Genomic DNA, 72,089 nt, shown 5'->3' on the forward strand with positions numbered 1-72,089 from the left:
TCACTCATATGTGGAATTTACGAAACAAAACAGATGAACATATGGGAAGGAAAAAGGGGGGGAGGGAGCAAACCATAAGAGACTTTTAACTATGAGAACAAACTGAGGGTTGATGGAGGGAGGTGGGTGGGGTGTGGGCTAAATGGGTAATGGGTGTTGAGAAGGGCACTTGTGAGGAGTGCTGGACATTATATGTAAGTGATGAATCACTAAAATATATGCCTGAAATCAAGTTTACCATATATTTTAACTAGAACTTAAATTAAAACTTGAAAAGAAAAAAAATGACATCTAAGCTGAAACCCGAGGGAAGACTATTCCAGCACAAGAAAATAAGATGGGCAAAATCCCAAAGGTGAAAAAGTATCTAGATCTTCTAAATAATTGTAAGTATAAGTGGGGCATAGGATGTAGAATGGAGAGGAAGGTCCATGAATCAATGGAGACATCAAGGGTCTTCAGGCCCTAGGAAGATGTGTAGAGTTTATCCTGAAAGTAATGAGAAACCCCTGAAGGATTTTTCAGGTAGAGTGACAAAATCAGATATGGTTTGTAGAAAGCCCATTCTCTCTGGAGTGAAACCAGAGGGCAGGTGGGTATGCCTGTAGGCAAGAATGACTGCCCATATTTAAGTGATAAATGTGTATCGTGAATGAAGGTAGTGGCAGCTGGGACTGAGGACAGTGGGTAAATAAAGAGAAATGGGTAAATTTTAGTTACATCGATAAAGTAAAATCACCAGGATTTGGTAGTATTTGGATGCATGCGAGGAGGAAGAAAAATGGGTCTATAATGGCACCCAGATTTCTCACCAGACCAGCTGGTGGCGATAATGATTTCAGCGTTAGGTATGCTTTTCACCAATTCCAAATCCTTTTTTTCCAATAGCCATGCTTTTCAAAATATTGGGGAAATATGCTAATGATTTACTTGACCTGTGAAATCTTTGGATGGATTAATGTCACAATGTCCACATGAATACCACAAGAGTTTTGTGAAGAAACAACTCCAACCTAGCTTCAAAGTATATGTATTGGTATACAGTTATGGTATTGTTGCTCAAATTATATGTTTAAATGAATGACTTTAAGACGCAGCTGTAACACATGATTGATCCTGCTACTGCTACATGCAAACACTTCATAACATACTATGATTTGTGTGTGTGTGTGTGTGTGTGTGTGTGTGTGTATGCATGTTATACTTTGGTTGCTCTTCAAATACAGCAAGCTGAAGAAAAAAGATAAATCCCTCATTCACTCAAATAAGAGCTGGTCACATGTCCACACCTAGATGTCAATTTGGCTAGGGAAGTAGTCTTAGCTAGCAAGTCACTTTCGAGAACGACTTCATATTAAGGATTAAAGGGACGTACGAATTTTGTCAGTATGATACCTATTTTGCCACAGCCCATGCTCAAGTCTCTTCCCGCAAGGTGCTGGTAATTGCCTCTTCAGAACTTCTTAAATAGCTAGAACATTAGTTCCAGACTTGATATGACTCCTCCATACCAGTGAACACCAAGTAATTTTTCGTAAATTCAACAAACTTATTGATCACTTATTATGTGTCAGCAAGCATGTATTAGGCTAAGTGTATAAAGGTGAATAGTGTTTGCATCATGATGTCCAAGAACTTACAGTCTGGCAGAGGGGATGGTAAACTTACTATGAATGGCCAGGTTGCAATGGTTTTAGGTTTTGTGGGGTCACATATGGCCTTTGTCGCATCTGCCTCTTTGTTTTAAGGTTTGTGGGGTTTGTGGGGGGTTTTTACCACCCTTAAAAACGTAAAATACATTCTTAGCTTGAGGTCCATGCCAAAAAAAAATGTGTGAGGAGGATCTGGCTCTGGTTTTCTGGTTTGCTGACTCCTGGTCTAGTTAACACAGTCGGAGAAAGGCAAGACTGGACAAAGTGCACAGAAATCGGCGACAATGATTGACTAAAAGCTCCTCACTGCTTAAGAACAAGCAAAGGCAAGCTTTTGTTTATACTTGATGAGTTTTGTAAACAGTTCATTATGTAGGCCAAAGCTTTATATCATGAATTTTAAAAAGTATGTTACTTAAAATAATAAAAAAGTATATGTATTGGATTCATGCTTATATAATAAAACTTTTTAAAAAAAAACCTCTCCCCCCCATTGCAGACAAATCTTTGGTATCCCATGGCAGAAAGCACAGGCGTTTGCAAATATTCAGTTGAACTATATGAAACTGCCATTTTTGTGCATCGTAAGCAGTTAAATATTGGATATTTCATGATCCCATCTTACACTAGAAGATCAACGTTGGAATACTGCATCATTTTCAAAGTCCACAAACCAGGGCTTACCAATTTCATTCAATTAATCCATCTTTCTGCTTACCGACAAATGGAGTGGGAAAACCTGACCAGCATCTCAGCATTTGTCCTCCTGGGGCTTTCCAAGCAGCCAGAGCAGCAGGAAGTCCTCTTTGGGCTGTTTCTGTTCATGTACCTGGTCACAGTGGGCGGCAACCTCCTCATCATTCTGGCCATCATTGCTGATGCCCACCTCCACACGCCCATGTACTTCTTCGTGGCCAACCTCTCTCTTGCCGATGCCTGCTTTGTGTCCACCACAGTCCCCAAGATGCTGGCAAACATATGGATCCAGAATCAGGCCATCTCATATGCAGGGTGTCTATCGCAACTGTATTTTTTCATGCTGTTTGTGATGCTGGAGGCGTTCCTCTTGGCCGTCATGGCCTACGACCGCTATGTGGCCATATGCTACCCGCTCCATTACGTCATGGTCATGAGCCCTGGGCTCTGTGTCTTCCTAGTTTCTGCATCCTGGATTATGAATGCCCTCCACTCCCTCCTACACACACTCTTGATGAACAATCTGTCCTTCTGTGCCGAACGCAAGATCCCACACTTCTTCTGTGACATCAACCCACTTCTGAGTCTGTCCTGCACGGATCCCTTCATTAATGAGCTGGTGATTTTCACTGTCGGGGGCCTTGCAGGACTGGTTTGTGTGCTTTGCCTGATAATCTCTTATACACATATTTTCTTGACCATCCTGAAGATCCCCTCAATTCAGGGGAAGCAGAAAGCCTTTTCCACCTGCAGCTCTCATCTCTCTGTGGTTTCTCTATTCTTTGGGACTTCCTTTTGTGTTTACTTCAGTCCCCCCTCGATCCGCTCACCACAGAAGGGCACAGTTGCATCAGTGATGTACACAGTAGTAACCCCAGTGCTGAATCCCTTTATCTATAGCTTGAGGAACAGAGACATCAAGTCTTCCTTGAGAAAGCTAATTTGGGTTAGCAAAATCCCTTCCCCTTAGCAGTGGTGACTTCACATCCAATATGGGGATCTCCACTTAATTGCATTCACCATATAAGCACTAAAGAATGAGAGAAAATGGAGACCTCACTTTCAGGACCTGTGATCTGAACTTGAAATCTTCATGCCTAACCTACAGGACTTTCTCCAAACATACCCATCATCAGGCCAATATCATTCATTAACTTAATTTCTTACAATCATAATGCCCTAAAATCACAGCGATTCAGATTTATAATAAAGCATGTACTTGAATACTTTTGAAACAACTCGTGACCAAAATAAGGAAATATTGGTTGCGCTATTGTATGTGTCCAAGAATAAGCTTCAGGGAAAGATAACTTTCCCCCACCATCACTGTGACCTTGGTGACTTGGATTCCTACCAACAGTGTTTTTGACACTGGGAATCCCCATATCTGTGAAGTCCCCATGCTGAGATAATAGAACCCGGGACTGGAAAGGAAGGGTTTGACAGGGTGGAGTCCTTGGGTAGACCTACTGTAACATTTTACCAGGCATCCGACACCCCCATCCCTCTTAACATCTTAAATTATGAAAATTGTTACTTTCGTGAAGGTTTAATTTTTATCTTTGGGGAAAGTTTTTCCAAGTCAATTTCATCTTTGCAATACCAACGCTTACCATTTGGCACAACGCCTGGCACCATTAATATGTGCTAAACCCCAATGCCATGGTTGCACTCATAAAGTTAGGGACCAGGAAAGAATGATCTTATGGACAGTTCATAGTCTCTTAGCTGAATGATTGAAACCCCCTCCTAGATGTTCCTCAGTCCCTAATCTCTCCCCATTCCATCTATTCTGCACACCACAATCATATTAACCTTCATTGAATATGACTACCACCCTATTAGAAATCTCCAGGGGCCTTATACTGCCTGCAGAATAAAGTTCAAACTTATTTATTGTAGCATTCAGGACCACCTTCACCAGTTCATAACAAATATGGTTTGCAGCCCACACTGTTCTATATTGCTCCCAAGATCAACTCAGGCCAATATTTTCATAACTTACTGATTATTGTTGAAGTTTACCAAAAAGGACTTGGAGAGCTAAGTCACCAAAAGTTTTGACAAATACATGTATAATAAGGTACACCCTAACCAATTAGACGCCATAAGAAAATAAAAAGCTACCATGGGGTACTATTTTTTATTCTTGCCTATTTCCCTTTAGGTATCTGGCTGCATGCTTAATGACATAGGTTGTGTTTACTGTAGATAATATCTCCTCCAGTAGAAGTCAATTTCTGATGGCCAGCTCCCTTGATCCCCATTTGTCTTACAGTAAGCTTACATACTATCTTCTGACAATAAAAGTTAGTACAGCAAAGTGGTAAACATTGGCTCTACAGTTAGATAGATAGACTGCAGCAAGTTCAAATCTTAGCTTTGCTGCTTGTAAGCTGTGTGACCCTGGGAAATTACTTAACCTTTCAAAGCAGATATAAACTACCTTATTGTGTTGTCAGGAAGTTTAAATATGGTAATGTATGTTAAAGCATTGTTTGTGATATTTAAGTGAGATATTCGTATAAGTATATAAAGGGTGAATGCCTAGCACATAGTTTTGTTTGTTTGTTTGTTTGTTGTTGTTGTTGCTGTTGTTTTAGTAGGCTCCACGCCCAACATGGGGCTTGAATGTGATGACTCTGAGATTAAGAGTCACACGCTCTAGTGACTGAGCCAACCAGGTGCCCCTAGGATGTAGTATGTTGTCAATGAATGTTAACCGCCGTGGCAGTAGTCCTTATTAAAATTAAAGCTGAGCAGCAGTAGTTAATGCAAATTGACTCACTTAAGGCGTCACCCATGGCCTGCTCTGTGAAACTAGATGGGATCCTGTGTTTCAACCACCCTTTTTAAGAACATTTTGGGTTTAATGTAGAATCACCTACTTGCTGGGATTCATGTGCAGGGATGATTTCAGTCTACCTTTGAAACCATGCTTACCGGCTACTTAAACTTAGAGTAAAAATTCACCACCTAACTTAAAATACATAAGTTTGTACTATCCCATATGCTCTCCTAATTCATCGACAGACGTGCGTCTTCCATTGCTTAAATATTCACCAATATTTTTAGTTCCAGCTTTTAACTTAAATTATGTTAGTCTTCCATATTTATATTTTGTCTGCGAATGTCTTTGTAACAACACAGTTTACACATTTGTCATAATTATACCTTCTGAGGTACGTCAATACACCCTCACACCATAGTTTTGTCAAATGCTGCCCTACTATGCTGTTTGAGGATTAATTCAAAATTTTGAATATTAAAAAATATCATTTCCACAAGCATTACTTTCTCATATGATTTACTCTCTTAGCCTACATTCTTAAAAATAAATCCATCCACGTGTACATATGGATAGTTTTAAAGTTCTGTCCTATACTGCCCATTTGCCATGAAACTGTAACTGTTTACCCATCGTCCCACCAATAATGTTTCACTATTGTTATTCATTTTACTAGCTTGGTAAATATGTAATAACATAGTATAATTGTGGGTATGGATTATTATTCTTCTGTAAGTATTGAAATCTGAGAATTATTTAATTAAAGGCAATAAACGCTTGGGGATAAATCTAGCAAAGATGTGAAAGACTTCTACTCTGAAGACTACCCCACCTTATTATTTGTTTGAAGTAAATCGGTGTCTCTTAGCCCTCTGTATGTCTTCTTTGGAAAATGTCATGTCTTCTGCCCACTTTTTAACTGGATTATTTGTTTTTGGATATTAAGTTTTAAACTTCTTTATATATTTTGATACTAACCCTTTATCAGGTATGTCATTTACAAACATCTTCTCCCATTCATAGATTGTTTCCTTCACTGAGTGGAAGCTTTTTATTTATGTATTGAATATTTTTGATATTCAAATATTCAATATTGAATATTGAATATTGAACTTATTTTTTTAAGTTTATTGATTTACTTTGAGAGAGACAGAGACAGCATGAGCAGGGGAGGGGCAGAGTGAGGGGGAGAGAGAGAATCCCAAGCAGGCTCCACACTGTCAGCACAGAGCCTGATGCGGGGCTCAAACTCACAAAATCGTGAGATCATGACCCGAGCCGAAACTGAGAGTCAGACACTTAACGGACTGAGCCACCCAGGCACCCCAGAAGCTTTTTATTTTGATGAAGTCCCAATAGTTTATTTTGTTTTTGTTTCCCTTGCCTCAGGAGACATGTCTAGAAAAAAGTTACTATGGTCAATGTCAAAGAGGTTACTGCCTGCATTTTCTTCTAGAATTTGATGGTTTCCTGTCTCCCATTTAGGTCTAATGAACATAGGGCAGAAATAAAAGAGAGGCAAACCAAAAAACAGACTCTTAACTATAGAGAACAAACTGATGGTGGCTGGAGGGGAGGTGGGCAGGGGGATGGGTTAAATAGGTGATGGTATTAAGGAAGGCACTTGTGATAACCACTGGGTGTTGTGTGTAAGTGATGAATCACTAAATTCTACACTTGAAACAAATATTACACTGTATGTCAACTAACTGGAATTTAAATAAAATTTGGAGAAAGAAAAAAATAATAGTTAAAAGAATAATAAATAAAAATAAAGTGAGCCAAAAAAAAAAAAAATGGAGAAACACAGCATGTTTAAGATTCAGTTGGAGGGGCACCTGGGTGGCTCAGTCGGCTGAGCGTCCGACTTCGGCTCAGGTCATGATCTCGCAGTCTGCGAGTTTGAGTCCCGTGTAGGGCTCTGTGCTGAGAGCTCAGAGCCTGGAGCCTCCTTCAAATTCTGTCTCCCTCTCTCTCTGCCCCTCCCCCACTCGTGCTCTGTCTCTCTCTCCGTGTCAAAAATAAATTAAAACATTTAAAAAAAAAACTTTTTTTTTAAAGATTTAGTTGGATATCCACACTTGTGGGAAAAAATATATCTTGACTTCTACCTCACCAGATATCATAACCCATTCTAGATTAATAACAGATCTAAGTGATAAAGTCAAAACAACAAATCACTTCGCATAAAGTATAGATGCCCAGGAAGTATGTGTAGCTGCACTGTTCACAGTAGCCAGAAATAGAGACTACTAGAACTCATCAAGGTAAAATGGATTTCTTTCAGTGGCATAGTCACACAACAGAGCATTATACAGCAATGAGCAATCTACAACCACGTGCAGCAATATGGATGAACGTCACAAACAATGCTGAGTAAAAGAAACAGACACAAAAGAGTACAACTACGTGCTTTCACTTACATAAAGTACAAATACGGGCAAAACTACATTATGCTATTAGGAGTGGTTACTCTTTGCAGAAACAGTGACTGCAAGAGAGCATGAGGCGTGCGAAGTGCTGACAATGTGGTTTTTTTATGCAAGTTCTGGTTATTCATATTTTGTCAGTTTGTCAAAATTCCTACAGAAATTTTCAAATAATGGTAAAGACTCATTTCCCAAGACCCTTTCTAACAGGTACAAACATTGGAGCAATTATCCAGGTTCATCTCAACAAGCTGTCATGGGATTGCCTCCCCGAGGCCTCTCCAAAACAGATAGGTAGGCCTGGTGTGCTCCCAGTACACCCCCTTCCTTCATGAACCTGAGACACAGGCTTCAATTCCCAGATGCCGAATCGTCATCAGGGCGTCCACGGCCTTCCATACCGTCTCCTCTTTTACAGGGACTGAAGGTCCAGGCACCAATATCCTCCTTCCCACTTTAGCCAACGGGACAAATTGCCAAGTCCTACTCAGAAAACAATGTTTTAGGGTCCTTTATGTCTCGATCGAATTGATACCCTATGTGAGAGGAAACGAGGCAGCAGAACCAGAAAATTCTGAGAGCAGCACAGGACAGTGGGTAAGGTCTGCATGTCACAGGTTCATGTTCTCTCTTTTTCCCTCCTTTCTTATCTTCCCTCTTCTCTATTTTCTCTCTCACAAACAGACTCACAAACTTTGACAGAATCTTCATAGAATCAAACCTCTTAGTGTTTAAAGGTAACTAATAACCCCTCCAATCTTTTCAGTGCTCTCCAGTTTTCAAAGTGCTGTCACAAGCTCTGTTGCATGTCATTCCCGAGCCGGCGAGGAAGGCTTCACGGGTGGGACGGAGAGGCTCGGGGAGGTTGCATGCCCTCCTCAAGGTCCTGCAGCTGGGGAGCAACAGAAGAGGTACCAAAGGCCAGGTTTCCAACATCAAGGAGGGACTACTTTTCCATACCACCCCTACACCCTCCCCCTCCCTGCAGAGCTATCCTGGAAAGGGGTTTCTGTCTCTGAGGCCAGCTGACCATACAAGTGTTCAGAACCCACAGACTCAGAGCAGCATTTGTGTACAATCAGAATCACCAGGTGATTGCTAAAAAGGACTTGGTTCTCAAAATAGAACCAGTCTTTCCAGGAAGGGGACCAGAAAAGCAGCTGTTTGGGGGTTTTTTTGGGGTTTTTTTGTTTTTTTTTTTAACGTTTATTTATTTTTGAGACAGAGAGAGACAGAGCATGAACAGGGGAGGGGCAGAGAGAGAGGGAGACACAGAATCTGAAACAGGCTCCAGGCTCCGAGCTGTCAGCCCAGAGCCCGACGCGGGGCTCGAACCCACGGACCGTGAGATCATGACCTGAGCCGAAGTCGGACGCTTAACCGACCAAGCCACCCAGGCGCCCCAAGCAGCTGTTTGTTTTAAAGTATCACAGGAGATTCTGATGCAGACTAAAGTGTCCGGGGGAACTTTCCTTCAGCGCTAGAAAGCAAAGATAGTATTCCCTCTGGGTGTCCTCTGACTTTCCCCAGTGCTCTTCCCTGCTTCCTTCCTTCCCCTCTGTGTGGCAGATATCCCAGAGGGCCCTGAACCAGGCAAATAGGCTGTGGAGGAACGTTGTTTCTGATGAGGTCTAAGGAGATGGAAGGCCTTTGTCTCCATGGCAGAAACAGAGGGGGTAGCTGGTGTGCTCAGGGCTGGGGTCACTCAGGGAGTTACCACTGTGCTCTTTTTCATTTTAGGCCATTTGGGGGTTCTTGGAGTGATCTCTGGAATGAGCCCATCAGTTCCCCATTATCGGTCAACCGTTTTTCTAAGAGGAAAGCAGTCTTTCTTTTGCTAGCCTCAAGTTTCCAGGCTTTCTACCTTCTCCCACTTCTAGGCTAACAAAGCAAACATGTGCCTTGAACTCCTGGTCAAAGCCTCGTCCCTGCCACCAAATCACTCCATGACCTTGGGCAGATCTTTTCAGCGAAAACTCTCCCTTAAGTACTAGGAGAACTATCTCATTCATGGTATTGAACCATAGGTGAATTATATGGTAATAAACCACAGATATGGAAAGTTGTATAACGGAAAGTCTCTAGAGCCTCTGCTAAGAGTACTTCCATTTTCACGCAAATGCCGAAGAGCCACCATATGATTACTCTATGGTTTGGAATCTTACAGTTAAAAGAGATCTTAACCTTCACCTACTTCCACAAAAGCTGAATCAGCTCTGCAACAACCACTCCGCCTGCATGATAATGTCTGAATGCCTTCTGTGATAGGGAATCCACTCCCCCCTCCCCCCCCCCAACCCCCACACCCCACCCCTCTTCACTGGCAGAGCACTAGCTTCCCTGGGAGATAGCCTGGCTCTTCTCTTTGTCTCTGGTTTACTCCCTAGCTGCTGACTTGGACAAATAACACCCCGTGTATGGGAAGCCCAAGACGATACATTCTGGCACTCATTTCTCCCCCATGTAGACAGCACCGAGGGGCTGGCCACTAACAAGTCTGCGTGTGACTCACTCTCTGCAGACATAGGCGGGCTGAGACTGCTCTGTTTGAGGTGGGGGGAGAGCCAGGCCCAGGATGGGGAAGAGACTAGGGCCCCTGATGCCTCTTTGTCCTGAGAGCAGGGTTTCCTACTGGAGGAGGTAGGAGATAGAAGTTTGAGAAAATTGTTCAGAATAGAGCTCCCTTTACAATCACTTCCAGTTAGGCTGAAGAAGTGCTTCCACATGTACAGCATTTCATCTCTTTCTCCAAACCTCCATTCGGGTGGGCATTATTCGCCTTCTTCCAAGTGTGGCAAACTGCTTGGGACGTGGGCTTTGGAGACAGAAGAAGGGGGCTCGCATTTCCACTTGATCAGTTCCCGGTTGTAACTTGGTAAACTCATTAACCTAAGTCTTGGCCACCTTATCAAGAAATTGGAATATTAGAGTCAATTTGTGATTTTGTGTGAACTAAATACAAAATTTTACAACACATTTTCTAGCCAGTGCTCAGTAGGAGGTAGTGGTTTTCTCATACGTGTTAAGCTAGCACTTAGACCCAAACTTCTGACTCAAAATATCCTCCCGCTGTACCACCCACACTGGATATGTGGGGATCGGATTTTGTGAAGATAACAAATCTGTTCATTTGCTAAATGCTGGGCCTTCTCCCTTACCCTTAAACTGGAGCTCCGAGCTATTTTAATCCCCTGGGTTACTCCCTGTCCGCACATCTGCATGTGTTTGTTTAGCTGCTACTTTGAATTCATCGTATTCCAGATTGAAATTCCAGAACAGGCCCACTTACCCTGGCACGCTGGTTGATTTTTCAAACAACTGCATTTTATCTGTAGTGTTACAGAAAATCTCTTGGTGCCGATCACTGTACTTCATTCATTCATTTCAAATGCATGGAATGCCTAATACACCGTACAGTTCAGTCCCACCTTCATACGTTGAGCCTATGCTGTGTCTGGTGCCATGCAAGGCCCTGGGATACAATGATGAAAATGTCCCTGTTCTTGAGGCACTCACAGTCTTGTGGGAAACAGACATTTAAGCAAAATGTAGGATAGGGCAACTATAAAAGCACAAAGACCGGAAAGTAATAATGTTTCCTACATGTCTCATGTCTTGTCGTGCCTCTATTCCTCCTTTAACTGATTTCTTTTCCTTTAAATGAATAGTGTCTGATGTAGAATTTTAATTTCTGTAATGATTTTGAAGCCATATTCTTTGAGATTTGGATTTTTTTTTTAGTGGCTGCTCTAGGGTCTCCTATATACACCTTAACATATGAGAAGCAGCTTCAGATCTGTACTAGCTTAATTCCAGTGACCTATAGAAACAATTCTTGTGGAGATCTATTCCCTTTCCCCTCTTTTTTGTACTATTATTGTTATAGGTATAACATCTATTAATGTTAGATGTTATATCTATATATAGAGAGAGAGATATGTAACCCAGTATATATATAAGCATATATATACACATATTTATATAAGCATATAACCCAACAATATATTGTCATAATTATGACTTTACCTTTCTATAGTCATTTCCTTAGTCAATACAGCTTTGATCCCACTGACATCCCTTGTCCTGTTATTGACAATATGTTGTATATCTATGCACTATAAGCTTGACAATGTACCATTGCCTATTATTTCATATACTCGGTTCATAAATCAGTTAAGGCAAGAAAGGAGAAAATAAGCACTTAAGCCGTATTGTATATTTACCTAACTGCCTTTACCGCTATTCTTTGTTTCTTGTGTGTGTGCAGATTACCAACTGGGGTCATTTACTTTCAGTTCAAAAATCTCCTTCAGTATTTTTTGTAAGTAAGGCAGGACTGGTAAGAACAAATTCTCTCAGTTTTGTTGACCTGAGAAATATTTTATACTGTCTTCATTTTGAAAAGGAGCTTCACTGGACATGTTTTAACTTTAAATATATTATCCCAGTGCCTTCTGGCCCCCATTGTTTCTGCTAGGTCAACTGTTAATGTCATCAGGGTTTCTGTATAAATAGATATTGTTTCTTTCAGCTTTCAGGATTTCTCCTTGTCTTCACCTTTCAGATTTTTTATGGTGGTGAGTCTGTTTGTGGGTCTCTCTCTGTTTATCCTACTCGGAATTTGTTGAGCTTCTAGATGTGTAAGTATTTTTCAATAAATTTGGGAAGTTTTCACTAATTATGTCTTCAAACATTTTTCTGCTCCTCTCTTTTGCTCTCTTTCCTCGTTCCAGTACTCCCGCCACATATATGTTGGTGTGCTTAATGGTGTCCCACATTTCCCTGAGGCTCTCTTCATTTTTCTTCATTTTCTCTCTTTTTTTGGCTTGCATCAATCTATCTATAGGATTACTAATCCTTCTGCTATTCGAACTCACTGTTGAGCCCCTCCAGGGACTTTTTTGTTTTAATTATGACACTTTTCAACTCCACAATTTCCCCGTGATTATGTTTTAAAATTCCTTCCTCCTATTGATAGTCTTGATTTGATAGGCATTGTCATAATACCTTCTTTTACTCCTTTATTGTTTTTAATTTTTTAATCAGTATTTATTTTTGAGAGAGAGAGAGAGAGAGAGCACGAGCAGGGGAGGGGCAGAGAAAGAGGGAGACACAGAATCCGAAGCAGGCTCCACGGTCTGAGCTGTCAGCACAGAGCCCAACGTGGGGCTGGAACTCAGGAACAGTGTGATCATGACTTGAGACGAAGTTGGACACTTAACCGACTGAGGCACCCAGGCGCCCCTTCTTTTACTTCTTTAAACAGGTTTTCCTTTAGTTCTATGAACATGTTTTTTTGAAGTTTCCTTTTTAATTTTTTTAAGTTTTATTTTAATTCCATTTAGTAAACATACAGTGTATTATTAGTTTCAGGTATACAATATAGTGATTCAACCTTTCCATACCACCCCTGGTGCTCACCACAAGTGCATTCCTTAATCCCCATCACCTATTTCAACCATCGCCCCATCTACCTCCCCTTTGCTTATCAGCAGTTCTCTATAATTAAGGGTCTGTCTTCTAATTTGTCTCTTTCTTTCTCTCTTCTTTTCCTTTTGCTCATTTGTCTGGTTTCTTAAATTCCACATATGAGTGAAATCATATAGTATTTGTCTTTCTCTGACTGACTTATTTCACTTAGCATAATATTCTCTAGCTCCATCCACGTTGTTGCAAATGGCAAGATTTCATTCTTTTTTATGGAGGAATAATATTCCATTGCATATATACATATATATATATATATGTGTGTGTATATATATATGTATATATATATGTATATATATATATATATATATATATATATATATCACATCTTCTTTATCTATTCATCAGTCAATGACACTATTCATCTTTCATTCTAGCCTTAATACACTCTTTTATTTTTAGAGTCCTGGATATTTCACAGAGCAAGTGTCTCCTCACTCTTTTTTTTCTACATTTTCTTAGCTTATTTTCATGCTTATTTGTAGATGACATTTAGATTATCTTTTATTTCTTAAAAACTGTGTTAGAATTTTATGTTTCAATACATTGAATTTAGATTAATTCAAGGGAATATGCACCAGTGCCACAAATCTATCTTTCTGTTTGGTACCATGGTATATCTATTCTTAAATGTACACAACATGCCTCACTGGAGATGGTGAAGGTCCAGTCTGATTCCTGTTAACATCTCAATGCATAGATCTGTTTGGTGATAGTGTGGATGCAATTATTTCACCTCAGCTTCTATCCTACTTCTGATGATTGTCTACATGTAATGACAATAGGCAGTGTTTCTTGACTGCTCACTGCAGACAAGCGCTCTGTGTTAAGCACATTGTGACTTAATTTTCACATGAAGAAATGGGCTATTAAAGAGCACGAATGATTTACCAGACAACTGACTGGTGGTAGCACTCGGGCTGGAATTCAAGAGTTCTGACAATGCAATCTTACTAACTACATGATATGACTACATGAGTGCCATTAGTTTCGGGTCCACGTATTGTGTGATTGTCCAGTCCAATGTAAACCCTTTTTATTCCTAATGGCCTAGCCATTGATTGTCTTAGATTTCCCAGATAAATTCTCATTTCAGCAAATAATTATTTTTCTTTCTCTTTTCCAATACTTTTACTTACTCTTTTTTGTTCTCTTGTGTAATACCCATTTTTATAATGTATATAAAATATCATTGAAACACCTATGCAATATGCACTACATATCATCTTTAAGCACCGCAAGAGTATTTAAGACAATAAGATTTCATATATGACACAGACATAATTCCTAGAACATTGAGTATGCCAAATTAGCAGTTGCTGGAATGATTAAGGTTCATAAACATTTTCCATGTTCTGTTTCTGTGTCTGTTATTTCTTTCTTGTTTAAAAAAATTATAAAATTGAGTCTATTTTAATGATATTTTTATAAAACTAAGATATTTTTAATGCTAAGAAAATCATTTGTTTTGCTCATCTGAATGTACTTATTCAATAGAGGACACTTAGCAGACATTTGGTGGTATTGATATTGTAGACAGTTGGGGAAATGGATGGAGGCAACCAGACTAGAATCTCTGACTTCCTACTCCTGGGGATTTCAGAGAGTCCTGAGCAGCAGCAAGTCCTGTTCTGGATGTTCCTATCCATGTACCTGGTCACAGTTGTGGGAAATGTGCTCATCATCCTGGCCATCAGCTTTGACCCCCGCTTGCACACTCCCATGTACTTCTTCCTGTCCAACCTCTCCTTCACCGACCTTTTCTTTGTCACCAACACAATCCCCAAGATGTTGGTGAACCTTCAGTCCCAGAACAAAGCCATCTCCTATGCGGGGTGTATGACACAGCTCTACTTCTTGGTCTCCTTGGTGACACTGGACAATCTCATCCTGGCTACGATGGCCTATGACCGCTATGTGGCCATCTGCCGCCCCCTCCACTATGTCACAGCCATGAGCCCTGGGCTCTGTATTTTGCTCCTCACCTTGTGTTGGTCACTTTCTCTCCTCTATGGCCTCACCCTCACCCTCTTCATGACCAAGGTGACCTTCTGTGGTTCCCGGAAGATCCACTACATCTTCTGTGAGATGTATGTTCTGCTGAGGTTGGCCTGTTCCAACACCCAGATCATTCACATAGTGCTGATTACCACAGGCATCTTTATCTTCCTCACCCCCTTTGGGTTCATGATGATATCCTACATTCGTATCGTCAGAACCATCCTCCAAATACCTTCAGCCTCCAGTAAATACAAAGCCTTCTCCACCTGTGCTTCACATTTGGCTGTGGTCTCTCTTTTCTATGGGACGCTTTGTATGGTATATCTGCAGCCTCTCCAATCCTACTCCATGAAGGACTCAGTAGCCACAGTAATGTATGCTGTGGTGACGCCCATGATGAACCCTTTCATCTACAGCCTGAGGAACAAGGACATGCATGGGGCTCTGGGAAGACTGCTTCTAGGTAAAGCCTTCCAGAAGGTGACATGAGGTAATTTTGGAGACTGAAGTGGAGACTGGGAATTTTCTACCACATGCAAGGCATTATCTTATAGGAGACACAGGAGTGATTAGGACATAGCTCCAGCTCAGAATGAATTTATGTATCCGTGGTGAAGGAAAGGCATGTATGTGTAATGCAAGATCCCTGACCAAAAAACCTTCAAAATAAATAAGGTAACACTAACACTAATACCAGAATTTTGCAAATAAGAACCTTCAATTTATGTGGCCATGGTATCATATTGCCACCATGCTGTGGAATCCATGTAAATGGATAAACTCACCAACTAAAAGATATACAATGTCTGAATGGATAAAATAAATATTCCCAACTATATGCTACCTATAAGACATAACACTAGAAGTTGAAAGATTGTCATAAAAATCCAAATCTATAGTTAATAGTTTAATAATTATGCTTAACAGAATGTCCTCCTAAGAATTGGACAATGCTTTGCTTAATAAATTGGATGCACAAAATGTTGGGCATCTATACTAACAGAGATCAGACATGGGGTCAAACAGCTGGGAGGTATTGTGGTCCTGGGCCTACATTCCCACCCAAAAGCAACCTCCTGTGCTTGGTAGCACTTTGTCCTTTCAGACACGGCATAAACTCTCCAGTTCGTCAGCATGTATCATTGCCTTCTTGGCATTGCTTTTCTCAGAAGAAGGTAATATTTTCTGGATTCACTGCAGATACCAAAAATGGAAAAATAATTGTATTTTGGGGGGAAAAAACACGAGTGTTTCATTCTGGAATATACTGTATCCCAACACGTTTAATTAGCAAGCAAAGAGCACCTGTGTCAAACCTATTTTACATTAAATGAATCTTACAAAGATCAGTGTAGAAAAAAAGTTATGATATGAAAAGTTTAAGAAGCAAAAAGAAGCCTGAAGTTTTTCATTCATTTTTCAATATGATTATAAAATGAACAATGATATTGTGCAATGCTGTTGTATTCAATGAAACAATTGGGCTTCACACTTTTTAGAGATTTTGAGTAGTAAATGACGGTCTTTGGGATTTAGCAAAAATTATGTGCTTCAAACAGAAAGCAGCGTTCGTGCTTTGCCACATGAGAATATAAACATTAATAATACCACTGAATTCACTATATTTATTTGTGATGTTGATAAAAAGTTTGATCCTTCCAAAGAAACTTTGGAAAAGATTCCCTATTTGACACAATATCAAGAAATTAGTTATATATTTATTAGAGAAACAAAACTTCAAAATTTTAATGTTAGCTGGTCAAAATTAGTAAGTCTACTACAAACTGCTCTCTGATAGTATTGGTGATATTATCAAACTTGTTTTTAAAAATTAAACCCAGGGTGCCTGGCTGGCTCAGTTGGTGGAGTATGTGACTCTTGGTCTCAGGGTTGTGAGTTTGAGCCTCACGTTGGGTGTAGAGATTACTTAAAATAAATAAATAAAATTTAAAAAAAAATAAATCTGAAGTGACAATATTTTCCATGACACCTAACTTGAGTCATTTATTATAATATTTTTCAATGCTACAATTTTGAAACTAAAAGGCTTAATAGAATAGTAATTATATCATAAACTGAATACGTTCCCATGAATTTAACTAGCTGGCCAGTGCTCCACTTTAAAAATTGAATAAACAGCGGCACCTGGGTGGCTCAGTCGGTTAAGCGGCCGACTTCGGCTCAGGTCATGATCTCACGGTCCGTGAGTTCGAGCCCCGCGTCGGGCTCTGTGCTGACAGCTCAGAGCCTGGAGCCTGTTTCAGATTCTGTGTCTCCCTCTCTCTGACCCTCCCCCGTTCATGCTCTGTCTCTCTCTGTCTCAAAAATAAACATTAAAAAAAAATCTTTAAAAATTGAATAAACAATATGGTAGCCTTTGGCACTATGTGGAGGTCAGATATGGGACCAAAAATGGTTTTGGAAATGTTTAAAGAAAATGAGTTACTCATGTTACACAATAATTTTTTAAAAACCTCTCCTATCACTTGTGAAGATTTGATTCAATACATGGGGTTATCTTGATATGCAAATCATGTCTGAATACATTGTGAATACTTCTCTGCAAATACAGTCACAAATAATTGCACAAATATATTATTCAATTGACTGATTCTTTTTGAAAAAACTGTACTTTGAAAACATAATTTGGCAAAGAATAATGCAAACTACTCATCATAGTTAAAATACATTTACATGAATGAAAATAATGACCACTCTATATATACAAAATTAAGGAGCTGAATGATGAGTTCTTGTAAAATGTTCATTTATTCCCAATTTTATGACAATAAAATAACATTATATGTTATATGAACATATTAGTTTACCTTTCCCAACTAATACACTAAATGAAGAGCAAAAATTCAAGTTGATGGAACACTGTGCAACATAATACTGAAAAATATTATGACAACATTGGAATATTAGAATTCTACTTATGCCTCCAGAAAAGTGACACTAACTATATAAATGTTTGTACAAAGATTTGATCCATATTCAAAGTGCATGTGGTTGTGAACAGATCTTGTATTATTAAACAGGAAAAAAAATCTAAATATCACTCCCAGTTAATGGACCCAATCCTAAATTCTCCACTAAACAATTCAAGATAAAACAAAGGACTTCACACTGACATCTTGCTCAGAAGAAAAGATGCCAGGTTTTGCTTCCAAATCAAAGGAGTTACAAAATACAATAATGTATTTAATAATTAAGTATTTCTATTTTCACTTATAATTTATTCAATATCAAAGTTTAAGTATCATCTCCAGTGGCATATATTTTTGAGTTATGATAGAGGCATATTCCATATATTAATAAAATAAAAAAATCTTTGATCATATTTCTGCAGTTGATTTTTCTTTTATTTATTTATTTATTTATTTATTTAGAGAGAGTGTGTGTGTGCACATGTGAGAGGGTAAGAGAGAGAGAGAGGGAGAGAGAGAGAATCCCGAGCAGGCTCTGCATTATCAGCATGGAGCCTGATGCAGGGTCCAAACTCACAAACCATGAGATCATGACCTGAGCCAAAATCAAGAGTCAGATGCTTAACCAACTGAGCCCCCCAGGCGTCCTTGCGGTAAGCGTCTGGCTTACTTAACACTCATGTACATTACCTGCTTGGCCACTGGAATATGGGCTTACAATTCTTGTTCTATACTTTATGATTATGTATTATCATAATTCAATCAGAAAAATGAAGACATGAAAGAAATATGTGAAAGCATGATCTACTGACAAATGACTAGAACTGGACAGAATGCACCACTACAATGGAGAGGGTACAGTTTGGTAGTTTCAAGATGCAGTATAGTGTAGTCATGAGGATCTTGGGCTACACGCCAAACTGCCTGGGTTCCAATCTTAACTTCTTATGTGATGTTGGGCAGTAAATTAACCTTTCTATCATTTTACCTATAGAATGAGGATGACCATAGGACCAGCATCATAGAGGTGGTAGACTAATAGATTGGAAAAGTGCCCGACACATTCAAAAGCACCCAACAAGCGTTTGCTACTTATTCTCTTTTGTAAAGAACAATTTTTCTGATCTGGCTCAAAAAATAAAATTAAAATCAAAGGATAGAATGAGGTGAGCATATGGATGGAGAGAAGGAAATAAGAAGTGCTTTTATTCATAGTGGAGAGTGAGGTGTATAGAGAAGTTGAGAACTCCAGGATTCTCCGTGTTCTGTGAGAAAGAAAGGTTGGATTTTATTCTTTCTTCACTTGAGTGCATCACTGAGGATTCTTGAGCAGGAAGAAAAGCAATGATAACAGTGATGTTGGAAGAAGACAATTTCGGAATTGAAATGAATAATAGATGTTTTGCACAAAGGTATATAAGTCTTATTTTCAAACTTCAATTCCACCTGGCAAAAGGGAAATATGGATTCACATCAAACTGGTTTCCTGCCCCCAACTCTACCTGAAACCAGCTAAGTAGTTACCATATTTTCATATTTGCCTTTAGCATAGGGTTTTTATCTGAACAGAAAATTTGATAGCTTTAAAATTAAGGGAGAAAAAACACTGATTTAGAGTCATATTCCATTATCAACATTACTATACCCACTGAATTAAATAATGTAAAAATCCAAATTGTTACCATTTTAGAGAGAAAGATGCTTTCTTTTTCCAAAAGACTCTTCCCAGGGCTCCCTTCATGTCTCTGTTCCTCAGACTTTGGATGAAGGGATTCAGCATGGGGGTGACCACAGTGTACATCATGGCCAAGACAGTCTCCTCAACAGCAGAATTAATAGCTGAAGGGCACAAGTAGAGACCGATAACTGTCCCATAGAAGAGAGACAGCGCGGAGAGGTGGGAGCCACAGGTGGAGAAGGCCTTGAGGACGCCCCTGGCAGAAGGGACCCTGAGGATGGAGGACACAATCCGTGCATAAGACATGACGATGAGTAGGAATGGGATGACGAGAAGAAGCCCTCCCATGATAAATATCACCAACTCATTGACTCGAGTGTCAGAGCAGGCCAGCTTCAGCAGAGCAGACATATCACAGAAAAAGTGGGGGATTGTGTTGTCGGCACAGAAGGACAGCTTGGCCATGAGCAGGGTGTGCAACATGGCATGGGCAGTAGTCAGCACCCAGGACCACCACCAAGGAGAGACCGAGGTTGGGGCTCATGATGGTGGTGTAGTGCAGAGGAAAACAGATGGCCACATAGCGACCATAGGCCATGACAACAATGAGGAAGCTCTCAAGAACTCCAAAAAACAAGTAACAATACATCTGGGCCAGGCAGCTGGCATAGGGGAGGGGCGGGACCTGGCTCTGCATGTTCTGCAGCAGTTTGGGCATTGTGACAGAGGAGAAGCAGAGGTCAGAGAAGGATTAATTGCTAAGAAACAAATACATGGGCACGTGGAGGTGGGAGTCCAGGCGAATGAGGACGATGATGAGAAGGTTCCCCAGGACGGTGGTAACATACACAGCCAGGAACAGAGCACAGAACAGATTCCACTGCTCTGGTTCGATGGGCAGGCCCAGAAGGAGGAACTCTGAGACGACAGTTTGGTTCCTCTCTGTCATTCTGTGACTCTATTATATTTATGAAGAAAATAACAGACGCTAAAATCCAAGTATAAGAAATAAATATATTTCCATTGCAAGTGGCCTATTGTCAAATGGTGGATGAGTGAGAATATAGGCACAGGTGGCAGCTGACTCTACTGAAAATACAAGCCTCCAATGGCCTCCAAGTCTCTAAATCGGATAACATATCACATTTAAAACTAATCGTCACTTCTTCCTTCTTAAAACTCTCCCATCTCTTGGCTGTGGTGACACCTCAGTTTCATGTTTCTCCTATCTCCCTTGGAATGCCTTCACAGAGTCCTTAGAGAACGTCTCCTGTTCAGTCATCGTTTGAATATTGGTGGTCCTCAGAATCCTCCTACACTTCCCCTAAATATGACAGTGAATCCCAAATGTATTTATCCAGCCCACATAGCTCGTCTGGGCTATAGACGTGGGTGTTCAGCTCTCTGATGGCCATCTTCCTGCATGGCTCATTGTTACTCTGAAACCAATCTTTGTGAAATTTAGTTTATTGTCTTCCTTGACCCAGAGGGGCTCCACTCCCAGTAGCTCTAGTTCGGTGACGGACAGTACCGCCTACAAGGTACTCGAGTCAAACCTGAGAGCCGTCCTTGACCCCTTCCTCTCTTCCTGCTCCTTATGCATTTACTGTATGTTACCAGTCTCCCTTTCTTCTCACTTCTCGTATACATATCCCACGTACATACACTTCTCGTATGTGGGCTACATATCCCACAGCCACCATTCAGGTCATTTTCCTCAACTGAACCATCACAACAAGTCTGGTCTCTCCACGTTTACCTTCACTCCCTTCCATCCCATTGACATTATCCAGAATCATTCTTTTTATAAGTCAAACCTGCTTGTGTCACTATTCTAATTGAAGAGTTTCCTCTTTCCATTAACATAAAGTCCAAACCGGCTTACATGACCCACAAGACCCTATTTCATCAGATCAATTAGCTCATGTCTAGCCCTCTCTCCACTCCAGCTGTACCAAGTATTTCTCATTTTCTCAAAGGCATCCTGCTGTCACCCACCATATGACATCACATTTTCCATTCCCTGACACATGCTGTCTCCACCTCATTCCATCCTGTAACCTAGTAATTCACCCTCCAGACCATTAAATAGCGATTATTTTCTCTTTGCTAGACTTTAAGGATGGGGGAGGTTCTATCTCGTTCACAGCCAAACACTAGCATCTAGAACAATGTGACAAAAGAGAGAGACAGACAGAGACAGAGACAGACAGAAACGAAAGAAGGAAGGGAGGAAGGAAGGAAGGGAAAGAAATTTATGACAACCCAAGGGATTTCTTATTTGTTTCAGCATTCACCAAAAATAGTGGAGGTTGAAACATGCACTGACACCGAAGCCTTCCAAATCATAGCTCCCTTATCTAAATCCATTGTATTGATTTTCAGATACGGCACTACAGACTGTCCAGAATTCCTCCCCCAGGTCACAATATTACCCCATCTCGAGATATCCTGCTATATGGCTTACACTCATCTACCCAAACAACCGTGCTATCATTTTTTTCCTTTAAATTTACCCCACACAGAAAAATCAGATATTTGCCCCACAAAATATCAGTATTGATGCAGGAAGAAATGAGATGGAAGTGGAAGTTGAGAGATCATGGAAGAGCAAAAAGAATGAGGATAATTTCCAATCTCTTGGCTCTAGTTTCTGGTCTCCTCCAGACACCCTTCTCACAGTGTGAGTCAGGATTGACAAGAAAAACCAAGAGCATTTCGGGATGAGAAAAACATCTCCTAACCCTGAAGAGAGAGAAGAGTGCACTCACTGCAGGCTGTTCACCAAGGTCATGGGGCTAAAACAGGCATATGCACGTGTTTCCACACTTGGACACAGGAAAGATCTGTTACTACATATTAGTGGGGGGAGGATCCATCTCTGACTCTTCAGGAATTCCTTTCTCTGAGAAACAAGTAGGGCCCATCTATTCTATAAAATACTTGATTAGGAGAACAACTCAGATATTACTTACAAATGCTGCCATTGAAGAGCCATATGAACTTTACCTACCCCTCACATTCTACGTGCTTCACCTTTAAAATGCCAATACCGCCTTCTCCCTGACTACCTCACAAAGCTACTGTAGAGAAAACTCTTTGCGAAACATAGAGGACTCTGTTGTGAAATACTTATAGATACTATTGAGAATCTTTTGAGAAACTTTTGAGAAAACTCTTTGCGAAACATAGAGGACTCTGTTGTGAAATACTTATAGATACTATTTCAAATAATGAGATGGAATCTGGTGATACTAATCAAGCTATTTCTAGAATGTTGGGCAGGTTTTCTTAATTTTTAGACTGCCTGAAGAACAATCCCATAGAGTCACATCATAAAACCTCAGTAATATGAATGCTAAGGTTGGAAGAAGCCTAAGACATATACCCTCCAGCCTAACTTATCACGTATGTCTCAAGGAGACTTCAGGGCTTTGGCCCAAGACCCCTCGCTCTTTTATTCATTATAAACTCATACAGATTCAGATTGTAGTCATTGCCTGAGTCTACGCTGTCCTTTCTCACTTCTCTCATTCTGACTTCCTGGGCCTGTGGGACAATGGGTCCCAGTGGAACCTACATGGTGGGGGAGGACAGTAATAACAAACAAAGTAAATTTCAAACCTCCCTGGGACAAATCCCCTAGGAAGTATGAAGCAGGGACTACTTAATTACTAGCCATCTTTGGGTAGGGGAACAGGCAACAAAGAAAAGAGTTCATGCCCTAGTCCCACCAGGACCTCTGCCTTAGCTACCAGAGCCCAGAAGACCTCTTCCTTCTTTGACTTCATTATTTTCACTCTTGAAGTATTTGTCTCCAGAAGTGCTTAAGAGTGATAACTTTTTTTTTGTTTTGGATTATTGCTTCAGAAATATTATCTTTAAAACAGGAAAAGAAAAGTTCTTTATTGATCAACTTATTCAATAATTCAGTCCCATAATTTCTGCCTGCTACATTTAGGAAAAGTGACTGTGAGCTATTTTCACACATCACTTGTCACTTAATGATGAAATCTAACCATCGTCTGTAAACACAGACAGTCACTCCCTCCTTATTTCCCCAGCCACACCTAGCCACATTTGACATCTGTCTTGGATCTTGGATCTCTGTGAGGCAACTGGATGACAAGGATAGATGGAAAGAAAATGGTGCTGTCAGCAAACTAATTAACATGTGTTATTTAAGATTGAAGAGTTAAAGAAAACATGGCGTACCCAGGAAACTCAAGGAAGTTCAGTGTGACTGTCACATATTATTGGGGGAGAGAATGCAAGGGCTGGGGTGAGAGCCAGGCAGAGTCCTGGTCAGGCAAATCTTATAGAATGTGGCAAGCAAGGCCACCTTCATTCTCAGCAAAACATCTCTAAATGGCTTTAAAATGAGAGGTTCAAATTTCATTTTTAGGACAGTAACTCGGATTGAAGGAGAGCACATTAGCATTAAAAATAAGGAAGGCATGGAAATCATTAGAAGGCTATTTCCGTATCCCAAGGTGAGAGATAATGGTTATAAATGGTTTCAAAGTGGATATATTAGAGAAATGTGTCACCTATAAATATCAACTAAATGTTTCAACCAAACCAACATTTCTTGACACCAGTGTCTTTGGAAATAAAATAAACAAACCTGCCCCACGTAGTGGGTTGCAACCCACTACTGTCCATGTAATGGGTTGCAGCAAGCAATGTTCCTGGTGCACAGTCATTTAAAACACACACACACACACACACACATACGGGGCATGTGTGGCTCAGTCGCTCAAGCATCTGACTCTTGGTTTCAGCTCAGATCATGATCTCATGGGTTTGTGAGTTCGAGCCCCGGTTCAGGATCCACACTGACAGTGTGGAGCCTGCTTGGGATTCTCTCTCTGCCCCTCCCCATGTGCATGCATGGGCGCTCTTTCTCTCTCTCAAAAATAAATAAATAAACTTCAAAAACAAGTAAATTTTTTAATATTTTTATTTTATTTTATTTTATTTTTGAGAGGGAAGGAGACAGGGCATGAGCAGGAGAGGGAAGAGAGAGAGGGAGACGCAGTATCTGACGCACGCTCCAGGCTCTGAGTTGTCAGCACAGAGCCTAACGCAGGGCTAGAACTCACGATCTGTGAGATCATCACCTGAGTCAAAGTTGGTTGCTTAACCAACTCAGCCATCCAGGCACCCCAAAAACAAATAAACCTTTAAATCATAAAAGCTATCATAGAGTTGCAGATGCAGCAAGAACTACATAAATTAAAGCTTCAGAGAGAGATAGACTGTTTTGAGATGAGATGAGTCAACTGGCTAATTTTATGTTAGAGGCTATTTGCTGAGTCTGGGCACAGACTGAGGCAGAGGATATCTGCTAGGGAAATAGGAAGCATCGAAGCTGGTAGCAGTTGTACAGTACTGGAGTAATAAGTTGGAAATTTGAGGATACATAAACACATGGGTGGTTTTCCTCAGGGGACATTTGATGAGTCTGGTGCAGTGAAACTGGGAGTGAGGCCAAGTTTTCAAAAAGGCAGCATAAAGTGTCCTACAGTCTTTCAGGACTCGAAACCAAAGTCTCATCACAGGAAGAGGCCTTCTCCGAACACATGTCTGGCCTTTCTCTCAAGATTGTTTGCCAAAGCTTGACGTTTTGTGGGGCAAGAAGCTAAAAAAGCTAGGCAAAAGAAAAAGTCTCTAAAGATAATCTTCCATTATCATTTAGAACTCAGAAACTCATCATGTTCTCAATCAAAAGCCTGAGACTACACACCCTAGCAGCAGTAAACTTAGTCTTTCTAAGTTTCCAACCCAGCCCTAAGTCAAAATCAATCTCTGGTTGTACTGAGTGATCAAACCACTCACCATACCTGCATAGCAAGAAAGGGAGAACTACCCCTGTTAGAAGATAACATCATCCAAAGCCACAGCAATCTTAATGGCAATAACGTCCAGCATACAATTAAAAAGACCAGAAATATGGAAGAGGCAAAATCCTGTGGCCAATAAGAGAGAGAAAAACAAAATTAAACAGAAGGAGGAAGATAAAGGGAAAAACAGCAGGAAAGACAAGCTGATTTTATTGGTGGCAGACAAGGAATTTAAAATACAACAATTAAGGAGCAGCTGGGTGGCTCAGTTGGTTAAGTGTCTGACTATTGATTTTGGCTCAGGCCATGATCTCATCATTCATGATGAATAAGTATTTTCCAAACCAGTACAAGGCATAAAGCTACAAGTTTAGGTTGCTCGGCTAACCCACTGTATAAATTCAAACACAACTAAATGTACACATATAAGAACTTCTTAAAGCCAAATATAAAGGAAAACCTTAAAGCAATTGGGGTTGAGAACAAGGGCACATTTCCTTCATAGGAGTAACAATTAGAATGGCACCTAACTTCCTAACAGAAATCATGACGAACAAGGGCCACACCGTCTTGGAATTGTTGCAATAATAGAGACTGTATACAGCAAAAACATTCTTCAAAAATGAGTGGCATTTTCTGACAAACAAAATTGCAGGAATCTGTCACTACAGCCTCCACAAAGAAAAATTTTAAATACTAAATGAGGTGCTTGCAGACAAGATGGAAATAATCACAGACAAAAACTTAGAAATGCTACGTTGTAATAAGTCAGTTGTAATAAGTCAAGGATGCATGTTGTAATCTCTAGGGTAAAAAGAAAAATAAAACAATATATAAGTAAGAGGTTTATATAAGGATAAATAGATTTAAAATATTAGACTTGTGAATTTCAAAAGAAGACAAGAAAGGGAAAAAAAATAATATAAAACAGATGGTCAACACAAACGTTTGGCCAACTAATCTTCGACAAAGCAGGAAAGAATATCCAGTGGAAAAAAAGCGGTCTCTTCAGCAAATGGTGCTGGAAAAACTGGACAGCGACATGCAGAAGAATGAAACTGGACCACTTTCTTACACCATTCACAAAATAAATTCGAAATGGATGAAAGACCTAAATGTGAGACAGGAAACCATCAAAATCCTACAGGAGAAAAAAAAACAGGCAGCACCCTCTTTGACCTTGGCCACAGCAACCTCTTATGAGACATGCCTCCAGCGGCAAGGGAAATAAAAGCAAAAATGAACTATTGGGACCTCATCAAGATAAAAAGCTTCTGCACAGCAAAGGAAACAATCCACAAAACTAAAAAGCAATGGACAGAATGGGAGAAGATATTTGCAAATAGCATATCGGATAAAGTGTCAGTGTTCAAAATCTATAAGAACTTATCAAACTCAACAGCCAAAAACCAAATAGTCCAGTGAAGAAATGGGCAAAAGACATGAATAGACACTTCTCCAAAGAAAACATCCAGATGGCTAACAGACACATGAAAAGATGCTCAACATCACTCATCATCAGAGACATACAAATCAAAACTACAATGAGATACCACCTCATACCTGTCAGAATGTCTAAAATGAACAACTCAGGAAACAACAAATGTTGGCAAGGATGTGGAGAAAGGGGAACCCTCTTGCCCTGTTGGCGTGAATGCAAACTGGTGCAGCCACTCTGGAAAACAGTATGGAGTTTCCTCAAAAAATGAAAAATAAAACTACCCTACGACCCAGCAATTGCACTACTAGGTATTTATCCAAAGGATACAAAAAGCTGATTCGAAGGGGCACATGTACCCCAACATTTATAGCAGTGCTATCAACAATAACCAAAATACACACACATACACACACACACACACACACGCACACATGCACAATGGTATACTACTCAGCAATCAAAAAGAATGAAATCTTGCCATTTGCAACAATGTGGATAGAATTAGAGTGTACTGTGCTAAGTGAAATAAGTCAGGCAGAGAAACACAAATGTCATATGATTTCACCCATATATGAATTTAAGAAACACAACAGATGAACATAGTGGGAGGGAAGGAAAAATAAGATAAAACAAAGAGAGAGGCAAACCATAAGAGACTCTTAAATACCGACAACAGGCTGAGGGTTGATAAAGGGGAGGTAGGTGGAGGTTGGGCTAAATGGGTGATGGGCATTAAGAAGGGCATTTGTTGAGATGAGCACTGGGTATTATGTGCAAGTGACGAATCACTTGGTTCTACTCCTGAAACCAATAGCACACAGTATGTTAACTAACTTAAATAAATAAATTTTTAAAAAATAAAAAATAAAACAGATGGGTCAAAAATTTTTCTGAAGTAAGATGGTGGATATAAATTCAAATATATCAGTAATTACATAAAACCTAAGTGGTTAAATACTTCAAATGACAATTAAATTTTTCAAACAGAATAAAAAATCAAAATGCAGCCATATGCTATTTATACCCTGCACACAATAATCAAAAGAAAATATATACCGTGGAGATATTTTTAAGGCAAGAAGTATTACTAGAGATAAAGAGTGATATTTTATAATTAAAAATAGGTTAACCTAGCAAGACGGTATCACTATTCTAAATCTGTATATGCCTAAAAGGATAGCTTCAGAATATAGGAAGCAAAAAAAATGGTAGAACTAAAGTTAAAATTAATAAAAGATACATAAAAATGTTTAAATAAACACATGCACAATCATTCCATTCTAGCATGAAAGCAATCATAGGCAATATGTAAATGAATAGGCCTGACAATGTTCCAGTAAAATTTATTTACAAAAACAAGTGGCAGGTAGATTTGACTCATGAGCTATGGTCTGTTGACCCCTAATGCAAAGCAAACATACACAAGATTTTTAAAGCTTTCCTCAAAGTTCAGTGATGAAACAAAAGTCCCCTATCACCACATTTATTCATCATTGTACTGGAAAGCCCATTTTCAATAAATGGCACTGAACCCGTTGGATACCCATACTTTGGAGAGAAAAATGTACCTTGATCTCTCCCTCACCTGACAAAAAAAAAAAAAACAAGTCTAGATTGATAGGAGATCTAAATGTGAAATGTAAAACCATATATCCTTTAAAGGAAAATATAGAAGTATATTGGCAAAGATCCTTTTTAAAAAATTTTTTTAACATTTATTCATTTTTGACAGAGACAGAGCATGAGTGGAGGAGGGGCAGAGAGAGGGGGAGACACAGAATCCAAAGCAGGCTCCAGGCTCTGAGCTGTCAGCACAGCTGAGTTGGTTTATTCCTTGTAAACCAGATTTGTTTCCCAAGATCCTTGCATATAAACATTGGAGCGATTATCCAGGTTCATCTCAACAAACTGTCTTGGGACTGCCTCCCCTGTGTCTTTCCAAAACTGATAAATAGCCCTGATATGGCTCCAGTTCAGCCCCTTTTTTCACAAACCTCATATCCAGGGTTCAGTTCTCAGATTCTCCAAGTTCATCAGAGGGTCCACAACCTCACTTTCTTCTCCTTTTGTGCAGGCACTGAAAATCCAGGCACCAATTCCCACCCTATTCAGAAGTAATGCCTTACTGTCCTTTGTGTCCTGACAGAATTTTCATCCTGTAGAAGGAAACTGGAGGCAGCGTACTACATAACTCTGAGACCAGCACAGAGCAGTGGGTAAGGTCTGGACATCTCAAACATTCCCTCTCTCTCTGTTTCCCTGTCTCTCTCTCTCTCTCTCTCTCTCTCTCTCTCTCTCTCACACACACACACACACACACACACACACACCTTTCTTCTCTTATCCATTTATCTCTCATGAACATACCCACATGCTTTAAAAGTCTTCATATAATCTAACCCCTTAGTATTTAAAGGTAATACAACAATCCCTCCAACCTCTTAGCACTCCACAGTTTTCAAAGTGCTATCACATGCTGTCACATGTAATCCTCAAGCCTGCAAAAAGGGCTTAAGGGGTGGGATGAGGAGGTTCACAGCTCAAGCAGTTAGGGAGCAACCCAGGAGGTAAGAGAAGACAGGTTTTTTTTTGTTTGTTTGTTTTTAAACATTTATTTATTTTTGAGACAGAGAGAGCATGAACAGGGGAGGGTCAGAGAAAGAGGGAGACACAGAATCTGAAACAGGCTCCAGGCTCTGAACTGTCAGCACAGAGCCCGACGCAGGGCTCAAACCCACGGACCTTGAGATCACGACCTGAGCCGAAGTCAGACGCTTAACCGATTGAGCCACCCAGGTGCCCCGAGAAGACAGTTTTCTAATGCTGAGTCTGGAGCCCTTGCCGGTACGGCCTCCCACCACCCATTCTCTCCCCTCTCCACCCAGCCACACTGCAGAGAGCCTTATGTTCTAAGGCCAACTGACCACACAAGCTTTCAGAAACCACGGACTCTTACAGACTCAGAACAGGATTCCCCAAAGTGCACGATCAGAATCACCAGGTGATTGTTAAAAATGGCTTGGTTCTCAAAACATAACGAGTCTTTCCAGGAAGGGGGCCAGAAAAGCAGCTCTTTGTTTTAAAGTATCACAGGTGATTCTGATGCACCCTAAAATGCGGGAGACACTTGCCTTGAGGGCTCGAAAGCAGAGCCATCATGGCCTCTGGGTGTCCTCTGACTTTGGGAGGCAGTAGTTTCTGATGAGGTCTCGGGAGGTGGAAAACCTTTGTCTCCATGACAGAAACAGAGATGGTAGCCAGTGCTCAGAACGGAGACACTCAGGCCGTTGCCATGGTGCTCTTTTTCATCCTGAGGTCACTTCGGGGGTCTTGGAGTGGTCTCTGGGATGAGCCCATCAGTTCCCATTTTCACTGAAACTCTTTGCTTTCCTGAGAGGCAAGCAGTCCCTTCGGCTTGAAGCCTCACTTACACACTCTGAGAAACAAATGACCTCAGTCATAGTGTAGAGACTTAGCAGAACTGTATGATTAATGAACAGATGTGGACACACCAAAAAGCATGTCCTAAGGATCACTCCTATTTTAACTCAAATGCCCAAGGACCAGCACATGATTGCTCTGTAATTTGGAATCCTAGGGTTAAAAGAGAATTAACCATCATCTACCTCCACTAAGTGCTTGAGTAGACTGTGAAATCACAACTCAACCCGCTGTATTGTGAGCTTGTTTGAATGTCTTCCATGGCGGGGAATGACTTCCCCCCACCGGCCCCCTTTGCAGGTATGGCACTTAAGTCATCTGGCAGACAGCCTGACCTGTCCTTCTGTCTCTCTTTTATTTGCTAGCTACTGACTTGACCAATCCACACCCCTTCGCATGTGAAGGCCATAATAATACAGTTCCTCACTGTTCTCTCCTCTGTGTACACAACACCAAGGGGCCAGCCACAAATAAGTACCCCCTCAACAACCTGGGTCACTCCCTGAAGACACAGGCATGCTGAAGTTGCTCCTATGTGAGTGGGGTGAACAGCCACGTCCAGGATGGAGACAAGAATGGAGCACCTATCCCTCTTGGTTCTTAGAGCAGGATTTGCTACTGGAGCAGAGATGGGAGGCAGTCAGAACATAGGGAAATGATAAGGGGACTCCTTTTGAGATCCTCATTATAGCACTTCCCGTTTACACAGGGCTTTAAGTTGGAGAAGTGCTTCCACATCCAGTATTTGTGGGGTAGTCTCTAAACCCACAGTGAGGTAGGCATGTCTGCAGCACAGCATTTAGGATGTGGACTTTAGAAACACAAAAGGAGAGTCAAATCCCAATTCCATCGGTTACTGGTCGAAGAAATTGGGAACATTCATTAATCAACTGAATCTCAGTCATCTCATCCAGAAAATGGGATAATGGAAACAAACAGTGCTATTTGCTGTGTGGACTAAAAGCAGGGGCAGGTGGGGGGAGGTCAGGAGAGAGAGGTGTCCTTCAACATAATGTCTGGCCAAATACTCAGTAAACGTTTGTTAAAAAACCACTTGTGGGCTGGGGCGCCTGGGTGGCTCAGTCGGTTAAGCGTCCGACTTCAGCTCAGGTCACGATCTCACGGTCTGTGAGTTCGAGCCCCACGTCGGGCTCTGGGCTGATGGCTCAGAGCCTGGAGCCTGCTTCTGATTCTGTGTCTCCCTCTCTCTCTTCCCCTCCCCCGTTCATGCTCTGTCTCTCTCTGTCTCAAAAATAAATAAACGTTAAAAAAAAAAGTTAAAAAAAAAAAAAACACTTGTGGGTGTTAAATTGAGCTTTGGACCCAAATATATGACCCAGAATGTCCTTCCCCTGCACCGTGGGTGCTAAACATCTGGGAATTCAAATGTTTTCACTGAGATAACAAATCTACTCATATGCTAAATGCTGGGCCTCTCCCTGCTGGCCTCACCTGCATCCTGGCACTCCAAATTACCTTACTCTCCTAGGTCACTCAGTTCCCACATCTACATTTGCTCCTTCTACTGCTACTACAAACTTATCATGTTCAGCCTGAACCTGCAAAACAGACCCGACACGCCCATGGCACACTGGCTCATTACCCAAATGACTACATTTTTATCCATAGTGTTTCTTATTCATTGAGGCTCTTGGGCTTATGACTCTTCCCTATTCGTGAAGCTCAAATGCACAGAATGCCTAATATTCTATAGAGTTCAGCTCAACCCTCACTTCCTAATCCTTATGCCATACCTGGCCCTTGAGAGGTCCTTTAGATACAGGAAAGAAAACGATACTGCCCCTGCTCTGACGGCTCTCACAAGTCTCCCAGGAGAACAGACAACTAAGCAAAATGTGGGATAGGGTGTCCTAAAAAAAATGTAAAGACCAGGAAATGATAGAGAGTTTAGAATGGTATCTCTGTGGCAGGAGAAGATGCCACCAGAAGGAGATACTTGAGTGAGAGCTATAATGGATCTTGCCAGAAGAGCAATGGAATCACAGAATAGAGAAAACGTTCACTTAAAATTCAGTAAAACAAAAGAACAGCTGGTGCGAAGGACAAAAGCAAAGCATTGTGAGTACTTAGAAAATACAAGCCATGAGCCATCACTGGAGTAGGGAGAGACAGAGATCCACAAGGGATGAGGGATCCTGGCACTTTGACCACCTGGCCATAATCATGGGCTATTCCAGAGGAAATGGGGAGCTCTGCTACTGTAGAGAAGCCACATGGTAAGATCCGTAATTTAGAAAGTGCACATTGTGCAGCAGGGAGGGTGCTCGGCCAGTGCAATGTACTTTACCTGCATTTCCTTGTTTCCTCCTCACATGGACACTTAGGACTAGATACAACCAATATCACCTAAGCATAATGGATCATTTTTCTATATTACCAAGTAGGAATAAATTATATTTTAATTTAACAATTATCATAAACATACATATATGTGGAATACACACCTATCTACGATGGCTTAATTGTGTGCCTTTAAATGTATGGATCTTGCAGTTTCTTTAAATGTGTCTCTAATGATAAGAGTTTCAATTGCTTCTTTTTTCTTTTTTACTCCTTAAAAATTTTTAGTGTTTATTTATTTTGAGAGGGAGATCACACGCACTTGGGGGGTGGGGATAGGGGCAGAAAGAGAGGGAGAGAGAGAATCCCAAGCAGGCTCTGTGCTATTAGTGCAGAGCCCAATGTGGCGCCCGATCATGACCTGAGTCGAAATCAAAAGTTGGTCACTTTACCGACTGAGCTGCCCTTTTTTTATTATTTTTAACAAGGTCCTGATAAACATTTTATACATACATGTCTATGTTTCTATCGGATTATATTTTAAGATACATTCCTAAAACTGAGATTGCTCAGAGGAATCTCCCTTTTAAGAGCTTAAGAAATGGAATGTCAGGTTTCCCTCTAGAAAGTTATAATCATTCATTTCATCAGATATAAAACTGCCTGTTCATCCCATCTTTTGATAAGTAGCAAAGCTATATGTTTGTTCCTATGTTTATTGGCTCTGACCTTTTTCTTTTGTGAGTCTTCTTTTGTTCATGTCTGTTGCTATTTTCCAATGAGGGTTGGTAATTTTATTATTGACTTAAAACAGTTCTTCCTCAGGATGCCTGGGTGGCTCAGTTGGTTTAGCATCCAACTCTCGATTTCAGCTCAGGTCTGGATTTCAGGGTAGAGACTTCAAGCCCCAGGTCGGACTCCACTTTGGACTCTGCACTGGGTGTGAAGCCTACTGAAAAAAAAACTTATTTCTCTATAAAGCCTATTAAGCCTTTGTCTATCACATACGAGGCAAGCATTTTTCCCTTTTGGCATTTTTTGTTTATTTGTATTTTATTGCTGTATTATGGTGATGTGGAAAGTATTTTACTTTTATGAAAGTAAAATATGGCATAATTTTTCATAATTTTTGTTTCATAATTTTCACACTTTTTCATTGTTTTCTGCTATCAATGCCATTCTGATGAATGTGGTTTTTCTCTTGTTGCTCATGCTTTTGATGTCATATCTTAGAACCCTCCCCTAAATCCAAGATCACAAAATTTCTCTAGGTTTTCTCCTAAGAGTTTTATAGTTTTAACTCTTACGTTCAATTTCAAATTGATCCATTTCAAAGTAATTTTTATATATGGCGTGTGAGAAGAATACAACTTTGGCACGTGGCCTGTGGCCCAGCACTATTTGTTAAAAATATCTTTTCCCCGCTGTGTAATCTGCACTTTTGTCAAAAATCAGCTTACCATGCATACGTGGTTTTATTTCTGGACTCTCAATTCTCTTCCATTGATCTATATTTCTATCCTTATGCCGGTACCCCATTGTCTTCATTACTGTTGCTTTGTAGTAAGTCTTAAAACTGGGGAGTGTGAATTCTCCAAATTTGCTCTTGGTTTTCAAGATTGTTTTGGCTATCCTGAGTCCCTTGAAATTCCATCTGAATTTTGAATCAATTTGTACAATTTCTGCAAAGAAGTCAGCTGGGATTCCAACAGGAATTGCATTGAATCTGTAGATCTATTTGGGGACTATCACCATGTTAACCATATAAGGGTAGGTTATTGCTTTGAGATCTTCCTTCTTTCTTAATATAGGTATTTACAACAAAAGTATTCCTTCTAAGCACTACTTTAATGGCATCCCATAAATTTTGGTATGTTGTACCTTTATTTTCATTCATTTCAAAGTATTTTCTGATCTTGTTTTTTATTTTTTCTTTGACCTATTGGCTATTTTGGAGCGTGTTCTTTGATTTCCATAAATATGTGAATTTTCTCAACTTTTTTCAATTTATTCATTTCTAATTTCATTCCATTGCACTTAGAGGACATACTTGGTGTCATTTTTATCCTTTTAAAATTATTGAGGTTTGTTGTATGGCCTAGCATATGGTCTATCCTGGAGTGTCCCAATGGCACTTGAAATGAACCTTGTTCTGTTGTTCTTGGGCACTGTGTTCTACGTTTATTGTTAGGTATAGTTGATGCAGAGTATTGTTCAAGTCCTCTACTTCCTTGTTGAAATTCTGCTTAGTTGCTCAATCCACTACTGAAAGTGTAATGTTGAAATCTCCACTTACTCTTTTTGAATTATTTATTTCTCCTTTCATGTGTTTGTTTTCTAGTATATATTTCAGTGCATATGTGTTTATCATTGTTTTCTTACTGATCGATTTACTCTGTTAACCTTATAAAGTATTCCCCTTTGTCTCTAATAAACTTTAAAAAAAATTTTTTTTAATGTTTATTTATCTTTGGAAGAGAGAGAGAGACAGAGTGCGAGCAGGAGAGGGGAAGAGAGAGAAGGAGACACAGAATCTGAAGCAGACTTCCAGGCTGTGAAATGTCAGCACAGGGCCCGACAGGGAGCTCGAACTCACAAACCGTGAGATCATGGCCTGAGCCAAAGTTGGACGCTTAACCGACTGAGTCACCCAGGTGCCCCTCTAATTACCTTTTTAAATTAAAGCCTACTTTTAATCTCTAAAATCTACTTTTATATTTAAAGATTAATGTATAGCCAGTCTATAGTTTTTCAGTGGTTGCTGCTTTCCCATCTTTTTATTTTCCACATTTCTTACTGAGTTTTCATAGATGTTCCTGAATGTTTCTTCATTTGCTGTTTGCCCTTAGGACCATTTCCATTGGTTTTAAATCCTTCTATTTAATATTTTCACATGTGTCATTTAGAAGTGGGTCAGTGGACTTCCTCATATTGTCATGCCAAAAGTCAATTGCCCACCATTACATTTTTAAATTTCATGATCTTATTTTTCACCCAAAAGGAAAATCTCTTAAAAGAGGGTCACTCTCTTTGACAGATGCAATATCCACCTGCAATTGGTACCATGAATTCGTTTTTTTAACTTTTTTTAATAAGTCTTTTGCATAAAAAGATTATTCACCTGAATACCTGGAATGACACAAAGCACTATTTTAATCTGTCTTTTCATTTTCAAAGAGGCAGGTTGGGGTTTGCTACAGGTATTTTTAGAGGCAATGGAGTAGTGTCACCAAAATGAAATATTAATTTATGATTAATGTATAGTTATGAGTTCCAAGAAATGTCACAGAAAAATAAGGAGAGCATTAAAGAAGATTCTCATAAAATGAAGGGAGACATAATTTTAAGATTGGAAAGGACATTCTAAGTCAGATAAATCAGTGAAGGAAAAACATCCCTCACATCTCAAATAATAAGAACATCAAAATGTGAACAGTTACCTATCTCCAAACAGCGGAATTCGGTGTAATTACTGAATAGAAGTTGGTAAATTTTAATTTTAAGATCAAAGAAAATCATGCAGGCAGCAATATAAAGTTTTTCAACAAGAAAAATATATAAGAAATGACAACGTTGACTTGGAGAAAGTCACCCATCAGGTTGTTGACAGACTAAAGATGAGGGAAACAAAAAAGCTGAAAATACATTCACCAAAATGTTACAGTGGTTGCAAGGCAGAAGTGGGGATGATGCTTGCTTTCTTTCAATTTAAAATTTTCTGTATTGCTTGAATTACTAATACTGGAAACTTTGAAAAATAATCAATAGATTGTAATATATTAAAAGTTATTTGGGGGAAATGAATTCCATGGGGTTTGTTTAAAAATTTACATCTTAAGGGGGTGCCTGGTGGCTCAGCAGGTTAGGCATCCAACTCTTGATTTCGGCTTGGGTCATGATTCCATTGTTCAGGAGTTCGAGCCCCGCGTTGGGCTCTATGATAACAGGGCAGAGCCTGCTTATGATTCTCTCTCTCTCCATCTCTCTCTGCCCCTCTTCCACTCATGCTTGCTCTCTCTCTCTCAAATTAAATAAACTTTAAAAATAAAAAATTTAAAAAGTGAATGGCACGTAAAAAAAGAAACTATAGATAAACCTCATTCATAAAAATGACTATAAAAGCCTAAATAAAATAATTGCAAATCAATTTCAGTATTTGCATATGGGAATGCATATGTGGTTCAATATTACCAAAGCTAACAGTGTAATAGGCACTGAAAAAGCATTTGATTAAAAATGAAAATCCATAGCTAATTATTAAAACACTGTTGGTAAAATACAAATAGAAAAGTTGCTAAATAAATATACCCTCTTCTGCTTAATTTTTTTAAGGCTTTTTACTGTATTTAGAATAAAATTTTAAAACCTTAACAAGTCTAAGGGCACCTGGGTGGCTCAGCTGGTTAAGCGTCCAACTTCAGCTCGGGTCATGATCTCCCAATTTGTGAGTTCAAACTCACAAACTCAGAGCCCCCGTCAGGCTCTGTGCTGACAGCTCGGAGTCTGGAGCCTACTTCGGATTCTGTGTCTCCCTCTCTCTCTGCCCCTTGCCCGTTCACTCGCTCTCTCTCTCTCTCTCAAAAATAAACATTAAAAAAATTTTTTTTAATCTTAACAAGTCTCTGCAGGACCTGACACCTGCTTGCCTGCATAATCCCACATCCCACTACTCTGATCTTCAGTTGGGCCATACTGACCCATGTTTAACTCCTTACATACAACAAAGGCCCCCTCAGGTGTTTTGCACATGCAGCTCCCTAGAGCGCTGTTTGATCTAGACTTCATAGCCTGGCCTTTTTCATCCTTCACATCTCAAATAATACAATCATTAAAATGTGCCCCATTGTTATTTATGTCTACACAGTGGAATTCAGTGTAACTTATTTATATGTCCTCTTTTTTATTCTTTTTTTTATTTTTAAGATGTTTATTCCTTATATTTTAGGTTTTCAAAAGGAAAAAAGACACATTAAGTTACTTTAATCTTTGGTGTGCTTGAAATGTGTTTGGTAAGAAAGAAAATATTGATCTCATATTGCCCCCAAAGTGATTAGTGGTCTCAATGCCTCTTACTGAATAAATACAAAAGTTTTCGCCCAATAAAAGTTCTACTGTAATTATCACCTAAATCCTACATGTTCTTTGGTCTGTACCTGAAGTTTCTCTCCATTTCCATTGATCTGTTCATTCCAGCACCAATACCACACAGTTTTATAGCCCTTTAAATATGGCAGCAAAACTGTCCCCTTGTTCTCTCTTTTTCAACGTTTCTCTAGCTGGCTTTCACAATTATTTTGAGGTTAAACATAGATGTTTTCTTTAAAACCCTGTTCAAAGTTTTACTTCAAATAGTTTAAATTTTGATTAATCCAGTAGAATTAGAATCTTGGTATGTTTTGCCATTTACTAAGTTTTCGCTGTATGCATCTGTGAAGAATTTAAATATCCTACCTGAATATTAACATTTTAATGCATAGATTTGTTTGTTGATAATGTGATTGGGTTGTTTCACATTATATATATATATATATATATATATATATATATATATATATATAATTTTATTTTTTTATTTGAGAGAGAGAGAGAGAGAGAATCTTAAGCAGGCTCCATGCTGAGCAGAGCCCAACACAGGGCCCAATCCCATGACCCTGGGATCATGACCTGAGCTGAAATCCAGAGCCACTCAACCAACTGAGGCACCCAGGTGCCCGTTTTTTGTTTTTTGTTTTTTAGGTTTTTTTTTTTTTTTAATTTAAGTAATCTATACACCCAACATGCAGCTCAAACTCACAACCCCAAGATCAAGAGTCACATGCTCAGGGCATCTGGGTGGCTCAGTCAATTAAGTGGCAATTCTTGATTTGGGCTCAGGTCATGATCTGGCAGTTCATGGGATCAAACCCCACATCAGTGCAGAGCTTGCTTGAGATTCTCTCTCTTCCTTCCTCTCTCTGCCCCCTCCCCTCCCAAAGTAAATAAACTTAAAAAAAAAAAAAAAGAGCTTCATGCTCTTCAATCTGAGCCAGCCAGGCAACCCTTTCACACCATATTTTTAACTTATTATTCCTGATTATTGCTTACCAATAACAATAATAATAATAATAATAATAAATATTTGTTGAGTCCTTACTGCAAGCCAGCTCTTTATTGCTTCATTTTATTCTCACCCACTTTTCACATAAAGAAATGGAGACTTAAAAAGCTCAAGTAACTTGCTGGAAGTTTCACAGATAAAAGTGTTAGAGCTCAGATTTGAAGTGTTTTCAAATTAGTTTTTATTTCTGAGGCATTTTAATATTTTAGTCAATTGTTTTAGGTTTCCCAAGTACATCATCCTACCAGCAAATAATGATAATTTTTCCATTTCCTTTCCAATATTTTTACTTTTTGCCCTGGTCCAATTGTATAACAGCAATTTCTTCTACTGCATACATCTGTTTTAAATATCATGCAAGTCTATACAATATCATAATGTACCATACTAATCTTAAGCACTTCAAGAAAGTTGTAAGTTGATATGATTTAAAATAAGACATGGACATTATTCCTACAGTATGGAGTATGCTAGATTAGAAGTTGCTGGAATGACTAAGTTGCATGAAAATTTTCCATGTTATTAACAGCTTTCGTATGCCACTGCATTCTCTCTTAATCCAAAAAAGAGTTATAAATTTTAACCTAAGGTATTTTTGATGCTAAGAAAACAGTTTATTTTGCTTATTTAAATGTCTTTATTCAACTGAGGACATTAAGTAAACATTTGTTGGTGCCTATGTTGCAGACAGTTGGGAAAATGCATGGAAGCAACCAGAGTGGAGTCTCCGAGTTTCTGCTCCTGGGGATCTTGGAGAGTCCTGAGCAGCAGCGGATCCTATTCTGGATGTTCCTGTCCATGTACCTGGTCACAGTGGTGGGAAATGTGCTCATCATCCTGGCCATCAGCTTTGATCCCCGCTTGCACACTCCCATGTACTTCTTCCTGGCCAACCTCTCCTTCACCGACCTCTTCTTCGTCACCAACACAATCCCCAAGATGCTGGTGAGCCTTCAGTCTCAGAACAAAGCCATCTCCTATGCAGGGTGTCTGACGCAGCTCTACTTCCTCGTCTCCTTGGTGGCCCTGGACAACCTCATCCTGGCGACAATGGCCTATGACCGCTATGTGGCCATCTGCCGCCCCCTCCATTACAGCACGGCCATGAGCCCTGGACTCTGCGTTTTGCTCCTCACCTTGTGTTGGGCACTTTCTGTCCTCTATGGCCTCACCCACACCCTCCTCATGATCAGGGTGACCTTCTGTGGTTCCCGGAAGATCCACTACATCTTCTGTGAGATGTATGTCCTGCTGAGGCTCGCGTGTTCTAACACCCAAGTCAATCACACGATGCTGATTGCCACAGGATCCTTCATCTTCCTTGCCCCACTAGGATTCATGATCATGTCCTATGTCTACATTGTCAGAGCCATCCTCCGAATACCCTCAGCCTCTAGTAAATACAAAGCCTTCTCCACCTGTGCTTCACATTTGGCTGTGGTCTCCCTCTTCTATGGGACGCTTTGTATGGTATATCTGCAGCCTCTCCAATCCTACTCCATGAAGGACTCAGTAGCCACAGTGATGTATGCTGTGGTGACCCCCATGATGAACCCTTTCATCTACAGCCTGAGGAACAAGGACATGCATGGGGCTCTGGGAAGACTGCTCCTAGGGAAAGCCTTCCAGAGGTTGACATGAGGTAATTTTGGAAAGGGCATTAAAGTAGAAATTGGGAGGGGGGCCTGGGTGGCCCAGTCGATTAAGTGGCTGATCCTTGATTTCGACTCAGGTCATGATCTCATGGTTCATGAGATAGCGCCCCATGTTGGCTTTCACGGTGACAGTGTGGCACCTTCTTGGGATTCTCTCTCTTTTCCCCTCCCTAAATCTTACACACATGCACACAATGTGCACTCTCTCAGTCTCTCTCTCTCTCTCTGAATAAATAGATAAACAAACATTAAAAAAAATAGAAACTGGGAATTTCCTTCACCATGTGCAAGACATTATCCTATGGGGGATACAGGAGTGTTTAGTACATAGATCCAGCTCAGAATGAGCTCATGTATCTACGATGAAGAAAAGAATTGTATATGTAACCCAGTGTTCACCAAACCACAGAAGTCTTGGCAACAAATAAGGTCAATGATACTAATACTGGAAGTTTGCAAAATCAGATCCTTCAACTTGCCTGACACAGGACCACAGTCCCAGCTTCATCCACATATACCCAGTTATGGCCCAGTGGAGACTCTTATGTTCTCTAGAAACACCCAGACATTGTCTCTGAACTCTGAACTTCTCTAAAGAGCCTGCTGCCTGCAAACCATTTACAGAAAACAACTGGCACCACTCCCGCTGCTGGTGTCCTGGCTGAGGCCACCCCATACCTGATGCTCTGCTGTGCACAGCTCCCACTACTTCAGTTCCGACTCACATTTCCTCTGGACATAACCACCGATGTGCACACAGAAATGACAAGAGATTCCTCTCTGTTGCTCTGGGGAGATTTTTGATTTTGGGGCATCAAACAAAACTACCTCTCTTGCCTTTTCCCTGCATTTCTTTTCTGTGCAAGAAGTCAGACTCTATCTTTGGAAAACTCCATCCTGTCCTTTGTCCCTGTGGTTCCTTACCTCTCATCTCTTCTTCATTCTCTCACAACAAAAGCCTCAAGCATATTAACACATGTTCATGAACAGGAGTGGCGGTGATGGCAGCAGAAGGGAGGAGGTAATTGTAAGACCTATGATTCTGACAGCAACTTTTTTTTCAACGCCATCAAGCAATTCTTTGAATGGGTATCCTTTAATTCAACTCATTTTTGGCACTATATACATGGAGATAACCTCAAATCTCACAGGTTAAGGGCTCAGTCCTATAAGACTTCCTTCCCCCCACTTCAGACACCAGTCGCAAGTTTGCCACCCATGCTTCTGACAGACCAGCTATAAATAGGAGGTTCCAACAATCCCCTCCTTGGGATCCGTTAATTTGCTAAAGTATCTTTAACTCAGAGAAATGTATTACTGATTAGATTACTGGTTATTTATTCAGGAGCAGTCAGATGAAACAGTTGAATAGGACAAGATATGTGGGAAGGAGCATGGAGCTTCTATGCCCTCACTGCATATCACACTCTCCCCAAACCTCCATGTGTCACCAACCCGGAAGTTCTTGAAATCCATCCTTTTGGGTTGTTATTGAAGCCTCATTACATAGGCATGGTTGATCAAATCATTGGTCACTGGTGATTCAATCTCCAGCCCACTGCCTCTCTCCAGAGGTAGGGCGTGGGGAACAGCAGTGATGAGACTGAAAGTTTCAACACACCAATCACACATGACTGGTTCCCCTGGATACTTGCATGGCAGTGTAGCAGGGAGAAGATCAACATTTCAATAAGTGGTACCAGACAAATTGGATATCCAATTGTATATCCAACTTTTGGAAGAAAACACATCTTGATGTCTCCCTCACCTGATATGAAAATCAAGTCCACGTTGACAGCACATTTAAATGTGAAAAGTGAAAGCTGCCCTCCTTGAAAGGGGAGATCCGAGCCCCAGAGGGTGCCAGGCAACTGCTCACTGCTGAGGAAAATATAGGAGAACAGTGGCAAAGATCAGCAAAGATTCTTAAGTAAGATACAAACAACACTACCTATAATATAAAAATTGATAGAGTATTTTAAAATTAAAATCTCCTATTTCTCAGTACCCACCATCAGTTGAATGAAAGACAACCACAAAGTTAAAGATATTATTGCACACACCTGACAAAGGACTCCTAAACAGAATACACAACTCCTACAATCAACATAAAAGAGACAGGCAACCCAATAGAAAAATGGGCACAAGACTTGAACAGATAATCTACACAAGAGAATATACCTGTGGAGAATAACTACATGAAAAGGAGTCTAACCTCCTCAGTCAGCAGGAACATGCAAATTAAAACCACAGTAAAATACCACCACAACCCACCCAAAAACTCCAATGAAAAGGATGGAAAACACCAAGTCAAGTTAAGAATGCAGAGCAGGGGTGTCTGCATGGTTCAGTTGGTTGAGCTTCTGACTCTTGATTTGGGCTCAGATCATGATCTCATGATTCGTGGGATCAAGCCCTGTATAGGGCTCTGTGCTGACAGCACGGAGCCTGCTTGGGATTCTCTCTCTCCTTCTGTCTCTGCAGGGGAGGCCATGCTTGCTTGAGCATGCACAAAAGAAAGAAAGAAAGAAAGAAAGGGAGAAAGGGAGGAAGAACATGGAGCAGGGGCGTCTTAGTGGGTTATGTGCCAGACTCTTGATTCCAGCTCAGGTCATGATCTCACAGTTTGTGAATTCAAGCTCAAGTTGGGCCTCTGCACCTGACAACACAGAGTCTGCTTGGGATTCTATCTCCCCCCCCCATCTCTCTCTGCCCCTCCCCTGCTCACATGCCCTCTCTCTATCAAAATAAATAAATATTAGAAAAAAAAAAAGAATGTGGAGTAACTGGAACTCACTGCTAGAGGGAACATAGAAACACTATGTTACAAACACCAGAGGAAGCTGTATAGCACTGTTTTCTAAACTTAATTAGCACCTGCCCTATCATCCAGAAATTGCCCTTACATAAATAAATGCCTAAAAGGAATGTGTAGCTGCACTATTCTTAACAGCCAAATACTGAAAACCACAAGTGCCCATCAATGGTAAAATGGATTTTAATGTCACAGTCACACAATAGAACTCTACACAGCAATGCAAATGAACAATCTACAACCATATACAACAATGTTGAGCCAAAGAAACAGACACAAAAGAGAGTGTAAAAGATGTACTTCCACTTCAGTAAAGTACAAAAATGGGTAAACTAATTCATGCTATTCGGAGTCAGGGTCTGTTGCCTGACTCACAGGAACTAGAAGAGTGACTAAAAGAAAACACGACAGGATTTCTGCAGGGCTAGTAAAGTGTTTTTTATCTGACTGCTGGTTACTCATGTTGGTTCGGTTTGTAAAAAGTCCTGCCAACATTTCACGGTTGGTTCTATATCCCAAAACACCACAAACATCATTGTTTTTCTTTCTGTGTCCAATTGGTCTATTATCTGGAGTCCCTATATGCCTTTCAGCTGTTGGTTCTTGCTTTCAGTATCTTATTTCCTTGTGTGTCTGCTTATCCTTGGCTTTGTGCTCAAAATTGTACCGGAAAATGTGATTGACAAAAACAGTTGGAAGTTTACTTGACGTTGTTTTCCTACAAATAAGATTTTTTTTAATTTTTTTGACTTAGTACTCAGAGTCGCTAGCAATCTGGGATCATCCAAGTTCAGTGCTCGAGATTTTCTGGAGCTCTGATGACTCAAAGCCAGGCTGTAGCATGTGTGTGTAGTTCTTTATTTCTGGATGAATCTAACTCCTAGGGCACCTTTTAGGATTGCTGCCTAAAGTGGAGTTGGTTTATTCCTTGTCAACAAGATTCATTTCCCAAGATCTTTGCATATAAACATTGGAGCAATTATCCAGGTTCGTCTCAACAAACTGTCTTGGGACTGCCTCCCCTGTGTCTTTCCAAAACTGATAAATAGCCCTGATGTGGTCCCAGTTCAGTCCCTCCTTATTTGATCTTAGGATCCAACCATCAGTTTTCAGATCCCCCATCCTCATCACGGCATCCACAGCCTGCCATTCTGTCTCCTCTTTTGCATGGACTGCTTATCCAGAGGCCAATTCTTCTGCTTCCCACCTTTAGCCAAAAGGAGAAATCAAGTCCCATCCAGAAAGCAATGTCTTAGGTTCCTTTATGCTCTGCTTGAATTTTCATCCTATGTAGGAAGAATCTGGAGACAGCAGAACCAGGCAACTCAGAGGAGCACAGAACAGCGGGTAAGGTCTACCCACCACAGGCTCACTTTCTTTCTCCCTTTTCTCCTTTCTCATCTTTTCCCTACCTTTTATCTCACAAATATACTCACAACCTTTGACAGTCTTCACATAATCTAATCCTTTCATATTTGAAGGTAATTAGCAATCCCTCCAATCTTTTCAGTGCTCTACAAAGTGCTGTCACATGCTCTGTCGCACGCGGTTCCCAAGCCTGCAAGAAAGGCTTCACAGGTGGGACGGAGAGGCTCAGGGAGGTTGCATGCCCTCCTCAAGGTCCTGCAGCTGGGGAGCAACAGAGGGAAGTTTTCCAACATCCAGTTGGACTACTTTTCCATACCACGCCTACATTCCCCACCCCCCTCCCTGCAGAGCCACACTGCAGAGGGGTTTGTGTCTCTGAGGCCACCTGACCACACAAGTGTTCAGAACCCATTGAGTCTTACAGACTCAGAAAAGCATTTCTGTATAATCAGAATCACCAGGTGATTGCTAAAAAGGACCTGGTTCTCAAACCAGAACCAGTCTTTCCAGGAAGGGGACCAGAAAAGCAGCTTTTTGTTTTAAAGTATCACAGGTGATTCTGATGCACACTAAAATGTGGGGGGCACTTGCCTTGAGGGCTAGAAAGCAAAGATATTATTCCCTCTGGGTGTCCTGTGACTTTCCCCAGCGATCTTCCCTGCTTCCTTCCTTCCCCCCTGTGGGGCAGATATCCCAGAGGGCCCTGAATCCAGGCAATTAGGCTGTGGAAGGACGTTGTTTCTGATGAGGTCTAAGGAGATGGGAGGCCTTTGTCTCCATGGCAGAAACAGAGGTGATAGCTAACGTGCTCAGGGTTGGGGTCACTCAGAGTCACCATGATGTTCTTTTCTATTCTTAGGCCGTTTGGGAATGGGGGGTGGGGGTTGACTTGAAGTGATCTCTGGAATGAGTCCATCAATTCTCATTCTCACCGAAACTCTGCTTTCCTAAGAGGCAAAGAGCCCACCCCGTGCTGACTTCTTGTTTCCAGGTTTTCTACTTCCTCCCAGTTCTAGGCTAACAAAGCAAACATGTGGCTTAGAATTCCTAGTCAAAGCCTCATCCTGTCACCAAACCATTCCATGACCTTAGACAGATCTCTTAGCTAAAACCCTCCCTTAAGTACTGGGAGAATAAATTATCTCATTCATGATGCTGAACCATAGGTGAATGTTATGGTAATAAACAACAAAGACGCGAAGCTGTATACACAAAAAGTCTCTAGAGCCTGTGCTAAGAGTTACTCCCATTTTCACTCAACTGCCAAAGGACCACCACATGATTGCTCTACAGTTTGGAATCTTAGAGTTAAAAGAGATCTTAACCATCACCTACTTCCACTAAATGTTTGCATCAGCTCCGAAATGATCACTGAGCCTAGTGTATTGTGCAGCCTGTTCAAATACCTTCTGGGTTGAGGAATCACTTCCCCTGCTAGCTCTCTTCATTGGCACAGCACTCAAGTCTTCCGGGAAATAGCCTGGTTATCTTTCTGTCTCTCTTTTGTTTTCTAGATCCTGACCTGACCAAGTATGGGAATTCCATAATGATACATTCTCACTCTCTCTCTCTCTCTCTCTCACTCTCCCATGTACACTACACCAAGGGGCCAGCAACAAATGAATCTTCCCTAGGACATCCTGGGTCATTCCCTGCAGGCACGGTCATTCCCTGCTCCCATCTATGTGGTAGGCAGAGCCAGGCACAGAATGGAAGAGCAACTAGGGCCCTGATACCTCTTTGTCCTGAGAGCAGGATTTCCTACTTTAGGGGATTAAGAGATAGAAAGAAGCTTGAAAACTGGTTAAGAATAAGACTCCCTTTGTGACCCCATAACAGCTCCTCCATTTACACATGGATTTGAGGTTGGAAACATTCTTTCTCCTCCAGCATTTGAGTTCTTCTCTAAACCCACAGTGAGGTAAGAATCATTACTCTTGCTTAATGCCTGGCAGAGCAGTTAAGGCATGGAATTTAGAGACAGAAAAGCGTCATCAAATTCCAGCTCCATGAGTTACTTCTTGAGCAACATTGGGAAACTCATTAAACTTCTAAGTCTTGGTCATCTCACCTATAAAATGGAGAAATAGAAACAAACAATGCTGTTCATGGAATAAATATAAGATCTTAATATATATATATAAAGCTTTCAACGCTTGTTTAACCAACCATGCAGTATAGGGGAGTTGTTTGCTCACAAAACAGTTATATGGGGGTGCCTGGATGGCTCAGTCAGCTAAGCGTCAGACTCTTGATTTCAGCTCAGGTCATGATCTCACAGTGTGTGGGTTCGAACCCCGCAGTGGGCTCTGCGCTGACAGCGTGGAGCCTGCTTGGGATTCCCTCTCTCCCTCCCTCTCTTTCTGCCAATGTTCTGCTCTTTCTCTCTCAAATAAATACACTTAAAATAAAAACAGTTGTATATGTTAACCTGGGACATGGACTCAAACTTGTGACTCAAAATCTCCTCCCACTGTACCAGTGACAGTGGGCATCTGGGAATTCAACTCTGTTAATTGAGATAACACATCCACTCATTTGCTAAAGGCCAGGTTGGCCTCTCCCCTAAAACCTAGAGCTCCAAATTACTTTTATCTCATAGATTATTCACTGTCCCCACACCTACATTTGTTTGTCCTGCTACTACTTCAGAATCATCATGTTCCAGGCTGAATTTGCAAAACAGCTCTACTTTCTTTGACACACTGACTGATTTTCAACACAACTGCCTTTTTATCTGTACCTTCATTTACTCATTTAGTCTCTTGGGCTTATGACTCTTCCCCATTCCTTCATCTCAAATGCACTAAATGCCTACTATTCTATACAGTTCAGTTCAACCTTCCTTTCTTTTTTTTTTAATTGAAGTGTAATTGACACACAAAATCTTACTGACTGATTTAACTCTCCCCCAAAATAATTTGACAGTCATCCCAATGCCATTTATGGAATAATGCAACTTTGACCTGTGATAATAACTCACTTAATCCCACATGTACTCAGCTGTTTCTAAAGTTTCTGTCCCATGCTATTGATCTGTCAGCCCAGCATCAGTACCACACACTTCCATGATCCTTTATAGTTGGTAGAGGAACTTAGTCTCTGTTTCAACTTTTCCCTAGCTTATTTTCATGCCTATTTTTAGATGAAATTTAGATTCGTTTTTATTTCTTAAAAACCCAGTTAGGGGCACCTGGGAGGCTCAGGTTAAGTGTCTGACTTCAGCACAGGTCATGATCTCGTAGTTCTTGAGTTCAAGTCCTGCATCAGGCTCTCTGTTGTCAGCACAGAGCCTGCTTCAGATCCCCATCCCCCTCTCTTCCTACCCCTTCCCCACTCACGTTCCCGCTCTCAAAAATAAATAAACAGCTTTTTAAAACTCTGAGCTTTGACTTTGAATAGGTTAATAGTAGACTTTGTTCCCTTGCAATATTTCAATTTTCCATTTGGAATCTGGTATATGTATCCATTTATTAAGTTTTTACTTTATACCTCTCGAGAATTTTAAGATCATGCCTGTTTCTCGTTAGCATTTTAATGCACAGATCTATTTGTTGATAATGTAGCTGGTATTATTTCACATTAGATTTTAGCCTTATTATTCCTTATTATTGTTTACATATTATAATAATAGACAATATTTGCTGAGAGCTCACTGCATGCAAGCTCTCTGTGTTAAGCAATTTATTACTTAATTTTCTTCATTCCTGATCCATTTTTCAAATAAGAAATTGGAGTCTTAAGGAGCTCAGATAAGTGGCCTGAGGTTTCACACTTAGTAAGAGGCAGCACTTACCCTTCAATTCCAATGTCTGACAACAGTCTTAATCACTGCAGTGTATGCTTATGAGAGCACCATTAGCTTTGGGTCTATTCATTGTGTGATTGGCCACTTTCTATTTCTAATGGCACTTCAGTTGATTGTCTTTGGTTTGCCAGCTAGATCATTCTCTCAGCAAAAATGATAATTTTTCTTTTCCCTTACAAATTTTGTCCTTATCTCCCTCTTTTGTCCAATTGTACAATATCCACTTCCTATAATGCATACACCTATTTTCAATATCACTCTAAATCTACGAAATATCAAAACTATAACATAGTAATCTTTAAGTACTTCGAGAATATTGTAAGCTGATAGGATTTAAAATAAGACATGTACATTACTTCTATAATATTGAGTATGTCAAATTAAAAGTCCCTGGGAAGACTAAGCTGCATAAAGATTTTCCATGTTACGCTTTCTTTGTTGTTACTTCATTGCTCACATTTTTAAAAATTATAAAAGTTAGTCTATTTTTAATGCCAAGAGAATAATTGCTTTTGAATGTCTGAATGTCCTTACTCAATATTCAATTAGTAAATGTTTGTTGGTGCTAATATTGCAGACAATTGGGGAAATGCATGGAGGCAACCAGAGTGAGACCTCAGAGTTCCTACTCCTGGGGCTCTCGGAGAGTCCTAAAGAGCAGCGGATCTTGTTCTGGATGTTCCTGTCCATGTACCTGGTCACAGTGGTGGGAAATGTGCTCATCATCCTGGCCATCAGCATTGATCCCCACTTGCACACTCCCATGTATTTACTCTTGGCCAACCTCTCCCTCACTGACCTCTTCTTTGTCACCAACACAATCCCCAACACATTAGTGAACCTTCAGTCTCAGAACAAAGCCATCTCCTATGCAGGGTGTCTGACACAGCTCTACTTCCTCGTCTCCTTGGTGACTCTGGACAACTTCATCCTGGCCACAATGGCATATGACCGCTATGTGGCCATCTGCCGCCCCCTCTACTATGTCACAGCCATGAACCCTGGGCTCTGTATTTTGCTCCTCACCCTGTGTTGGGGACTTTCTGTCCTCTATGGCCTCTTCCTCACCCTCTTCGTGACCAAAGTGACATTCTGTGGTTCCCGGAAAATCCACTACATCTTCTGTGAGATGTATGTCCTGCTGAGGCTTGCATGCTCCAACACCCAGATCATTCACACAGTGCAGATTACTACAGGCTGCTTCATTTTCTTCACCCCCTTAGGGATCATGATCATGTCTTATGTCTGGATTGTCAGAGCCATCCTCCGAATACCCTCAGCTTCTAGCAAGTACAAAGCCTTCTCCACCTGTGCCTCACATTTGGCTGTGGTCTCCCTCTTCTATGGGACACTTGGTATGGTATATCTGCAGCCCCTCCAAACTTACTCCATGAAGGACTCAGTAGCCACAGTGATGTATGCTGTGGTGACGCCCATGATGAACCCTTTCATCTACAGCCTGAGGAACAAGGACATGCATGGGGCTCTGGGAAGACTGCTCCTAGGGAAAGCCTTCCAGAGGTTTACATGAGGTACTTTGGGGCAATGAAGGGGACACTGTATAACTTTAGACCCCCAAATCTTGTATTTACCTCACCTCTACTTAGGTCACTAAGATAAAGCAATTTTAAGTGTGTTTCTTTTTAAAAAATCTCTAAATATATAAATTAAATCTGATCTAATTGCAGGGAAAATTTTGTAGGATCAACATCATGAAGAAAATCTTGGCAGACCTTTCTTGATTACAGGTGGGTTAGGTGAACAGAAGAATGATGAAAATATGGAGGATCTTAACAGCGTGGTTGATGTTCTTGATATGGACTTATGTGGCATTTACATTCAATGATTAGAAATAGAGTATTTTTCTTAGGCACATATGGAATATGTGGTAGGAATTATTAGGTACTAGGCCACACACAGACAAACACACACAGGCACACACAGCCTCAACAAATATAAAGGAATACAATCTGATCATAACTCAGCTGGTTTGGATGTTAATGACAGAAAGGTAAATAGAGAATCCCAAATTTTTGACATTGGGAGGCAAAATGCTGGCTAAATCAAGGTTAAAAATGAAATTAAAATGGAAATTTGAAAATATCTATTATTAAATAGTAATAGAGACATTGCATGTCAAAACTTTTAGGACATGGCAAGGATGAAGCTTTGAGGGATTATTACAGTCTCAAGTGATTATATTAGAAAAAAGGAAAGCTCCATGTTTGTTGAACTATGTGTCCTCTTAGGATTCTGGAACAAATGAACAATGTAATAAATGCAGGGAAAACAGAAGATAAAGAAATTGAGAATAGAAACAATAATACAAAATATAATAGGATCAAAAAAGTTTAGTTCTTTAAAAAAATGAAGTGGACAAGGGAAGAAGAGAGAAAACACAAATAAACACTATACTGGGAGGAAAAAAAGAGGGATAAAACTAAAGATAAAATTGAGATTAGAATGGCTAAGGGGGAGGAATTAAAATGGCAGAGCAGCATGGAGACCCTGAGCTTGATTGTCCCTGAAACAGCCAGATTAGCATCAACCCATTTTGAACACCTAGGAAATTGATCCGAGGATTAACACAACAATCTGCATAACTTGAGCCACAGAACTTGGCAGATACAAGGTGCGGAGAGGTGAACTGGGGGAGAGAAAAGTCATGGAGGGTAGGGAGCTGTATGAAGAGAGGACAGAAAAAGAGAGGGGGACAATGAGGCACACTGGGATCATGCAAGAAAAGCACTCCCCCAAAAGTAGCAGGAGAGAAAGGGAGAGAAAGAGTGAAAACACTTTCAGGTACTGAACAAGAAATCTATCGCCAAAACCATTGACAGGAAGAAAGGAGAAGGTTTCAATACCACCAGGATTGTATAAACAGTGGAGTCCAGAGTCTGAAGTTTCAGAGCTCAGTGCCTGGCAGTGCTCTACTGAGGAATCAGGGCAAATCCCCAGGAGCAGGCAGCAGGATCTGAGGGGTCTGTGTGCCACATGGGGAGAAGCAGTTCCCATGCTTCCAGTGCATTTGTTAGAGGCCATACAGCCTCCCCTCAGGCAAAGTTCCCAGCAGACCCTGGAGAGCAGCCACGTTTGCTGCTACTGGCACAAAGATGCCAGAGTGTGGTGAAACCTGACACTGGCTGTATGTTGTAATTTGCTGTAATCTCTGAACCTCTGCCTCTGCTCCATCGCACAAACGTTTTCTGGGTGCAAACTAGCACCCAGCCTTTGCTCAGTGAGACCCTCCCCCATAGAGTTGGCACTGGGCCAAGCTGTGGGAAATTCTGAAGCCTGGGGTTTTGAAACACAACCCCATCTGAGAAAAAACTCTGGACAGAGGTGCTGCCTGGCAGGTGGACAGCTTGGAAATGGACAGGGTAGAGGCAAGGTGGACAGAGTCCAGAGACAAAGGAGGGGTGATGATTGCAGGTCAGTGAGAGCTCAAAGTTCCTGTGCGAGAGACTAGGTGAAGCCATTTCCACCTCTCCCACACACACACATGCATGCCACAGTGATCCACCTCAGTAAGCTAAGCACCACTTAGTGGAGAACAGAGCCATTACACCAAGCCCCGCCCAACTGTGCCCTCCAAGCACATTCCTCTAGAAAACAAGCACAAGTCAATACAACTGCTTAGTACTATAACAACTATACAAGGCTTCATAGTTTCAATTCTAGGGGAAACTGGTTGTAACTTCATTCCAGTTTCATTCTGTTTGTGGGTTCATTTACTCGTTTTCTTTGCTTCTGTTTTTGCTTAAGTTGTTTTCTGTTCTTTCTTTTCTTCTTCATTCTTGGATACAGAAAGAGAAAATTTTGTTTTTTTATTTATTTTTTTACTTATTTTTTAAATTTTTTATTCTATTTCACTTTATTTCATTTTATTCTAGTATATAATTTTTTAAATTTTTTTCTTGTTTTTTTTTTCTTTTCTTTCCCTTTTTACTCTATTATAGCAAGCTTCTTTCAACAAGAATACCAAAACACACCTAGGATCTACCTTCCTTTATTTGATTTTTTGTTTGGTTTTTAATATTTAACTTTGTATTTTTTACTTTATTAATTTTTTCTTCCTCCAAAATGACAAAATGAAGGAATTCATGCCAAAACAAAGAACAGGAAGAAATGACAGCCAGAGGCTTAATCAACACAGATATAAGCAAGATATCTGAACTAGAATTTAGAACCACGATAATAAGAATACTAGCTGGGGTTGAAAAAAGCATAGAATCCCTTTCTGCAGAGATAAAAGAAATAAAATCTACTCAGAACGAAACTAAAAATGCTAAAACCGAGATGCGATCTTGAATGGAGCCACAACGGCAAGTATGGATGAAGCAAAGTAGCAAATAAGAAATTTAGAAGATAAAATTATGAAGAATAATGAAGCAGGAAAAAAGAGAGGGACACAAAAGCAAAAGATATCGATACAAGACTTAGAGAACTGAGGGACTTATTAAAAAGGAATACATTCAGAATCATAGGAGTCCCAGAAGATGAAGAAAGAGAAAAAGGGGAAGAAGGTTTTTATCAGCAAATTATAGTGGAAAACTTTCTTAATCTGGGGAACGACACAGACATCAAAATCCAAGAAGCACAGAGAACTCCCATTAGATTCAACAAAAAACAACCATCACCAAAGCATATCATAGTCAAATTCACAAAATACACAGACAAGGAAAGAATTATGAAAGCGGCAGGGGGGAAAAAGTCCTTAACCTATAAAGGAAGACAGATCAGATTTGCAGCAGACCTATCCACAGGAACTTGGCAGGCCAGAAAGGAGTAGTAGGATATATACAACATGCTGAATTGGAAAAATATGCAGCCAAGAATTCTTTATCCAGTAAGGCTGCCATTCAAAATAGAAGGAGAGACAAAGACTTTCCCAGACAAACAAAAAATAAAGGAGTTCATGACCACTAAACCAGTCCTGAAAGAAATTTTAATGGGGACCCTTTGAGTGGAGAAAAGACAAAACAAAACCAAAAAGACCAAAAGCAACAAAAACTAGAAAGTACCAGAGAACGTCACTAGAAACACCAACTCAACAGGCAACACAATGGCACTAAATTCATCTTTCAGTACTCATCCTAAATATCAATGGACTAAACACTCCAATCAAAAGACATAGGGTATCAGAATGGATAAGAAAACAAAACCCAATGGGGCACCTGGGTGACTCAGTTGGTTAAGTGTCTGACTTCGGCTCAGGTCATGATCTCACGATTCGTGAGTTTGAGCCCCGCATCAGGCTCTGTGCTGACAGCTCAGAGCCTGGAGCCTGTTTCAGATTCTGTGTCTCCCTCTCTCTCTGCCCCTGCCCCATTCACACTCTTTCTGTCTCTCTCTCTCTCAAAAAATAAACATTAAAAAAATTTTTTTTAAATATGTCCATCTTAAGATATGCAGAGAAAGTTTTCGGTAAAACTCTAGACAAATTTTATTTTAGATAAAATTCTAGATAAAAGAATATCCCTGATAAAGTAGTAAAATTATTTTATTAAATCTTAAGCTTTAAGTATGTATCTTTTTAATATTCTGTGTGATGAAATGGGAAGCACAAGATGAAGCATTCCTGCATCTCAAAGTACAATGGTTATCTTGAGAGGAAGTATTTGTGTGATTGTTTTGAATCTGAGCTGAACTAGCCATTTCATGGAACACCATTTTAATTTGAAAGAATAAACTGAAACTGGTTATTCAGACTTAGGTATTTGGCATGTATTGTCTCAAAAACAAATGAAGTGAGCCTCTCCCTATAAGGAAAACAACTGATGGAGCTCATTACCAGTACTAATATTTGAGCTTTGAAGCAAATGTAAGAATTTTGGAAAATTTGTGTCTGTTATGGTGAGCTCAACAGCTTTCCAATATGGTAAGCCTTTTATGAGGAGACCAGTGATGAGATAGAGACAGACAGACAGACAGACAGACATAATAAGAATGTGTCAACAACATATAATGAAGTGCCTGACCATTTGTTAAATATACATAACTCAGATAACTTATTGAGCTAATATTTTCCAAATAACCAATGCATTATGTGACAAAGTCACACGTAAGTAAAAGATAATTTCAAACTGCAAGATAAAATCAATGGATTTTAATGTCATAAAGGATAAAAAGTTCATTATATGGTATCAGATTCCACAGTGCCACTGATCTTTAAGAACCCACCATTTATCAAGTTTTGCTACAGTATCAAAGAGGAATATCCACAATTAACTGGAAATATGATTAAAATACTCCTCCTTTTACAATTACATATTTGTATAAGTCTGAAGGATCATCTTCATATACTTCAACCAAAATTACTTATCACTGCACAATGAATGCAGAAGCAGATATGAGCTATCCTCTATTAAGCCAGGTATGAAAAAACTTAGAAAAAAATGTAAAACAATGCCATTCTTCTCACTAATTTTTTATTTTGAAAAATATATTACTTTTCATTTAAAATCCTACTTACGATAACATGTAATGGGCACATTATTTTTTTATTTTTATTTAAGTTACTATTTTATTTAAGTTACTATTAAGTTACTAATAAATACTAAAACATTTACATCCAAGTTAGTTAGCATTTAATGCAACCGTGCTTTCAGGAGTAGATTCCTTAATTCTCCTTACCCATTTAGTCCATTGTCCCTCCCACACCCCCTCCAGTAACCCTCTGTTTGTTCTCAATATTTAAAAGTCTCTTATGTTTTTGTCCCCCTCCCTGTTTTTATTTTTTTTTTTTTTTGCTTCCCTTCCCGTATGTTCAACTATTTTGTACCTTAAAGTCCTCATATAAGTAAGGTCATATGATATTTGTCTTTCTCTGACTGACTAATTTTGCTTAGCATAATGCCTTCTAGTTCCATCCATGTAGTTACGAATGGACAATGGGCACATTATTTTTTAAAAGAATTAATGAATATTTTCCAATTCAAATGCAGAGCTCAATCCCACGACTCTGATCATGACCTGAGCTGAAATCAAGAGTCACTTTAGCCACCCAAGCGCCCCAGTATTCTACTTTTTGTTTGTTTATTGCTTGTTCATTCGCCTCATTTGGCACCACACTTTTATTTTTTCACTAAAATTTCTTCCTTCATTAAGATAGGGATCAGTTTCCAAATATTAAGATGCATATTTGTATTGTATTTTGAAAACCTTCTACACTGTTGTTCTTGATATGCTGTCATACATCCATTGATAGACACTGCAAAGCTCTATGGAAAAAGTGAATTCAAAACTCTTCATCGTTGTGTAGACCATTATGAGAACTAAGACTTACATAATATAAAAATGACAGAATATTACTCATCGATCAAAAAGAATGAAATCTTGCCATTTGCAATAATGTTGATGGAACTAGAGTGTATTATGCTAAGAGAAATAAGTCAGTCGGAGAAAGACAAATATATGATTTCACTCATGTGTGGAATTTAAGAAATGAAACAGATGAACATACGGAAAGTGAAGGAAAAATAAGATAAAAAGAGAGTGGGAGGCAAACCGTAAGAAACTCTTAAATACAGAGAACAAACTGAGGGCTGCTGGAGAGGTGGGGGGATGGGCTAAATGGGTGATGGGCATTAAGGAGGGCACTTGTTGGGATGAGCACTGGGCATTATATGTAAGCAATGAATCACCAAAGTCTACTCCTGAAATCATTATTATATGTTAACTAACTTGGATTTAAATAAAATTAAAAAAATTTTTTAAATAAATACTAAAAAAAAAAAACCTGAGAGAACTGCATCAATGGAAAAATGAAACCCAGCTATCCACCAGTTATTTTTTATCTTCCATAGCAAAACTGCCATACAGTCAATTAGTTATATTGCAAAAATGTTTGCAACAAAAATACTTGTGGCAGATGTCTACAGCAAAGAGGCTTACAGCAAAAATACTGGACAAGGGATGGTCTACCAGCTGTATTTCTCTGAAGATATTATTATATTTATACAAAAGTTCCATTCTTGTGCTTAATTAGGTCTATTCCATTGGGTGTAAGTTCTTTTTGTTTCTCATTACATTTTCATGAATTTTGTGCTTTTGAAATGGTTGGTGGTACTTGATGTATGAACTTGTGCTTATAGCCTGAGATTCCCTATTTACTTGTGCTTTGTCTCCTTGTATATCACCAACTTGAGTGGGGGTGGAGGTCAAAATGGAGGCTTGTATTCTGCACCGTTTTCACTAAGAGCTGGATCAAATAAGAATTTAGGGGCTCCTGGGTCAGCTCAGGTCATGATTTCATGGTTTGTGAGTTTGTGCCTCTCTTTGGGCTCTGTGATGACAGTGTGGAGCCTGCTTGGGATTCTCTTCCTCTCTCTCTGCCCCTCCCCACTTGCATGCACATACGCGTATGCTCGCTCTCTCTCTCTCTCTCTCTCCCTCTCTGTTAAAATCCATAAAACATTTAAAAAATAAATGAGAATTTAGCTGGGATAAGGAACCTCAGCAGCTGGTCTTCTGGGCATGAGTGTTCCCTGTTTTCCCCAGATTTCACTAGCTACTCAGGGCACCTCTCTATCTCCAACCCAATCTTCTATATTCTCTCCCTCCCACCTGCAGTCAAATAGCCCCATCACTGTTGCCTCACCCAAGGGAGTTATGCTTTTGCTGCTCCCACTGCAGAAACACAATTGATCATTGTGTCAGGAGTCCTGGATGCCTTCTCACACTATAGTCTATCACTTAAGTGAAAAACACACTGCACAATGCACCCACAAAGTACATCAGTATTCTCAAACACAGGAGGGTGGGAGAGCACAGAGAATCAAACCAAGCCAAGGGTCAGGGGCCAGGGAGGAGACATCCCCTGAGGTGGGTCTGGGAAGACAGGAAAAAGGAGCTATGGTCATAAAAAAGGAAGTAAAAGGGGAAATTAGGCAAAGGAAAGGGCATCAATAAAATCACAGTCTCCTTAAATAGGAGGGCATATACAGTTGTAGGCAGTTTGTAATAATTAGAGCATTGGGTGATGAAGCTATTAAGGCAATGTCTTATGTTGGGTTCTCCAGGTGCTGACATGGAGTTTGGAGTGGAAAGTATTTACTAGGGATCAACACCTATGAACAAACAAGGGAGGAAACTTTATTGGGTAGATGATGTCAAATTTGCAAGCAAGTCCAACAAAGCATTAGCCAACCCAGCAGGGAGACCTAGAGTGAATACTGACCATCAGAGTTGTCCCACATCACTCCAAAATGGACACTCTTTATATCCCCACCTGTCTTGGTCACCAGGGTAGACTACCCTGGGAAAGATATGCCCTCAGTCCAGGAGGCTCTGTGCAGCTGAGGCAAAGCTTCAAGGAGCTGACAGCTGGAGGCTCTCTGCTGACTGCTGCAGTCCCCACAGCTGGACAGCAAGTTGCCCTTAAAGGGGATCTGGACAGTGCATCCCCATTTTTTCATAGACATGTACAGGCAATGTCATCCATGGTCCCCTTATCACTAGAGAGCTCAAATATTATTCCATGGGCAAGGAAGAGCCCATGAAAAGTGTCAAGCATGGAATGACATGCTCGGCTTTGCGTAAAGTCACAATCTAAATAACTGATGCAAAATCGGAGGTGAAGAGTTAAAACAAAGCCAGTTAGGAGGCTACCAAATTGTCCCAGGTGAAGGGAAGGACCTGCACAGGGCACTAAAAGAAGTATAAGGAGTAGATGGATCAGAGGAGAATTTAAAACATAAAACTTGCAGGAAGCCAAGCCAAGACTATATACTTTTGGAAGATAAGTCAGGGTGTCAAATATTCAGAAACAGAACCTCTTGGTATCCTCCCCTCGCTCCTTACCAGCCTGCATTCAGCTGATTAAGGGCATCCATCTACTTCTGTTCACCAGTTTCCCCAGTATCTAGAGCACTGCCTCCTACATAGCAGACGCTTGATAAATATTTATTGAACAAATGGGTAGATGTGTGAGAGGACCAAGACCTCAGTCAACTGACACAGGATGTGGCTGCTACTTCCCGATCATGTGAGTCTTCAGAAACCTTATCAAATTGGAGTCTATACATTGACACAACCATCCAAGGTGGAATTCAGAACAATGGGAGGGCTGACACAGTCTCACAACCTAGCTTTGGGTTAACAGCAGCTGAAAAACGAAGGGACATGAACCCTCTCATGCAGCAGATCCACTGGAATAAACAACCTCCACCATCAGACATGCTACCCACTCACCTCTGAGCCAAAAGCATCTTTTCAACCTAAGAATCTCTCTCTCTCTCTCTCTCTCTCTCTCTCTCTCTCTCTCACACACACACACACACACACACACACACACACAATTTCAGACATCAACTCTCAAGAGAATGACTAGAAATGCATATTGGGTTTTTTTTTTTTTTAGTTTATTTTGAGAGAAAGAGAGACAGAGCACACAAGTTGGGGAGGAGCAGAGAGAGAGGGGGACAGAGGATCCGAAGCCGACAGCAGAGAGCCTGACACAGGGCTTGATCTCACGATCCATGAGATCATGACCTGAGTGGAAGTCAGACACTTAACCAGCTGAGCCACCCAGTGGCCCCTAGAAGTGCATATTCTAAGCACCCTAAGCCAAATATCTAAGATGCCATTTGATTGGAAATTAAAAAGCATAACCCTATCCTAATTAATCCATATTATGTATGAACTCCCCATTGACTCATTTTTAATTGGTTTGCTTGCAAAAACAATGCAAATATGCATAAAGTTAAAAGTAAGGAGTATGTATATATAAATGCCTATTTGCATAAACTGCTGTGAAGGATATTCAAGAAACTTAGAAGTTCCCTCTGGATATGTGAGCATGGACATCAGACTAGGAAAGAGACATACTTTTCATTGATTACTCACTTATGCAGCTTATATTTTTCCATATATATATATATACACATTACTTTTTTAAAAAAACATTGTCAAAATAAAAAATGAGTCTTCACTCTTCCAACCTCCCCCCATATCTGCTTTGATATCCTAAGAGCAACCCATTGTTAACAGTTTTGATGTGTATCCTTTCAGATACCCATCCTTTCCTCCACAGATTGACCCGCCCAAGGGTGTGTCTGTCTACATGAGATTGTGGAATAAACTACTTAAAATTACCTGGCCGTTGCACTAAGGCTCTGTGTTCTTTGTTGTCCAGAGGTCAGAGTGACAGAACAGTGACCCAGACAGGTAGTCAGTGATGCTGCCAGAACAGTTTCTGCCAGGTTGCCAATGTGGCAGTGCCCACTGCAACTAACACCCTGCCTCCCCACACAAGCCATGTGTCTAGACCACTGCCTCCGTATCCAGTCCCAGTCCCAGGCTGATTTATAGAGCGTTTTCTATATATGATTTTATTGTTTACCAAGGATCCCCACCGTTCCCGTTCTAGTGTGTGTTCCTTCAGTCTTTTATCTATATATGTGTACTACAGCACCCAGCACTGGGCATCCGCACAGAGGCTGGGCCAGCTTCTCCTGGTGCCAAAGTAACCACCGCCTGCTTCTCCTTGAATCAGGACCCAGCAAAACCTGGAATGTGTTGAACGGGGACAGGGGAGTGCTACAGTTTTATCCACGAACCACACTATAGGTGCTAGCCTTATACAGGTGCCCTGCCTTGGTCCTACTACCTTTCCAAGGATTGATAAAATAGTGAGTGCTGGAAAAAAAAAAAAAAATCTATTATTGGCACCAAAGAACAAAAACTACAATATTAAAATTGCTAAATATTTATCCCAAGGTCTACAAAATCTAACACATCAACTTAATCAATAGCAACTCAAGTCTTCCAGAGTCACCCACTACTTATGTTCACTGTGGAGCGCGGTGCATTTTAATGTGTTTGATTTTACGTGGGATTAGGCCTCCAGAACTGAGCGCCGACAAGGCCCTTCCTTGGGCGATTCCTGCTGGAGCTGAGTCCCCCGCGCCTGTAAAGGGTAAACATAGCTAGTCTCCTGTAGCCCGGGAGTACACTATGACCTATGTAAGCTTAGAAGGACCCCAGAGTATAAGATGCTGAACTAGTGTTTAGTTTGGGCTTTCCTAGGAATGCAGTTTCTGTTCCCTAGATATTAGTTCTGCTTTAACCACATTTGCTAAGTTACTAAAAAAAAAAAAAAAAAAAGAACTTCCTCTTAACTGCTTGTTTGAGCTTCTGTAAACCTGCTTGGCGTAATCACCCCTCCCCGTTCTCGGGCACCGCATTCTGTTCGAACTAGATAGAAGACTAATGATTCAGCTCTTAACTAGCTAGAGTCAACAAGTTATATTTTAAGATTCTTCAGGATTGTGTAATTGGTGCTCGCCCTTTCAAACTGCCACCCTTTGCAACTCGAGTGGTCAATACAACCTATATAAGACATTCCCAAAGCTGGTTCGGGGCCAGACTTTCGGGACCTGTTGTATTTTCCTGTCTGGCCCGGCGGTAATAAATTTGTTTTGATCTTGTTTTTGCTGTCCGGAGTTCATAAGCGATCGCGACCTACAACAGCGCCCAGCTCTGCGGGGTTGGGCAGGGGTATCCACAGTGATCTCCTCCACCACCACCACCACCACCACCACCCCCGGCCCCCATTCAGTACTCCTCCCCAGACAGAGCATCCAGATCTCAACTCCAAGAAGGCTCCGCTTCCACACTCCCTGCCATCTTCTTCTGAGGGCGACACTGGCGAGCGCCCCCGACTCCACCCCAGGACTAGCTGTCTCCTGACGCTCATCTAGCCCTGCTTGCCGCCGCGGATCCCAGTCAGCGGTGCAGAACTCCGTGCACCGGAACTGCCACCAACTCCGTGCACTGCCACCTTGAGACTCACGAAGAACCTCTCTGCCGGCTCCAACTAAAGAGCTTTCGAGTGTAGGAAGATGCCTGCAGCCAATGGGAAGTCCTGGAGGGGTGGAACCGACCGATGGGAGTGGAGGGGCTAGCCAAAGAGGCACACCCATTCTGGAACAACAGCCAATGGGGAGTTGAGAAAGGCGGGACTTATGCAGAACAGACTAATAGCACGGAGACTAACAGCACAGAGAAATCACGGCTCTAACAACCCTTCGGTGACAGCCACAGAGCTTCGCCCTCTGGCTCCGCAGGTTGCGCGCGCGCCTTAGTGGCCGCCTGGCGGAGATGGCAAGCGTCGTTATTAGAAACAAAAGTAGGCTGTTTCCCAAGTTTAGAAGAAAAGTTGAGCCTGCCCACCCGCCCCTCCCACCTGGGAGCAAAATAGTCCCGGCCCTCCTTAAAACTAAGTCATTCTTACCCAGGACCACCAGGCCCCTGCTCCCACGGCCGCAGGCTCTCTCTGATGTGAAAGCATTAGCTGCAGGATTCTAAATTAAATACTAGAAAATTAAGTCCAGGATTACATTAAAAGAATAATGCAGGGGCGCCTGGGTGGCTCGGTCGGTTGGACATCCGTCTTCGCTCAGGTCATGATCTCACGGTTTGTGAATTCGAGCCCCACATCGGGCTCTGTGCTGACAGCTCAGAGCTTGGAGCCTGCTTCAGATTCTGTGTCTCCCCCTCTCCCTGCCCCTCCCATGCTCATGCTCTGTCCCTCTCTGTCTCTCAATAATAAATAAACGTCAAAAAAATAAAAAAAGAAAAAGAAAAGAATAATGCACAATTACAGTGATCAATCAGATCATTAGAAGAGCAATAGCATTTGATAAAAAAATTTTAGCATTTATTAAAATTTAACATCGATTACTGAGTTTAAAAACAAAAAGAAATTCTCAGTACACTAGGGATTCAAGGAACCCTTAATTTAAGAGACTCAGAAAACCAGAGAATTTCACACTGCCTGAAATACCAGAAGCATTCCTATGAAAGTCAAGATAAACGTAAATACACTCACAGTCCTCCCCTCTTACCGAGGAGGTACCTTCCAAGACACCTAGTGGATGGCTGAAACCAGGGACAGTATGGAACCCTGTATATACTAGGTTTTTTCCTATACCTTCCTGTGATAAAGTTTAATTCGTAAATTAGGCACAGTAAGAGATTAACAACAAGTAATAAATAAAATAGTTAGGGGTGCCTGGGTGGCTCTGTCCGTTAAGCATCAGGTCATGATCTCACCACTCCTGGGATGGAACCTGGCATCAGACTCTGCGCTGGCAGCCCAGAGCCTGCTTGGGATTCTCTCTCTGCCCCTTCCCCCACTTGCTCACTCTCTCTCAAAATAAATAAACATTTAAAAAATTATAAATAAGTAAATAGCACAATTATAACAATATACTGTAGTAAAAGTTACGTGAATGAGGGCGCGCACACTCCTGCTCACTCACGCGTGCACGCGCTCGCTCGCTCGCTCGCTCTCCCTCTCTCTCCTCCAAGATACCAATTGTACTGTACTCGCCCTTCTTATTTTTGTGGTGTTATGAGGTCATAAAATGCGTAGGTGATGAAATGAGGGGAGGTGAATGATGCAAGCCTTAAGACACAGCATTAGGTTTCCACTGACCTCCGGACCATAGGTCACAAGGTGGATCACCTGCTTGTGGACCAAAGCAGACCTCCAGAAGCTAAATTACAGAAAAGCAGAAGCCCCAGCCAGGGGGACTATTGTAGTCCTGGTGTCATCAATTTCATTTAATGTTTTGGAGAGGCTGACTGAGGGAGTGGAGCAGTTAAAAATGGAAAGGGAAAAAAAAGACAAAATATCATTATTTCAAGTGAAATTATTTATACCTGAAAATCCAGAAAAATCCCCTAAAACCTGGAGAATTCAGAATGGTGTCTGGAAGAAATACATATTTATGTGTGCAGTGTGTTGTGTGTGTGTGTGTGTGTGTATGTGTGTAGAGAAAGAAAGGAAGAAAGGAAAGAAGGCTACAACTTTCCTGTATGCTAATATAAAAGACTTACGTGTGCTCTAAGGAAGAAAAGATCCCATTCACCGGAAGAGGGTAGGCAAAAAATTGGTATGTGGAGATTATACGATTTGTATACTTGGAAATACAAAGAGACTCTATTGAAAACTATTAGTAACAATAAGAAAATAGTATAATTTGGCTAGGTACAAAATCAATATGCAAAAATTAATAGTGTTTCCATATACAAAGAATCAGGTAGAAAATATAATAGAAATAAAAATATCCCATATATAATAGCAGTAAAAAAGAATAATAACTAGGAATAAATTTAACAAGAAATGTTCAGTTTCTTTTATAGGCCACTGGGGTACATAAAAGAAAACTTAAAATAAATCCCTATTTGTGGATAGTAAGACTCAATATAATAAAGATGTCAAATCGCCCTAGTTTAAATTATAACTTTAATGTAATCCTAATAAAAATTCCAAAAAGGGTATTTGAGATCTAGAAAAGTTAATTTTAAAGTTATGTGGTATTATATACTTGTAATAAACATCAAAGAAATAACTTAAAAATTTCCTAACCTTGTGGTCCCAGATATCAAGGTTGTAGAGATCACCAAGTCCAAAATAATGAAAGCCATCTACTTAAAAACTCACACCAAGATATATCATCAAGAAATTTCAAATCAACTGCATATGCAGATCATAAATGCTTCCAGAAAAGAAATGTAATCAGCTATAAAAGCTCAAGAATCAGAATAGCTATTGTGGTTGCTGAAAAGACAGTGGAGCTATGCCTTAAAAATTCTCTGAAAATAAATATTTTCAATATAGAATTACCAGCCAAGCTAGTAATCTAGCATACAGGCAGAATGGAGAGATTTTCAGATATGAAAGGATTCAAAAAGCTTGTCTCCCATTCTTTTTAATTTTTTAACATTTATTTATTTTTGAGAGAGAGAGCACGAGTGGGGGAGAGACAGAGAAAGAGAGACACACAGAATCCAAAGCAGGCTCCAGGCTCTGAGCTGTCAGCACAGAGCCTGACACGGGGCTTGAACTCACAAACTGTGAGATCATGACCTGAGCCAAAGTCCGGCATTTAACTGACTGAGCCACCCAAGCACCCCTCCCATTCTTTTTTCAGAAGTTACTGGGTTGGGCGCCTGGGTGGCTCAGTCAGGCATCCAACTCTTGATTTCAGCTCAGTTCATGATCTCATAGTTCTTGGGATTGGGCCACCTGCTTGGGATTCTCTCTCTTTACCTCCCCACACCACCACAACCACAACCACCACCACTCGCTTGCTCATGCACAGGCGCGTGTGCTCTCTCTCTCTCTCTCTCAAAATAAATAAATAAACATTTTTTAAAAAGCAGCAGCAGCAGCTACTGGGGAACAGCTTCAGCAAAATCAAGGAGCAAATCAAAAACAAAGAGTTCATGGAATTCAGAAAATCACAGATTTAGCCCAGGAAAGCAGTAAAACAGAAGTCCCAGGATAGTTGCTGCACAGTAGGCTTAGAAAGCAATCAGTTCAGATGGAGAAAAGACAAAGGGTTCAGTGCCCGGAAAAAATAGATTCAACAAGAGTTCAGGAAAGCAATGAGACTACACATATGACAAACTAAGCAGGGTAAAGTTGAGGAAACTATTCTCTCTGGGTAAAACATAAGGCTGTACAAGAAAGAAAATATAATTCTACTTAACTTTACAAATTTATATAACTTTGTATATAAATACAGCAAATTTTATATTATTATAGTAACTAGTTAATTATAATGACTAAACACTTTGATTGCTCACATAACTAAAAATACTGTTTTGTTTTGGGAAGATGAGGGAGGGGAGGAGGGTTAAAAGAACTAATTCCATATCTGTTCCAAGAGGAAGATGATAAATATGACTAAAATTGATAGTAAATAGCAGTATAAGCATATTACCAAAAAATATGGCACTTACAGTGGAGGGGGAAGGGGGTCAATGCTTATGGAGTTAAAAGTGACTGTCTCTGGGACACAAGACTGAGAGTGGGGAAGGGTAAAATCAGGTGACTATTTTTCATTTAAAACCTATTTGTAGGGACGCCTGGGTGGCTCAGTCGGTTGGGCGTCCGACTTCAGCTCAGGTCACGATCCCAAGGTCCGTGAGTTCGAGCCCCGCGTAGGGCTCTGGGCTGATGGCTCAGAGCCTGGAGCCTGTTTCCCATTCTGTGTCTCCCTCTCTCTCTGCCCCTCCCCCGTTCATGCTCTGTCTCTCTCTGTCCCAAAAATATATTAACGTTAAAAAAAAATTTTTTAATTAAAAAAAAAAACCTATTTGTAGTATCTAAATTCTTTAACTATGATTAATTTATTTTAATTTAAACAATTATATAACTGAGAAATCAGAGAAATGGAGAAGGAGAGTCCAGATAGACCAGATATTTTAAAATAGTATCAGGTTACAATAAGTTAAATATTGGGACTAGAATAGAATAATGTCAGAGAATACAGAGATGGACCTATCTATGGAAATTAATAAGTGACAAAGGTGACATTTCTAATCAATGAGGAAACATTGGGATATTCAATAAATAGTGGGGGGAGAGCTGGTTAGCCATCTAGAGAAAAATAAGTGACTATCTCACTTTATTCTTTATATCAAATTCAAAATAAAACAAAGTAAGTAACAAAAGTTTAATTTTCTTTAAATAATAAAATAAGGGGTGCCTAGCTGGCTCAGTTGATTAGGCCTCTGACTCTTGATCTCAGCTCAGATCTTGTCCTTGGGTTTGTGAGTTTAAACCCTGCACTGGGCTCCACACTGGGCGTGGAGCCTACTTTAAAAATATATAAATAAAAATAATAAAAATTTTTAAAAATCATGAAAGTTTAAAAACACATGAAAAAAAAAGAACATTTTATAACTTTAGATTGAGGAAAGCCTTTGTAGATTAGCCACTAAATCATGAAACAATTGAGAAAAGATTGACTTGGTAGATGTTGTTAATTATCTCCTTCATTTCCACAATCCTCTTCTTCCTTACTAGCAAGCCTTGATTTTGATAGTGGAAAGGAATGAACAATGTGCCCAGAAATCATAGTCTTCTTTCTAGATTCCCTTGTCCTCAGGGGAGCCATGTGACACGATTCTGACCAATGAGATATAAGCAGAAACAGTGATTTCTGGGAAAGCTTTTCTTTCCTGATATAAGCACACCCTCTTTATTCTTTGCCCTTTTCACTCTGGAGTGGAGATGGGAGCGCTGAAGGCATGCCATCCAGCAACCAGATGCTTTCCAACAGGGTGGTGAAGACTGAGTACAAAGGAGAGCAAAGCAGCAAAATGGAGAAAGGCTGCTTCCCTGATGGCATCATTGAGTCCCCAAACTGCCTACCTCCAGACTTCATGCTTGTTAAAAAAGAATTTTTTAAATAAGGTGAAACCATGATTCCCATACACTATAAAAATGAATACATTTTAAAGATTTTATTTAATGCACCAAAGAGGAAACAAAGAGGGATCCAAAGAACACATTTTTAGGTCAGGAATATTGAAATAAATGTAGGCATTTATTTCATAATACATAATAAAACAGAAACAAACTGGTTTTTCCATTGGGTTGGGACAGTGGGAGAGAGTCGTTCCTCTTCTGGACGTGTCTATTTGCATATCTATAGACCATAATTATTTGTCTTTGCTATCAGTTATCTAAAACTTAGATATTAGAATCAGATAACCCAGAAAAGTGTGCTGTAGACAATGCAGTTTTCCACTGAAGCACAAATTTTTCCCTGCGTGTTGCATGAAACAAATATTCTCCCATCTATTCAAGCCATTGTTAGTTGGTTTTTTATCTCCTGTAGTTGAATACAGTCCTAGCTGATACAACTGATAAGTCTGACTACATAAAAAACCCTAAAATTTTACACAGCATAGAATAGCATAAAAAGAGCCCAAAGACAACAAACTGAGGGAATATTTCCCATGTGAATGACAAAGGACTAATTTCCTGAATATCTAAAAACCAAACCAGTAAGAAAAAGATTAACAACCCAATAGAAAATGGCAAGAGGCATTAACAGTTCACAGAAAATAAAAGGCAAATAATTGTAAACATAAAAAGATGTTCAATCGCACTCATAACTTTTTTAAAACGGAAATGAAGGGGCACCTGGGTGGTGGCTCAGCTTTGATTTCAGCTCAGGTCATGATCCCGGGGTCGTAAGAATGAGCCCTGCATCAGGCTCCATGTTGAGTGTGGAGCCTGCTTAAGAGTCTCTCTCTCTCTCCCTCTGCCCCTCTTCCACATTTGTGCTCACTCTCTCTCCTAAAATACACACACACACACACACACACACACACACACACATATACTAAAACTATAATGGAATACTATATTTCACCTATCATATAGGCAAGAATGTAAAAGTTTATTGAGGGTGAGGGAAACAAGGTATCTTCATATATTCTTGTAGAGGGGTAAATTCATATAGCCCATGTGAAGAACACCTTGGCACTGTATCTACACTCCTAGGTTCAATGAAGCATTATTCACAGTAGCCAAGATGGGGAAACAACCTAAATGCCCACCAACAGATGAATGGATGAAGAGAATATGGTATATATACAATGGAATACTATTAAGCCTTACAAAAGAAGGAAATCCTGCCATTCACAACAACATGGATGAACCTAGAAGACATGCTAAGGGTAATAAGCCAGACACAGAAAGACAAGTGCTGCGTGATCTCACTTAGATGTGTAATCTAAAATAGTCAAGCCCATAGAAGCAGAGATAGAATGGTGGTTGCCAGGGGGTGGGGAGAGGGTTAATGGGGTGCTATGGGTCAAAGGGTGCAAAGTTTCAGTTATGCAGGATGAATAAATCCTGGAGATCTAATGTCCAGCATAGTAATATAGTTAACAATACTGTATTGTATGTGTGAAATTTGCTAAGGAGTGGATCTTAAGTACTCTCATCCGAGGGAGTGCAGAATACAAGACTCCAAAATATACCACTCAGCATATGGATTACTTTGAGCTGAAGGCCATCAAAACCAAGCACCCTCAAGAAAAAGTTTCACCTCTCCCTTAACTACCTAAAAGATTTTAGATTTGGAGGCCTGGCTCTGAAAGAGAGCTATTACCTGAGATAACGTTTTACCTGAAGGGCCTAGCTGTGTAGACACACAATCAGACTATCAACATCGGCCCTTCTTATCATCCTGTGAATGACCCTCCTTTCCTCTGAAGCTGCAGGCCCATCCAATTCCTTAGCTCAGGATGGCATATAAGCCTCAACTGCTGACTTGCCCTTAAATCTTATAATTTGAGGCCCCCGGACATGTGAAATTATATCTGATTTTCTCCTGTTAATCTGTCTTCTGTCATTTTAGTTATCAGATCAGCAAAAGAACCTAGAAAGGAAGAAGGGAAAAATTTTCAGCCCCTACACACCAAAAAGACAAGGGAGGAAAAGGAGGAGGAGGAGGAACAGGAGGAGGAAGAGAAGAAGGAGAAATGGTAACCACCTGAGGTGATGGGAATGTTAATTAGCTCGATTGTGGTGATGATTTCATAACATATACATATATTAAAACATCAAATTGTACACCTTAAATATATACAATGTTTATTTGTCCACTGCACCTTAATAAAGCTTTTTTTTTGGGGGGGGGGGAAGCACTCAGTAGGAAAAAGGTCATTAAGAACCTCTGCAATATCAATATCACTCCAGCATCATTATTAATTTTTCCATGTTCATTAAGTGGTCGGGTATTTTTAGGCTATCAGCATACCCCATGTTTCCATACAACCCTCTGTCTCATAAGTGGACCCCCAAGCTGGGCCCAGGCAATCAGAGGCTCCTCCCCCACTCCCTTGTCCTTGACATGTGCGTTCCACCTGCCTGCCCCACAGGGAGCTACAGGGAGCTCTTGAGAGAGCAGCATGTTGTTGAGACCGTCTGGACAGCTTACGGGACTGCACCCAGTTAAGGCCTCTGTATAAACTTTTAAGATTCTGTCTGGTAGATGTGGAGCTCTGCTGGTCTCACAGCCATCCAAGACAAGCCTCATAATTAAGTTCCTTTGCTTATTAAACCTGCCACCTACCGATCTGGAGCAGTCAACCTCTTTATTTGGTCCCTCCCTGCCATCCCTGTAGGGGGGTCAGCTTCAGATTTCACCCGGGGGGCTCCTGAGGGTACAAACTAACACTGGCGAGTCAGCCAGGAGACAAAAGAAAGGGGCCTTGGCAGAGGGCCACCTGTGGGGAAATGCCAGCTTGTGGGCAACCGGCTTGTGGATGGCCGCCTGTGTACAGGGCCGCCCAGAGAAGGCCGGCTGGTCTGGTGCGCCTGTTGGAGGAACTGGGAAGAGTGCATGGCCGCAGAGAAGGGAAGCATGAGGCTGCGTGGAGGGCTGGCCACCCAAGCCTGACCAGACTGATGCTCAAGTTAGAAGGTTGGAAGGAGAGCGGAGGTGAGGGAAGGATGCCTTCTACCTTCAGGGCTGACAGGAAAGGGGCATAAGCTGGAGACCTCAACCTTCCTTTTTGCAAAGCTGGGTGGGCACAAGCTGCCTCGGATCAAGGTTCAAGTGCTGTGGACAAAGCCTGAGGAGGACACTAAGGCGTGGAATCTCCTAGAAAGTGAGGAGAGCCAAGAGGAGGATGTTGTGGCGACTGACACTGAAGTAGATGAAACACCCAGCGCTGACTGACTCCCAAAACAAAGGAAACAAAAGCACCGCAATAGCAACCCCGGCCAGCAGGGCAGCCCCCAGTTCAGGAAATGTCCATGATGAGAGAAAATACTCCCGCTGAGCTTATTGATATGGCTACCAAGTTCCACAAGAGGCAGGAGAAAATATCCAGGCATGGTTAGTGCAGCTGTGGGATATGGGGGACGATGCATTTCTCTGGACAGGAGGCAAAGCAACATCACCATACACCCTGCCCTCCGGCAGCATCTGCATGGTGCTCGAGGGATCCAGGGGATATCCTCCCTTATAGTTTGGATTATTCTAGGCTTCGCCCAGTGAGAGGATCCCCCTGGCACGTGGGACCCTGCACATCTATAGTGGCAGGGCACTATAGTGGCAAATTCTTAGGGAGTTGGAAATGAGACAGGCAATCTATGCCCCTGTCTTTGAAAACCCTGATTGGGCCACATTCACTGCAGAAATGAAAACCACGATACTCCAGTTTGTCCCTGGCACCTGCTAGGGGACACTAATATCCATGCTGAACCCAGTCGAGGGACAAGCCATTTGTGATGCTGGGCAATCTTTTGCTGATCTGGGGGAAACTGGCAAATCCCAGAAACTGGTATGGGCTGTGGGAAAGGGAAAGACCCGAGACAGAGAGAGCTCAGAACACCAAAAGGCTATCCCAATCAGCTGTACAGAGTGTGATAAAAGGGGTGCCTGGGTGGCTCAGTTGGTTGAGAGTCTGACTCTTGATATTGGCTCAGGTCATGATCTCATGGTTCATGGGATAGATTCCTGCATCAGACTCTGCTCTGTTAGAGTAGATTCTCTCTCTCCTCTCTCTCTCTTTGCCCCCCTCCCTGCCACTCATGTGCATGCATGTGCTCTCTCTCTCTCTCTCAAAATAAATAAACGTTTAAAAAAAAAAAGAGTGTGATAAAAATAACCAAGAAAAAATATGGTTTGATCTCCTTGTTGCCAAGACCCCACCTAGAGAGAGAAACCAGCAACCCAATGTTATGTTGGTTTGACCTATGGAAAATCTTAAAATCTGAACAACAGTTCAGGCCTGCCCTACCTGTTCCTACGATCCCTGATGCCCTACCTGTTCCAACAGAGGCTCCAGGGATACAATCCTATTCAGAGTGGGTGCCTCCCATGCCCCAGATATAAAATACAAGCCAAGACTGCCTCTAGGTGAGGACCATTAGAGGCGATCAGGGGTCTCATGTTGGGTTCACTATTTACTAGTCCCCCAGAAATAAACAAAAGATGACAGTTCGGGCTGATACTGAAGCCAAAGGTACTCTCATACTTGGTAACCCTTAGAAGTTTTGTGGCCCCCTCAGTGTCATCAATGGTTAGGGAGTGCCAATAATTATGGTCAACACCATGAGAACCGGTGTCTCTTCAATACCAAAGAATATATTGGGCTTATCCCACAAGGTCAAATTCTACAAACTTACATCAGTGAATTCCACCTCTGGGTTAGAGTAATCAAACCAGTACTAAGCAGAAATGCCAGCTGGAAACTAATAAGTCTACTACCTCTGAGAAAAAGGGTAATCGTCAAACAGTATAGATTGCCTAGGAGCATAAGGAAATAGGAGAAATTCCAAGAGCTGCACCAAATGGGTGTTACATGCTTTGCCCATAGTGCTTTCAGCAGCCTAGTATGACCAATAAAAAAGCCAAAGGCTCATGGCAGATGACCATGACCTACCAAGAAATGAATGAGATAATGTCACCCATGCATGTGGCTGTGCCCAACATTGCCACTGCCTTAGATACTTTGGCCATGGTCCTAGGAGTGTGCCATGCTGTACTGGACTTAGCAAATGCTTTTTTCCATATATCCCTTGCTACAGAGTCATAAGATCAACTTGCCTTCACATGAGAAGAGGCAACAATGGATCTTCCAAGTACTTCTCCAAGGCTACCTGCAGAGCCCTCCAATATGCCATGGGATGGCAACATGAGACTTGTCCCTGTTCTCTTTCCCCACAACAGTAAAATGGGTCCATTACATTGATGTTATAATGTTAACATGTGAAGACTCACCTCCGCTGCAGGACCCTCTGCAGATTTGTTGGAACATTTGCAAGGGAAAAGATGAATTCACAAAACATTCAAGGTGCAGATAATGCCATAAAGTTTTGAGGAAT

At 40.8% G+C, this 72,089-nt stretch overlaps 5 protein-coding genes across 5 annotated transcripts; 4 read left to right on the top strand and 1 right to left on the bottom strand.

The window, feature by feature from the left end:
* The first annotated feature begins 2,262 nt into the window (after window positions 1–2,262).
* On the top strand, window positions 2,263–3,318 carry LOC102955372 (olfactory receptor 1G1-like). The gene has a single exon (XM_007076138.1). It carries the CDS (start codon window positions 2,263–2,265, stop codon window positions 3,316–3,318), a length of 1,056 nt encoding a protein of 351 aa, XP_007076200.1.
* Window positions 3,319–14,561: 11,243 nt separating this feature from the next.
* LOC102955075 (olfactory receptor 1D2-like) lies at window positions 14,562–15,542 on the top strand. Its single transcript, XM_007076137.1, has one exon. The coding sequence runs from the start codon at window positions 14,601–14,603 to the stop codon at window positions 15,540–15,542; it is 942 nt and encodes a 313-aa protein (XP_007076199.1). The 5' UTR covers window positions 14,562–14,600.
* A 4,119-nt stretch (window positions 15,543–19,661) lies between these two features.
* LOC102960010 (olfactory receptor-like protein DTMT) lies at window positions 19,662–20,610 on the bottom strand. Its single transcript, XM_042967238.1, is given in 2 exon segments — window positions 19,662–20,169; window positions 20,171–20,610. Coding segments are annotated over 2 exon segments (948 nt in total).
* Window positions 20,611–39,471: 18,861 nt separating this feature from the next.
* Window positions 39,472–40,428, top strand: LOC102954782 (olfactory receptor 1D2-like). The gene has a single exon (XM_007076136.2). The coding sequence runs from the start codon at window positions 39,487–39,489 to the stop codon at window positions 40,426–40,428; it is 942 nt and encodes a 313-aa protein (XP_007076198.2). The 5' UTR covers window positions 39,472–39,486.
* An 8,594-nt stretch (window positions 40,429–49,022) lies between these two features.
* LOC102959735 (olfactory receptor 1D2-like) lies at window positions 49,023–49,964 on the top strand. The gene has a single exon (XM_007076229.3). It carries the CDS (start codon window positions 49,023–49,025, stop codon window positions 49,962–49,964), a length of 942 nt encoding a protein of 313 aa, XP_007076291.2.
* The last annotated feature ends 22,125 nt before the right edge of the window (window positions 49,965–72,089 follow it).

This window comes from Panthera tigris, chromosome E1 (assembly GCF_018350195.1).
Source record: "Panthera tigris isolate Pti1 chromosome E1, P.tigris_Pti1_mat1.1, whole genome shotgun sequence".
Lineage (NCBI taxonomy): Eukaryota > Metazoa > Chordata > Mammalia > Carnivora > Felidae > Panthera > Panthera tigris.

Excerpts from the sequence above, each read along its gene's own strand:
- LOC102955372 (XM_007076138.1), top strand. The coding sequence starts at position 2,263 with ATGATCCCATCTTACACTAGAAGATCAACGTTGGAATACTGCATCATT.
- LOC102955075 (XM_007076137.1), top strand. The coding sequence starts at position 14,601 with ATGGATGGAGGCAACCAGACTAGAATCTCTGACTTCCTACTCCTGGGG.
- LOC102954782 (XM_007076136.2), top strand. The coding sequence starts at position 39,487 with ATGCATGGAAGCAACCAGAGTGGAGTCTCCGAGTTTCTGCTCCTGGGG.
- LOC102959735 (XM_007076229.3), top strand. The coding sequence starts at position 49,023 with ATGCATGGAGGCAACCAGAGTGAGACCTCAGAGTTCCTACTCCTGGGG.